Genomic DNA, 72,089 nt, shown 5'->3' with positions numbered 1-72,089 from the left:
AATTTTGTTCTTCAAGAAGAAGGATGGGTCACACCAGATGTTTATTGATTACCGGGAGTTGAACAAGCTAACGGTGAAGAACTGTTATCCCCTTCTACGAATTGATGACCTCTTTGGTCAGTTGCAGGGTGCATCTTGGTTCTCCAAGATAGATCTAAGGTCCGGATATCATCAGGCCAGGGTGAGAGAGGAGGACATGGAGAAGACCACGTTTCAGACTCATTATGGGCATTACGAGTTCGTGGTGATGCCATTTAGGCTTACCAATGCGCCTGCGGTATTTATGGATTTGATGAATCGAGTATGCCGGCTGATGCTCAATCGTTTGGTTATTGTATTTATTGATGATATCTTGGTATATCGTGGTGATGCCATTTAGGCTTACTAATGCGCCTGCGGTATTTATGGATTTGATGAATCGAGTATGCAGGCTGATGCTCGATCGTTCGGTTATTGTATTTATTGATGATATCTTGGTATATTCCAAGACCAGAGAGCAGCATGAGGAGCATCTTCATGAGCTTCTAGGGGTTTTGAGGCGAGAACAACTTTATGCTAAGTTCTCGAAGTCTGAGTTTTGGTTACGAGAGGTTCAGTTCCTTGGACTCCTCGTTAATCAGGATGGGATATTGGTCGATCCGGCCAAGATCGAGGCTGCGATGCACTAGGAGGTTCCAAAATCTCCCTCGGATATCAGGAGTTTCTTGGGTTTGGTAGGGTACTATCAGAGATTCAATAAGGATTTCTCCAAGATTGCAGTACCCTTCACTCGTCTGACAAGGAAGGGGTGGATTTCCTGTGGGGCCTTGAGCAGCAGTCGGCATTTGAGACCCTTCGGTAGAGATTATATGAGGCCCCAGTTTTGACCCCCCCACAGGGAATTGAGGATTTTGTGGTATTCTGTGATGCATCCATCAATGGTTTGGGGGCGGTCCACATGCAGAAAGGACGGGTGATAGCTTATGTTTCGCGACAGCTGAACCGCACGAGACGAGATATCCCACGCATGATCTAGAGTTGGGGGCAGTGGTTTTTGCCCTCAAGATTTGGATGCATTATCTTTATGGGGTCCGCTGTACTATCTACACGGATCACAAGAGTTTGAGACATATTATGGATCAGCCAAACCTGAATATGAGGCAGCACAGGTGGCTAGACGTAGTCAAATATTATGACTACGAGATCCTTTACCATCTGGGTAAAGCGAATATGGTGACCGATGCTTTGAACCGCAAGTCGGCTGGGTCTTCAGATGGGGTATCGTGTATGAGGATATCGGTGGATTCTCTGCTTTTGGGATTGATTAGGTAGGCTCAGGTCGAGGGTGTTCGGGAAGAGAACTGGAAGATAGAGAGGATCACGGGAGAGATCGCCAGATTTATTCCGGATAGTCGTGGATTGTTGACCCATTGTGGTCGGGTATGAGTTCCTGTGATAATCCGAAATTTTTATCTTATACACTTATTCAAATCAATGAAGGTCAGACTCATTTTTTCTATCTTCTAGCACTATTTAGAGTCTATTTGAGTGTTCTAAACCCAGTACAAATAAGGTAGGAACCTAGAAATGGGATAAAACGATGCACATCAAGCAAAATCGGGCCAAACACTCCAACACATGGAGTGTGCGGCCGCACACTTGAGTGTACGGCCACATACAGGTGTGTGCGGCCGCACACCCATCCCAACCGCACACTCTCCCATATATATTCAACACTTGTCATTTTTGAACACTTTTTCACTTCTTCAAAGCTAGAACTCGTTTTCTCTCAAGTATCATCCAAAGTTTCACTTCCATCTTCAAACAAGTGAGTGATTCATCATTTGAATAGCTAATATATGACCTTAACTAGCCTTTCTCTTTGATTTGATCCATGAAAGCACCTATTTGGTGTTAGATCACCAAGAACACACACTAGTTTTGGACCTTAATCACCCTTTCAAGCCTCTATAACATGTATACACTTATCATAACTTGTTATATGCTAAGAACACTTGATAATATACTAGAAAAACTCGATTTTATCATCTTCATAAAGGGTGTGCGGCTGCACACACCATGTGTAGCCGCACACACCCTTCCTAGATGAGTCCTAAAGCCTTAAAATATGTTTTGGCACATTTCATAGGGAGTGTGCGGCCGCACACGCCTCCTGGCCGCACACCCTGGCCGCACACACACAAATGTGGTGCATTTTGACCATACACTCCCTTGTATAGCCATATACCCCTTATATACAATCATATATGGTTGTAACACTTAATTCTAAGTGTTTTTATGTCCCTAAGGCGTGTCCCTATCACTTTTAGTGGTTATATACATGGAATGTATTCATATATGTGTAATTATATGTTAAATAGGATTCGTTTGTGCTCAAGACTCCAATTGACACCCAACAATCCTATATCGATCTTTCATTTGAGTTACTCACTACAGGTGAGTTCATACCCCTTAAACAACCTTTTAAATGCTTTTGCATGCTTTTAAATGCTTTTATGGGGGGGGGATACAAGTTGAATATCATAGTTATTATATCAATCACATGTGATTAATAACTATCAAACAGATGGATTTACTATGCTTTCAAACCGTTTTATCAAACAAACTACTTTTAAATCATTTTATAAACTGACATCAAGTCATGATTATTTGTTGTTTCAAACCCTTTAAATGTATTACAAAACCTCTTTTCCACTTATGTATTCTCAAAAACCATATCTATACATATGTAGTAAGTATATATATATATATATATATATATATATATATATATATATATATATATATATATATATATATATATATATATATATATATATGTGTGTGTGTGTTGATAAGATAGCTGCGACTTCAGCTCCAACACTTTGTATAACAAAGGTGTATAAACATACATGGACACTTCAAACCACATTACTAGTAAACTATAATAGGTATAGTTTAGGAGATACTACTTACTATTCCTAGTACAATTGGAACGTACAAGAGTCAGTTCATTCATGAGTCTATACAAATGTACCACATACTATATGAAGAGATACTATTAGATACTATATGAGGAGATACTATTACATACTATATGATGAGATACTATTACATACTATATGAATAGATACTATTATATACTATACGGGACTGACCATTCTACACCCGGCTGTTAGCTACAGTGGGAAAATGTACATCGACGGATGTCTACAGTTGTACTGTTCGGCGAGTTACCACGCCGTGTTTATCCTAGTACAAAAGGATACGATTTCAATGATTATATTATTTTCCCTTTTACTTTTATCTTTTGACACATTCACAATAACGATGAGGTAGACTATATTTTGATAATAATAGTTGTACATCAGGAAAAACCTTCATTCATACGGAGAAGCAAACCTCCAAAACTATCGGGTCTTGGTAGAAGACTACATTTTATACTAGTAGGAAATATAGGATTTCCTAGGGTTTTCATACTTATACGAACTTTTCATCAAACATTTACAAGTCTTTCTTTACAGTTTTACAAATCAAAGACACTAAAATACTTATGAATTCACCAACTTAAATGCTGATCTTTGCTTTCAAAATAACTTGTATTCTCAGGTGATCAGTAGACAGGTACCGGTGACAGGTTTTGAGAAGACGGAGCACAGTCAAGACTCGTCTTTTATTTTGAATCATTCATTTTTTTGGTGTCTATTACATTACAAAGAACACACATGTATTAAAACTTTACGATTTAATGCAATGGATGATGTTTGTTTACTTGTTTACTCACTGTGTTGTGATACTATACATGACGTCCTTCGCCTCAGAACGTTTCCGCCGTTCTCGGTTTTGGGGTGTGACAGATTGGTATCAGAGCCTTGTTTATAGTGAATTGAGTATATCAACCCATAAAAGATATACTAACTATAAACACAATGGGATTAAAACACTCTGACCAAGAGTTTATAGTTTTAAATAATAAAATATTTAACTAAGTATACATACCTGCATTCATACTAAAATCAGTGTCACAATGACAAATACAAAAGTATTACGATTGTTGAATATCACAAGTAAGCTCGGGGATGTATGGTCAGTCCTAGGAGTGGCATAGCCTGATCAACTATGCTGGTCCGAGGAGTGGTTAGCATATGCCCAAGAATGGATGTGATATGGCAACAAGTCTAAAAACTTACCAACACTACTACAATGAGAACTTTATAACAAAACATAACTTAAAATACTATAGGAGTATTTCGTGTTACTATAAATATCTTAGTTAATACGTCTCTTAAACTGATTCTTTTACCCGTACTTCTCGCGTAGATAACATGGATGGATTTCATATCCCTGGAGACCCATACTACCCAAATCAGGGCAATGCTGGATGGCTGGATGACGAGCCAGAAGATGACCATCCCATCCCTTTGGATGATCACCTCGCAGAAGGCTTTTCAGATGGCTTTGACTCCGAGCCAGAAGTCAACAACTTACCCCAAGAGGGTCAAGCTCCAAATCTCAACCCCCGACCCGCGTTTCAAGGTCCCACACCCTTGTGGGCGACAAACTTGAATCGTTGGAGTGATGACCAGGGTCAACCATTACTTTTCAATGGAGACCGAAGCTTTTACAAGCTCAGCGAAGGAGGCTCGGCTGACCGGGTCCTGCCCATTATGGTCCGCAGGATTTCTCAGAATGTTGAGCAAGGTCGGGCAACCATTGACCGAGTCGTGGAGATTGATGCCAACTCTGGTGTCAAAACAATCCGCATTCGCCATCTCGAGGAGGCGATGGAAAGAACCAGGAGAACCAATGAGACTCTGCAGCAACAACTAGCTGCCTCCCGAGCTGAAGTCATAGAACTTCGAGTTCGCCAGAGGGCTCACGAGCGACACCTTCAAGAAGTGGTTCTTCAACTGGCAGATCTGAGGGTTCGCCCGAGGAACTCCCATCGCCGTTAGAGGATATTTAGTACGTCTTTTCTTTTGACTTAAGGAATAGTTTTCTTACCTATGCTCTAAGTAGCACTTGTCTGTAAATTATTCCTGTCTTTCAAGTACCTTATTAGGCTTCTAAACTGCCAACATTTCCCCCTATGGTATGATGTAAGACCTTTAGTTAGGTCATTTTCCCGAACTTATTTACATCATTAATACCAGTAATTTTGGCATGTTATCTAATCTATTCAGGAACTCATACTATCATCTGTTGTTGAACTATGGCGATTTAGTTCATGAGACACATTCATTTTCTATATTATTGAATTCTTATCATTGCCTTTATCTTTTCAACTTATAGTTGAAAAATGCCGCCTCGTAGAAATCCCAAGCGTAACAATGGTGAGGACGCACCGACACCACCACCGCCTCCACCTCCTCAGTTTGACGCTGCTATGTTCCAAGCGGCTGTCACTGTGGCAGTAGCGGCTTCCATGTCACACATCAATACTCCTGTCCCTAGTAGATCAGGAATTGGTACTCCTCCTTCCAACCATGGCGAGAGTCATGGGCACCCCAGAGAATGCACCTACAAGGATTTTACGAACGCCAAACCCCGGAATTTCAATGGAACAGGAGGGGTGATGATTTTAAGGCAGTGGGTAGAAAAGACCGAAGCAGTCTTTGAAATCTGCGCCTGCCCAGAGAACAATAGGGTCAAGTTTTCTACTTGCACCTTTTCTGACAGGGCTTTAACTTGGTGGAATGGCCACGTTAAGTCACTGACTCTGATTGTGGCAAATTCAATAAGCTGGGAGAATTTGAAAGCCATGCTGATGAGAGAGTACTGTCCTCGAGGGGAAATTCAAAAACTCGAGCAGGAACTCTGGAACCTTAATATGGTTGATTCTGATATATCAACCTATTCCAATAGATTCTGTGATCTGGCAATTCTTTGCCCGGAAATGGTTGCTCCTGAGAGCAAGAAAATAGAGCGATTTATTTGGGGACTGTCGCCTCAGATACAGTCGAGCGTGCTAGCTTCAAGGCCTGTTACTTTTGACATCGCTAAAGAATTGGCACAATCTATTATTGATCACGAAAACCATCTGAACACAACAATTGCTACACCCGATCAACAAAGGGGAAACAACAACAACAGGAAGAAAGGTTGGAACAAGAGGAAAGGAGGGTCTTCACAAGAATCCTCGAAGAAACAACAGCTAGTTACAGTAAATGTTGTTGTTGTACCTACTGCTGTTCCTACTAACCCCTACCCAGCAAAGCCTTATGTCGGTAACCTTCCGAAGTGCAAGAAATGCAACTTCCACCACACCGGACCTTGCCGGGAAATGCATTGCTCCAACTGCAACAGAAAGGGGCATACTGCCCGTTTCTGCAAGGCTCCCGCAAAGCCAAACACTCAAGTTCCCAATGCTGGGGTGGGCCAAACTTGCTACGGTTGTGGCGAGGTGGGTCACTTTAAAAGAAACTGCCCGAAGGCAGCAAATACCAGCGGAGTGGGACGAGTTTTGGCTATGGGCCACGAGGAAGCCGTAGCTGATCCTACGATAGTTACTGGTACGTTTCTCCTCCATAATTCATATACATGCATATTATTCGATAGCGGAGCAGAGAGAAGCTTCGTAAGCCAGAAATTTGTTCATTTACTTAAACGAAAACCACGTACACTAGAGAAATCATTCACTGTAGAAATGGCAAATAGGAAAACGGAAAGTACTAACTGCATATACGTGGGTTGTACTCTAACTCTAGATGGTCATTCTTTCCAAATAGACCTCATGCCGGTCTCAATTAAAAGTTTCGATGTCATAATCGGCATGGATTGGTTAAGTCATTGTCGTGCCGACATCATGTGCTTTGAGAAAGCAGTTCGTCTTAACCTCCCTAACAACGAAACTCTAGTTATCTACGGTGACAAATCTAGTACGAACCTTCGAATCATTTCGTTTATCCAAGCTCAAAAGTGCTTGCGTAAGGAATATCATTCATTCCTTGCACACATCGTAGATACGAGTCAAGAAGTAAAGGAAATTCGGAACATTCCAGAAGTACGCGACTTTCCCGACATCTTTCCAGAAGAACTACCGGGATTACCACCTCAACGCCAAGTCGAGTTCTGAATCGACTTAGTGCAAGGGGCTACGCCAGTAGCCAAATCTCCTTATCGTCTGGCACCAGCAGAGATGCAGGAACTTTCTTGTCAGCTTAACGAACTTCTCAAGAAGGGATTCATTAGGCCAAACTTCTCACCATGGGGAGCACCGATCTTGTTCGTCAAGAAGAAAGACGGATCATTTCGTATGTGCATCGACTATAGGGAACTCAACAAGCTTACCGTTAAAAATCGTTATCATCTACCCTGCATCGATGACTTATTTGATCAACTTCAAGGAGCAAACTACTTCTCGAAGATAGATCTAAGATCCGGATATCACCAACTACGAGTGCTAGGGGAGGATGTTCCGAAGACAGCCTTCCGAACTCGTTATGGGCACTACGAATTCGTAGTGATGCCGTTCGGATTAACAAACGCGCCCGCAGTATTCATGGATTTAATGAATAGGGTGTGTCGTCCTTACTTAGATCAGTTCGTCATCGTCTTCATCGATAACATACTTGTCTATTCTCATAGTAAGGAGGAGCATAGTCAACATCTGCGACAGGTCTTAGAAACACTACGTTCGGAGAAGCTCTATGCGAAGTTCTCGAAATGCGAATTTTGGATCCGACGAGTCGAATTCTTAGGGCACGTGGTTAGCGAAGAGGGTATACACGTGGACCCTTCCAAAATTAAAGCCATTGAGAGCTGGTCAGCACCAAAGACGCCTACAGAAATTCGTCAATTTCTAGGTCTCGCTGGCTACTATCGCAGGTTCATTCAGAACTTCTCCCGCATTGCGAAACCTCTTACAACACTGACCCAGAAAGGCGTGGCCTTTACTGGGAAGAGAAACAGGAGAGAGTGTTCCAAACGCTCAAGCGAGCCTTGTGCACCGCACCAATACTATCCCTCCCCGAAGGGATAGAAGACTTCGTTGTCCATTGCGATGCATCAAATCAAGGGCTCGGATGTGTTCTGATGCAGCGAGGTAAGGTCATCGCCTATGCTTCGAGACAGCTAAAGACACATGAGGTCAACTACACTACCCACGATCTTGAACTAGGAGCAGTTGTGTTTGCTCTGAAGATCTGGAGACACTACCTGTACGGTACAAAAGCACTATCTTCACAGACCACAAAAGCCTACAACATATATTCGACCAGAAGGAGCTCAACATGAGACAACGACGGTGGGTCAAGCTACTCAGTGATTACGAATGCAAAATTCGTTATCATCCGGGTAAAGCCAACGCACTAGCTGACGCCCGAAGTCGGAAAGCATATTCTGGTCGTAGAGTCAAATCATTGACTATGACTATCCGCTCACACTTGTCCACACAAATTAAGGAGGCTCAGCTCGACGCTTTGAAACCTGAAAATGTGGCGAGGGAATCCCTGAGAGGGATGGATAAGAACTTGGAGGTTAAGGGTGGCGGAGCTTATTATCTCATGGATCGGATCTGGACCCCGAAACACGGTGGTTTCAGAGACTTGGTCATGACCGAGGCGCCTAACACTCGTTATTCCATCCACCCGGGTTCAGATAAGATGAATCTGGATCTTAAAAAGCTATACTGGTGGCCTAACATGAAAGCAGAGATTGCTACCTTCGTAAGTAAATGCCTTACTTGCGCAAAGGTCAAGGTCGAATACCAGAAACCGTCCGGTCTTCTACAACAACCGGAGATACCGGAATGTAAGTGGGAGCGGATCACTATGGACTTCATAACCAAGCTTCCCAAGACAACGGGTGGACTTGATACCATATGGGTCATCGTCGACAGATTGACCAAGTCTGCATAGTTCCTGCCTATCAAAGAAACAGACAAGATGGAGAAGCTTACAAGAACTTACATTCGGGAGATTGTATGACTGCACGGTGTTCCCATATCCATTATCTCGGACAGAGATAGTAGATTCACTTCAAGGTTCTGGCAGTCGCTACAAAGTTCCCTTGGAACTAGGCTGGATATGAGTACATCCTACCATCCACAGACCGACGGACAAAGTGAGAGAACTATCCAAACATTGGAAGATATGTTGTGAGCCTGTGTGATCGACTTTGGGAAAACATGGGATACTCATTTACCCCTTGTCGAATTTTCCTACAACAACAGTTATTACACGAGCATAAAGGCTGCTCAATTCGAGGCCCCCTATGGCCGAAAGTGCAGATCCCCTCTGTGCTGGGCTGAGTTGGGTGATACCCAGTTAGCTAAAGGACGAGTTCCTGAAAGCACTCTCACGGGTCCGGAGATCATTCGGGAAACGACAGAGAAGATCGTTCAGATTCGTGAACGATTGAAAGCCTCTAGAGACCGACAGAAAAGCTACACAGATAAACGAAGGAAACCATTGGAATTCCAGGTGGGTGACCGTGTTCTATTGAAGGTCTCACCCTGGAAGGGCTTGATACGCTTCAGAAAGCATGGAAAGCTAAATCCAAGATACATAGGGTCTTTCGAGATTCTTGCAAGAATCGGCCCTGTAGCTTACAAACTTAACTTACCTCGTGAACTCAGTAACGTACATTCTACTTTCCACGTCTCGAACTTGAAAAAGTGACTGTCCGACGAGACTCTTGTAATCCCACTCGACGAGATCGAGATCAACGAGAGCCTCAACTTCATGGAAAAACCTGTAGAAATCATGGACCGGGAGGTCAAGCAAACGAAACAAAGCCGTATCCCGATAGTGAAGGTTCGCTACAACGCCAAGCGAGGACCTGAATTCACTTGGGAGCGTGAGGATCAAATGAAACTGAAATATCCTCATCTTTTTACTTAGTTATTTGTAATAACTTAATTGCTTAAACTCTAATTTCGGGACGAAATTCTCTCTAACGGGTGGATGATGTGACAATCCGAAATTTTTATCTTATACACTTATTCAAATCAATGAAGGTCAGACTCGTTTTTACTATCTTCTAGCACTATTTAGAGTCTATTTGAGTGTTCTAAACCCAGTACAAATAAGGTAGGAACCTAGAAATGGGATAAAACGATGCATATCAAGCAAAATCGGGCCAAACACTCCAACACATGGAGTGTGCGGCCGTACACTTGTGTGTACGGCCACACACAGGTGTGTGCGGCCGCACACCCATCCCAACCGCACACTCTCCCATATATATTCAACACTTGTCATTTTTGAACACTTTTTCACTTCTTCAAAGCTAGAAATCGTTTTCTCTCAAGTTTCATCCAAAGTTTCACTTCGATCTTCAAACAAGTGAGTGATTCATCCTTTGAATAGCTAATATATGACCTTAACTAGCCTTTCTCTTTGATTTGATCCATGAAAACACCTATTTGGTGTTAGATCACCAAGAACACCAAGAACACACACTAGTTTTGGACCTTAATCACCCTTTCAAGCCTCTATAACGTGTATACACTTATCATAACTTGTTATATGCTAAGAACACTTGATGATATACTAGAAAAACTCGATTTTATCATCTTCATAAAGGGTGTGCGGCCGCACACACCATGTGTAGTGGCACACACCCTTTTTAGGTCCAAAAATGGCAATAAACTCCATGTAAGGCTAAGGCATAAAGTAAGAAACCTTCCTAGATGAGTCCTAAAGCCTTAAAATACGTTTTGGCACATTTCATAGGGAGTGTGCGGCCGCACACGCCTCCTGGCCGCACACACACAAATGTGGTGCATTTTGACCATACACTCCCTTGTATAGCCATATACCCCTTATATACAATCATATATGGTTGTAACACTTAATTCTAAGTGTTTTTATGTCCCTAAGGCGTGTCCCTATCACTTTTAGTAGTTATATACATGGAATGTATTCATATATGTGTAATTATATGTTAAATAGGATTCGTTTGTGCTCAAGACTCCAATTGACACCCAAGTGAGTTCATTTGAGTTACTCACTACAGGTGAGTTCATACCCCTTAAACAACCTTTTAAATGCTTTTGCGTGCTTTTAAATGCTTTTATGGGGGGGGGGGATACAAGTTGAATATCATAGTTATTATATCAATCACATGTGATTAATAACTATCAAACAGATGGATTTACTATGCTTTCAAACCGTTTTATCAAACAAACTACTTTTAAATCATTTTATAAACTGACATCAAGTCATGATTATTTGTTGTTTCAAACCCTTTAAATGTATTACAAAACCTCTTTTCCACTTATGTATTCTCAAAAACCATATCTATACATATGTAGTAAGTATATATATATGTATTGATAAGATAGCTACGACTTCAGCTCCAACACTTTGTATAACAAAGGTGTATAAACATACATGGACACTTCAAACCACATTACTAGTAAACTATAATAGGTATAGTTTAGGAGATACTACTTACTATTCCTAGTACAATTGGAACGTACAAGAGTCAGTTCATTCATGAGTCTATACAAATGTACCACATACTATATGAAGAGATACTATTACATACTATATGAGGAGATACTATTACGTACTCTATGATGAGATACTAGTACATACTATATGAATAGATACTATTATATACTATACGGGACTGACCATTCTACACCCGGCTGTTAGCTACAGTGGGAAAATGTACATCGACGGATGTCTACGGTTGTACTGTTCGGCGAGTTACCACACCGTGTTTATCCTAGTACAAAAGGATACGATTTCAATGATTATATTATTTTCCCTTTTACTTTTATCTTGTGACACATTCACAATAACGATGAGGTAGACTATATTTTGATAATAATAGTTGTACATTGGGAAAAACCTTCATTCATACGGAGAAGCAAACCTCCAAAACTATCGGGTCTCGGTAGAAGACTACATTTTATACTAGTAGGAAATATAGGATTTCCTAGGGTTTTCATACTTATACGAACTTTTCATCAAACATTTACAAGTCTTTCTTTACAGTTTTACAAATCAAAGACACTAAAATACTTATGAATTCACCAGCTTAAATGCTGATCTATGCTTTCAAAATAACTTGTATTCTCAGGTCATCAGTAGACAGGTACCGGTGACAGGTTTTGAGAAGACGGAGCACAGTCAAGACTCGTCTTTTATTTTGAATCATTCATTTTTTTGGTGTCTATTACATTACAAAGAACACACATGTATTAAAACTTTACGATTTAATGCGATGGATGATGTTTGTTTACTTGTTTACTATCACTGTGTTGTGATACTATACATGACGTCCTCCGCCCCAGAACGTTTCCGCCGTTCTCGGTTTTGGGGTGTGACAGTTCCTATGTCTGGCGGTGTTAGGGTGCAAATTTCTCCTTGGATATGGCTTACCCTATTGTATGTGTAAATGAGTTGAGTCTTTCCTATAATTAGGAAGTGAGTGACTCCCATTATGTAATGATCATTTCGGAGTGTTGGTTTTAGAGAGAGAAATAGCAAACCCATTTGTACTCTTTCTATAAAAAAACTAATGAGAGCTTAAACCCAGATTTATTTACTCCATGTGTGCATGATTTATGTGATGATTTACTTGATCTTTCATATTCCGTATTTGTCATCATACTTAACACCACTACAATTGGTATCAGAGCGGGTGTTCTTGATTTGGTCAAAAATTGATCCATGATGGCATTCTAGATTTGGTGATTCTTCATTTTGATTTTTTATCTTCATGTTATAGAGAGTTTGGATTCTAGAAATCAAATTCCTCATTGATTCTACTCATAATTCGATTTTCTTCCAAGAATTCAAGTGATTTTTACTTTCTCTCTCTAGAAAACCCATTCAAAATCACTTTCTCTCTCTACAAAAACTCAAGATCTTATCGATTGATTCAAAATGGAAAAACCAATTTGTGAACTGTGGTATGTATTGGAAGAAGGAAAATATACATATTCATACAATTTTGAAGATCTTCTCTATTCTTTGGTTGTTGGATCGATCAAAGGTTATTTAATCATTTCTTGTTTTGAAAAAGATGAATTTGGAAAGATGACTGGATATAAAATTGGTCATGAAAAGAATATAAGTTTGCTTGATCGTTTGGGTGCAACTTATCATGAAAGAATAAGGAAGAACAAAGTAGATGAAATCATTTAAAGAATTCGTATTGATGTTCCAAAATATGGTTTCAATGTTCTTCAATTTTACCTGGATGTTCATGAAGATCATAAGGAGGTTCTTGAAGAAGTTCATGATAAGAAGATTCAAGTTGATGCTGATGAAGATGAAAACGTTTTTTGCTCGATTGGAGTTCAAACCGATGATATTTTGTGTTCTTGTGATTGGTTTGAAGGAATGATTCATTATCGAAAGCCGTTAATCCAAGAAATTCACAAATATCAAACTCGAAAAGATATGATCCAAACTTGTCAAGTTGAAGTTGTGGAAAGTGGGTTTGTTCATGAATTCAAATCTTCAAGTTCTAAGAAGATGAAAAGGAAAAAAGAAGAAGAAGATCAAACATAAAAACAAGCGGTTTTATTCACAAAAATCGTCAAATGTTATTGTGAAGCCGGAATCCATGAAGCAAATTTGGGTTCCAAAGCAACAATCTCCAAATGTTGCATTGAATTTGAAGTCAAAATCCAAAAGTGTTGTTGGTTCTTATGAAGATGTTCTTAGATCATTGAAGAACACAAATAATGAGTTGTATAACACGCATCGTGGGTGGTACATTGTTCAAATTGAAGATTTTTTTGTTCCAACAAAAGAACCAAGATCTTCTAAATTTGATTCGTTCATTGCAAATGGAACTCAAATCATCACAAAGGTATCATAAATTCTCAAATGGATTCCAAAACGTCCATGATTTCTATTCGTATTTTGCGTTTTTCATTTTTGATCGATTTGTCTTATTGGATCAAATCCGTTTCTACGTCATAGATTGATCAAATTATTTTTGTTTAGATCAAACCCAAAACAAAATCAATTGAATTACAAGCCCAAAATCAGAATATTTACTGTTCAATTTTTGAAGCCCAATCCATTATCATTAAGCCCAATTAACATGGTCGATACTGTTCATCCACTTTCAAGCCCAAATTATATGATATTTTACTGTTCATAGATCTGTTTACTAGAATCCAAGTTTCGTTCCATTTGATTAATCGGATACTTTGATCTGAATTTATTCTTGTATCTCGATTCGTTCTTGTATTTTGATTCACATCATCTGATTGAATGTATGCTCAAGTCTTATTTCGATTGATGCGCCTATTAGTTCACAATATTTTTGTATTCAATATTCACATCGATTTACATCGATTCAAGAAGATTACTTTTGTTGAATTGGATTCGACGTTAATCTGATTTTGAGTGAACTCATTCTTGAATTAGAATCGCTTCAACTTAAAATCGATCTTCATTAGAAGTCAATGATGATTTTCAAAATTCAAAATTGGTTTTTGATCTGAAAAAGTTGAGATTAATTGATTGAAGTAAACTAACTGCTATTTTTGAAATTGAAACTGATTCGATGATTGTTGACTTCGAAGATGGTTGTATGAAGTTTGATTTCGAAGCCGATATGGTTTATCTTGAGTTCGATTGATATTGAGGATTCAAAATTGGATGTTTCGCTTTTGGCATAAGACTGATTTTGGAGTCGATAGTCAACGTTATTTGATGAAAAGCGAAGAACTGGAATTGACTTGGCTGGATTGATTTTGATTTCGAAGACTCAATGTTTGTTTGGAAAGCGAAGTGTTTGAAGTTGTTGATTTTATTTTGGAGTCGATTGTTCAAAGGCGATGGGTTGTAGTTCGTTAACAAATGGTTGCTTTGTGATATCGACTGGGAAGGTGAAATAATCAACGGATTGTTGATCTTGGTTCGTTAACGAAGGGCTGATATCGATGATTTGGGTTAAGTAACAAAAAGCGAAGCCTGTGTTGGAACTTGGGGACGAACATGGTTCGATTGTGATGGTTGATGTCGATGACTGTTTGGTTGAAAACGAAATGGGTTATTGGATTGGCAATCTAATGGAAGAGTTCGACTGTTTGCAAGTAACTTAGTCTTTGATTTTGAAGATTTCGCTTTTGTGATGACGATCTGTTTGTATAGGTTAGTTTGTTAACGAAACTTGAAGTCTGTATATGTCAAAAGCGAAGTCTGGGGAAATTGGATGGTTTACAGTCGATAGTTTGATGTCGATGCATTTTGATTAAAAGCGAAATGGCTGTATGAGTTCGTTATTGGTGTTTTGGGTTGGAGTCACGAATCGAACAACCTAAAAACGAAGGCAGTGGATTCGCGCTTCGTTGTCGTGGACCATACGTGCTTCGTTAAAGAAGTCTTTGAGATGAAAAGCGAATGGGTTGGACACTAATAGCGAATTGTTGTAGATAAATAGCGATTCGTTCTCTGTGTAACGTATTGGGAAGAAGAAAACAAAACTTTCGCATTGGGTCCCTGAACTTTTGATGAAATGGCAGTTTTAGTCCACATTCGACATTGGGATAAAAGTTTGTGTTAAATACAGACTTTTCGTTTTGCATCCCTGATGTTTTGAAGACTTGGCAGAAATTACCCAATTTCGAAATTGGGGTAATTTTCCGAAAAATGGGAAGAAGTTTCAAGTTCAGTCCTTGCTGCTTATGCGAATTAACGCTTTATATCCAGTTTTGCAATTGGGGGAGTGTTTCGCAAATGGTGCAACGGGTCCTTGTAGAATTCTGTTAATGACAATTTTTACTCGGATTTTGGAATTCTTGCAACTCTCACCCAAAAGTTGAAAATTTTCACAAAATTAAAAAATTTTCATAACTTTTTCGTGATTGTTTTTCCATGCAAGTTTTTCGAGGTTTCATTTTTGGCATACATAAGGGGAGTTATGTGAATATTAATCCTCGGGTGCTTCTTACCCTTAATGGGTTTTATAATCATTTTTTGATTACAAAAAGGGGAGAATGAAGAGTGGGTATTCGAACCTTCGGGTATTCATTTGTGGATTTGAAGACCAGTATCATTTCGAAGGGGAGTTGGTCTTGATCGCGCGAGCTCGTTGGATATTGAAGCCGGGAAATCCAATCCTAACTTTGAGGGGAAAATATTTGGGTGTAAAGTTCTCCTTGGATGTGGCTTACTGTCACATCCCCATACCAAAACGGCGGAAACGTCTGGGGACGGATGACTTTCATGTACAGTATCATAACAGTTAAATAGTAGCGATCAAAGCATTACAACCATTGTATTGAATAATTAATTAGTTTACATTGTTCTCAAAACATTGTTTACATGATATCAAATGCATGTGACAAAAAGAAATAACGTGATGCGACGCCATCCCATCCACCAAAAACTCTTGTGGTTACCTGTTTACTGGTTTCCTGAGAATACAAGTGATTTTGAAAAAAGTGTTAACAATTAAGTTGGTGAGTTCATAAGCATTTTGTATGAGAAGGATTTGTAACCGTTTTGTGAAAAATGATAGTGTATACTTTCAGAAAATCCAATATTTTCTTTAAAAATGAGCTGTAAGTCGTAAATCCCAAGACTGAAAATGTAAGTAATGTTGTACTAAAAAATGGTATTATAAAGTTTTATCTTTATATAAAACTACTTGAATGTATGTTAACCCGTAAACCAAATGTTTTGTTAATACCCTATGTGACTTATTATAACCATACTAATGCGACTGGTGGCCTGAACGACGTTCTTCGGGCGTTGGAACTTTTACGACATTTGTCACCCCAAAAGACTCTGGTTATAATGCAGGACTTAATGTGTACTCTGGTAGGCACAGTGAAGCCAAATGTCTCGCAACCAGTATCAACCGATTTACGTGAACTGAAAACCCCTTTTTCTTGAAAATGATAGTATTATTCTTCCATAATGGTTACGTAGTGTAAAAATAATTATACCTTTAAATAATTATATGGTTTGTCCAAAATGATAGTGTAGTATTTATGACCCATAAACTATACAAATTATAGTTTATTATGAATGTTTTGTTAAGTCCATTTATACAATCAAATATATAAATACATGTAGGTTATCTTGTCTAGATGTTTTAAAAGATTATTACATATAAACTTACATCTAAACACGAGTATAAAAACATTTAGTATGATAAAGACAATTTCTAGTTTTTGACTTTTCTGTCCATGTTTTTAGAAAAATTATAGAAAAATCATCGTAAGTCAAAATTTGGATCCGTAAACCCTCAGAGCTTAGAAAATGAGTATACTTTGTCAATAATATTTTTCCCTGACCTTAAGTGGTTCCTAACTAGAGTGAAAACGTTTATTTTTACAGACTGCTCCGAAAATGTTCTGAAATGATAGGCAGCTTTGTAAAAATCAACATAACTTGTAGAGATATCGTATGAATGCATGCGAGTAGTCCTTAAAAAGGTATAGACCTGAACTATTTGCATATTGAACAGTTTTGAAATATATTAAGTTTAAGCAAGGTAAAACAGTTAGTGAACAGACCACAACTTTTCTGTAAAAAGCTGATTTTTAAGCTTAGATATGTTTTAGTGACATAACTTGCATTTTTAGTTTGCAAAGCCTTTAGATCATCAAAATAGGATTTGTTTACTTGTATCCCCCCCCCCCCCCTAAAACTTGGAAAAACTCGAAAATGAAGGGGTATGAACTCACCTTGAGTGGATTTCTTAGTGGATAAAGAGATGAAGATGAAGATCCTCAAGCTTAGAACACTTGAAGATGGTATTACCCTATGGATAATAACACATATAAATGTGTGTAAATGTAACAAAACTATTATATTTATGTGTAGAATCACTAGATCTATGGAGGAAAGCTTACCAAAATTTGAAGAACCAATTTGTGGAGAATTAACCGTGAGAAAAATGGAGTGTTCTTGAGAGAAATTGAGAGAATGAAGAAGATGAAGATGGTGAGTTGAGAGGGGGAGGGGGTGGACGAAATTTGTGGGGGAGGGGGAGGGAGAGTGGGGTGGGGTGGGGTGAAGTGATGTTTTCTTGGTTGTATCGTGGTTAATACTTAGTTATATGTGGTGTAATACATGGATGCATGGTGGATAAGAGTTTTGTTGGGAAGAGGGGAAACATCATGTCTAGTTTATGGATTCCATAACCCACAAAGTCAACGCTCTTTATTTTATAAAAATGTTGGCATCTTTTTATAAAAAGAGTGATATTTTATAAAAAGTGTGGTATTTTTATAAAGAAAATATGGTATAAATGATGTATAAATATTTAATTTGAATTATAAAAATTTCAAATTGTTAATAAAATCATTATTATTAAAAATAATAATACGTTACACGAAAATTAGGTTGATTTCTAAATTATTTCCGTTAAAAGTTGGGCGTTTTAGGCCGGGTATGGAATTTGTCGTATTCGGTGACGAATTCACTAAAAATCCATATTTGTAGCATTTGTTGAATTTGCCATGTAGCATAAGGTTTATTAACTCTACCACATTGAGTTATGAATATTATTTACACTAAAATAATACAAAATTGAATTACTGATTTGTTACGATACTAACCTTATTTAGGGTCTATATTCGAATATTTTCCAAGAAGAGAGGTACTTTGTATTATAATTTGTCAATCGTACACTGGAAGCATTAGGGAATATCCCGATTCACCTAAAATTCTAATACAAGTTGAGTTGATCTGATTGACTCTTTTTGAGTTTGTTTGGCCAAAATTGACGGTTGTCACACTTACCCTCTTGTATGTGTAAATGGGTTGAGTCTTTCCTATAATTAGGAAGTGAGTGACTCCCATTATGTAATGATCATTTTGGAGTGTTAGTTTGAGAGGGAGAAATAGCAAACCCATTTGTACTCTTTCTATCAAAAAACTAATGAGAGCTTAAACCCAAATTTATTTACTCCATGTGTTCATGATTTGTATGATGATTCACTAGATCTTTCAAATTCCGCATTTGTCATCATAATCAACACCACTACAGGTGGGGTCAGACAGATTGTGTTGGAGGAGGCTCATAAGTCTAGTTTTTCTATCCATCCGGGGGCCACCAAGATGTATCAGGATCTGAGATTGAGCTATTGGTGACCGTGTATGAAGAGGGAGATCTCCTGGTATGTGGAGAGGTGCATGACCTGTAGGATGGTCAAGGCTGAGCATCAGAGGCCGCATGGCAAGTTGCAGCCCCTGGAGGTTCCCATGTGGAAATGGGAGCATATTTCGATGGATTTTATCACCAAGTTGTCGAAGACGACTAAGGGCATCGATGCTATTTGGGTCATCGTGGATCGATTGACCAAGAGTGCCCACTACCTAGCGATTCGGGAGAGTTCTTCGGCTGAGAAGTTGGCCGATGTGTATATTCGTGAGATCATTGCTCGCCCTGGGGTTCCGGTCTCCATTGTTTCAGATCATGATGTTTGGTTCACCTCCCGTTTTTGGTAGAAGTTCCATGAGGAACTGGGCACGAGGTTGCACTTCAGCACAACTTATCATCCACATACCGACGACTAGATTGAGCGGATGATACAGACCCTTGAGGATATGTTGTGGGCCTGTGTCATCGATTTTGGTGGGAGCTGGGACTCCTACCTACCTCTTGCGGTGTTCTCTTATAACAAGAGTTTCCACTCCAGCATTGGTGTTTTGCTTTTGAGCTCTTATATGGGCGGAGATGTCGTACCCCGGTTTGCTGGGGTGAGGTTGGTCACAGGGTCATGGGGCGGACCAAGGTGTTCCTTCAGACTACAAAGATGATTCAGTAGATCAGGCAGAGATTGCAGGCTGCTGAGAGTCGGCAGACGAGCTATGCCGACCGACGCTGATCCGACTTGGAATTTCAGTTCGGCGACATTGTGTTATTGAAAGTCTCACCTGGGAAAGGTGTGATTCGCTTCAGGAAGAGGGGAAAATTGGGTCCCCGATGTATTGGGCCATTTCAGGTTATTCCCAGGGTTGGGAAAGTTGCTTACAGATTGGATCTTCATGAGGAGCTCAGTCAGATTCACAACACTTTCCATGTTTCGCAGGTGCGAAAGTGCGTATTGGATAAGGATGCAGTGGTTTCTTTGGATGATATTTAGGTTGATAAGCGACTGAACTATGTTGAGAGGCCAACAACTATTCTGGAAAGGAAGTTAAAGGTTTTGCAAAAAAAGGAAGTACCTTTGGTAAAGGTACGATTGCAGCACCAGAGGGGCTCTGAGTGGACCTGGGAGCCGGAGGCTGCGATGTGGGAGTATTATCCGGATTTGTCCTCTGCAGTAGACTTCGAGGACGAAGTCTAGTTCAAGTGGGGGAGAGTTGTAACACCCTGTTCTTCAGTAGAAGGAGATACATCAAGGAGCTTAGAAGTGGAAACAAGCTTTTGGATCTTGGATCACTACCTTCTTGGGAAGCTCCAGAAGGTAAAAAGTCTTCACCTTGATGATTTGTTTTCTTGGATCTCATTTTGGTAGCTTTATGTGTTGTTCTTGTCTCAAAAGTTCCATTCTTATGCATGTTTGGTTTTGGACGATTTGGGCTGTCTTTTTAGACCCTAGGAAGGGTCCTAAGCCATAAAAACGATGTCCCTCTAGCTAGTTTGGCTCCATGTTTCTTGTATAAGGTATTAATGGATTAAGAGCTTGCATTAAGGACTTTATGACTTTAGAGTACATTTGGACCGTAGATCTAGAATATGGACTTAAGTGCTTAACCATTAATAACTTAATAAAGATTTGAGTAATGCGAAGTTAAGCCCAACGTAGGTGGGAGTACACCCCGTGTACTCGGTCAGCCACCCTGTAAGCTGGTCAAGTGAGGTTTCTTGTACGCTCAACGTACGTCTAGAGTACGCCCCGCGTACTCGCATGGGACAACCCATGTTGAGTTAACTCGGTTGGGTTGACTCAGTGGGTTCATTAACTTTAACTAGTTAACTTTAAGTTTGATAATGTGTGACCAAGTTTGACTTTTGAGGGTATTTTGGGTATTATTGGGATTTTGATGGAATTGGTCACTTGGTGGATGTAGGCATTGAGTAGAGAGCTGAGATTCGGATTCGGGCCTCATCAGTTCTGTTCAACTTGTGAGGTGAGTGTTCCTTACTATACTTTCGGGTCAAAGGAACCAAGGCCGGCCCATAGGTTTGATAACCTACAATTGTTGATATGTTGAGTATGGAATAGAATTGCATGCTAGTTTTGATATGCTAGTCTAGTAGATATGTAGGACTACCTGTGATACTATCTATTTATCTGTATATGATATTATCTGTTATATTTCGACATATTGTATAGGTTGGTTTGAGGTTATACTGCTCTGTGTTATAGCCAACAAACCTTGGAGCAAACCAGATATGAGCTTAGGGTCGAGCACTACTAGAAAAATATCCTTTTACGACGCACAATCCACGACACTCGGTGATTTATGTTACGTAAAAGGGAGTGCCCTTAAAATGGTGTCCTCTCTTCAAAAAATTTAAGCATTTAGGTCACTCATTATTGCGTGCCCTTAGATTAGTGTTTAAAGAAAAAAAATCAAAAACACGGAGGGCGCTTTACATTAAAACGTGTGTCCTCTATAACCGTTGCCTTTTAATTTTAATGAGACGAGCTCTTGTTTCAAAAATCGAGGTATCTGCTAAAATATATAGGGGTTTTCAACAAAGATCAAAACACTCACTACTGATCATCACTCAACACACTCTCTACAATCGATCGATTGTCGACTCGCCTTGCAGATAACGTCCCCTCCGATGACGTTAGGTTCCTTCTCTTCCGGCTGACTTCGCATCGCCGACGAGCTTGGGCTCTCCTGCCATCGTTGGAGACTATTCAATCTTACGTGCCCTAGGTCCGATTAAGGTATTGGAGAAGTCACTTGAGCTTGGTGTTCCTGCTGAAACTTCCCCTATTAGCCAGAGAACTAACTTTCATCTCTATTTGCTAGAACCAAGTGACAGAAGAGCAAGAGCAGAATGAGGGGAAGAGGCGCCTGGTATCCATGAAATCGATGATAAAATGAACACATTCAAGGGTTTCTCACCTTCTGAAGCTTCTCAAGTTGAACACCAGGTAACATTTCAAGAAAACCGATGCTCTTAGTTAGGTTTTCTCCTCATGTATATGCTTGCACTTAGTTGGGTTTTCTCCTCCGATTGTCGATTATAGCTGCTCTTTTCATGGTTTCGTCTTGTGTAAACTTCCATTTTGCAAGAAAAATTAAAAATAAAACTAACTTTAGTGTTTCTCCACCAAAAAAAGCTGCTAAAAACAAGTCATCAGGTTTCAATTCCAACCTACTCTGTCACAACCAATTGAAGAAACATAAAAAAAATATGGCAAAATTTTTTTCGCATGCTTCTATCTATAAAGAAAATATTTTTTTATAAACCATGAACATTTTTTACAGTAACAATACAATACACTAAACAAGCCTATGAGATTTACATGGGGTTGATAAGGGCTCACTCAATCTGAAAGAAGCTTTCCATTTGAATCCATTTTACTGACTATAAATTTAGTACAGTTGGTTATGCCAGTTTCTTTTAAGATGTCTAAGGTATGCTTCCATTAAAAGATAAAGACATCAAAAGACACATTACATTTGTGCATATATGATTGAAATTGTTTAAGTAAAGTTTCTTTGCTTTCTACCAAACTTCATAGCAAGAATGATATTAGCTAATTTACAGCCAATATTAGTTGATTTTTAGCCAATATTCAACATAGAGTCATAGACTAAGCCAGCTAACCTAGCCATAAGCTAAAATCATTGTGGATAAAATAACAAGAAGCTTCATGAGTATTAGATGATGTACACATAGAGAAACAGAAAAGATGCAATGATCAAAACAAGAAAGTGTGGTATGAAGTAAAGTGGCAAATTGAAAAGAAACAGAACCACACTATAAGGGTTATTGACATATTAAAAGAGAGAGAAGAAATGAACTAGAGACAAGTGGCAACTTTGGGAGCAAATCAAAGCTTTAAATTTTAAAAAACTGAAGAAAAAGCTTAACTGCAGTTACCTGTCCCAAAAAGCCAGTAGTACCACTTTCCACCAAGGTTTTTTTTCCCTGTTAACTTCTGTATGGCTGAATGGGTAATGATGTCTATCTGGATAAAGTGTTGTATAAATAAGTTTTGTTTCTTTTCTATACTTAATAAACAATCTGAATGAGTTGCTAACTCTTGAAGCTGCAAAACATGTCATAATATGATTTTAGGAGACATAAGGAGTTGGAAAATGCCATACATTCTTTAACCTCTGTTTCTTATCTTCTTTTAAAGCCATAACCGTTTTAGTAAGCCTAGCTAGGGTGTCATTGCTTATTACAATAGGGACTCCACTGGACAAATGATTTAGTATCATTACTTATCACTAAATCAACATAGCTTTAACACCACAAATAACAATCCAAGTAAGTAAAAGTTGTAAAATTAAAACTTATGATATATATATATATATATATATATATATATATATATATATATATATATATATATATATATATATATATATATATATATATATATATATATATATATAGGTTTAGGTTCTATGGAAAACAAAAAACCCTAAAAACTAAAAATTATAAAAATGCATAAAAAAATACTTAGAGATCACAAAACTTTTTTTTGAATTTTTCTTATAAAAAATCGTATTTTTTTATTAAAATTCGCTAAAAAAAAATCAGTTTTTTTTAATAAATTTTTTTTTCAAAATTTTTTTCAGCGAATTTCTTTAAAAACCTGCGATTTTTTCATAAAAAATGTCAAAAAAAAGTTTTGTGATCTCTAGGTATTTTTTTATTCATTTTTATGATTTTTACGGTTTTTTTAGGGTTTTTTGTTTTCCAAATAACCCTTCCCTATATATATATATATATATATATATATATATATATATATATATATATATATATATATATATATATATATATTGACTTTTCTTTACCGCTTCTACCCTTCCCACTAGTATCCCTTGGGACATACTATTTTAATAACATTAATACCCATTAAAACATGTTAAATTTAATATTAATAATAATAATAATAATAATAATAATAATAATAATAATAATAATAATAAGAGTAATAACAATAAATTTTATAACATGGATAAAAAGGGGGGAGAGAGAGATACTTGCAACTGGCTTTGACTAACAATTCCTGAAACAGAGTACAACAATAAACATAATCTTGTACAACAATTGTAATAATCACAATGTAATAACATATAGCTACTATTGTAATAACCTTTGATTTTTTAACTTAACAGTCTCTTTTGTGAATACAAGTCTTATTTACATATCTAACTTTATTTATCTTTAATCAAGGAAAAAAAATTAGCCATTTAGATTTCAAGCAATCAAAGGGGTATATGAATATCTATCAAGACAAAATTCACTAAGAACACAAGCAAAACACAAAACACAAATATAACATTAATCAACAGTTTGTAATTTGTTCGTTCCCATCTTGCCTTAAGAAAAATGTTCAACTAACCATAACATAGGCAATATGAAAAACACAAGAGACAATCCAACATATCAACAACCTTAAAAAACATATAACAATCCCATGTCCATGTCTTTGGTTTCCAGCAGCCAAATCAGTTGTACAGCATGTAATTGCATACATTCCAGCCTCAGTACACACACTCCTTATATCAGCACCTAAATCACAAAACCAATCCCTCAACTTTAATTAATTAACTCAAATCACCCCCAAAAGAAAAAAAAAACAAAACATACCCGTAGAATTCGGGCAAAGACGAGCCAAAAGCTCAAACCGAACATCCCTTTCACAGTTCATAGTCCGTGTATGAATCTTGAAAATCCGTGTCCTACTTTCCATATTCGGAAGCCCAAACTCCACTTTCCTATCCAGTCTCCCAGGTCGCAAAAGTGTTGTATCAGGTCTGAAAGTATCCAACCAAATATGAGGAAAAACAAATTTACAGGGTGTAAACTGTAAATATCGACTATATACGTATTTGTGGCCATGATAACTTTGATGTTACCACGAGCATCAAATCCATCGAGCTGATTCCCCATCATCAAATCTAGCACCACCAATTGCATCTGGCTTTTTGGATCTTGCCATCTGTCAAATCACAAGAGTTAATTAAAAAAGGTTGTGTTTGGTAACAAATTTGAAAAGTATAGGGACCATAAATGTAAACCTGAAATAATTCGCGAACCATGCGAGCACCTTCACCAACATACTTTTGAACAAGTTCACTTCCAATTACACGAATAAAACATGCATCAGTTCTATTAGCAACTGCTCTTGCCAAAAGTGTTTTTCCAGTTCCAGGTGGGCCATAGCAGAGGACACCTTTTGGAGGGTCAATTCCAAGTTTTACAAATTTCTCGGGGTGGAGCATGGGTAGTTCAACAACCTACAAATCATAAATTATTAAAGTAAAGATTTTTGGTTTGTATTTAATATTTATAATGGGAATGTATACTATAAATAATTATAAACATAACACACCTCTCTCATTTTCTCAATTTGTTTTTTACATCCACCACCATCATTGTATGTGACATCTGGCTTGTCTTCCACTGTCATCATTGTTACACTGTGGTCAATCTTGGGAGGTAAGGGAATCTGAATATGGTATTTGTTTCTGTAAACACTGTAAGAGAAAATAGAGATCAAAATCAAAATTTGAAAAAAGAATCAAGAAATTAATATGCAAACAGATGTTACAATAAGAAATCTGGTACTCACAAGTCTCAATGAGTTGGCATCCCTTTTGACTATCTTGATGGGGTTAGCAGTAGAAGTAGAAGTCTTTCCATTGGTAGTCAATGGAGTGCTCTATTTTTTAATTTTCCTTTACTAACATTTGTTAATATATCTTTCTGTAAAAGACTAAACTACCCCTAATAACATGCTGAAAAATTTTTAATAGTATAAACAAAAGACTAAACTACCCCTAATAACATGCTGAAAAAGTAATATAAACAACATGTAATCCTGAACTACAATAAAAAGAAAACAATGATTTATACTAATAACATGCTGAAAAAGTAATTTACTAAATAAATAAATAAATAAAAATACATGGATGCTGAAAAAGTACAGTTTTTTTTGTAAAGGATTGGCCCCTGAACATGTATTTGACATCTGATTGGCCCCTGAACAGTTTTTTTTGTCAAGATTGGCCCTGTACAATTTTTTGTCCTTGTAAAGTTTTGGGCCCTGAACAATTTTTTTTGTCAAGATTGTCCCCTGTACAGTTTTTTTGTCCCTGTACAGTTTTGTTTTTGCACAGTTTTTGTCCCTAAACATGCGTAATCATTGTTGCTTTAACTGGTAAATAATTATGTAGGTTGGAAACAAATGTGTAATGGATAAATCATGGATTTCCTCTAGTAGATTATCAAATGCATATGATGAAGGTGTGAATGCTTTTCTAGAGTTTGCACAAAGTAATAATCCAAAGTTAGATGTTATTCCATGACCTTGTGTAAATTGCATCAATTTGTGTCACCACTCAATTGACAATGTCTGTTATCATTTGTTTAACCACGGCTTCGATGAGAATTATAAGATTTGGTCTTTCCATGGAGAAAAACAACCCAAGAGTGATTCTAGATGCCCTAACTATTCCATTCCTCCTAATGCTATTTATACAAAGGATATGCTACATGATGCCTTCAAATATGTAGACGAAGAACCCGATTCGTTGAAATCACTTCTTGAAGAATGTGATAAGCCACTTTATGTAGGGTCAAAGTATAATGCACTTAGTGGATTATTGAAATTCCAACATTTGAAGGGTCAGTTTGGATGGTCCGATGCTAGTTTTGATGCTTTGTTTTCTGTCCTAAAAGATATCTTACCATCAAACAATAACATCCCTAGTTCGATATATGAGTCCAAGAAGTTGCTAAAAGGAGCAGGTCTACAATATGAGAAGATTCATGCATGTGAAAATGATTGTGTTCTATTCTGGAAAGAACATAAAGATGCTTCTCAATGTCAAACTTGTGGCATTTCTCGTTGGAAGAAGAATACCAAAAACGTACCTTCAAAAGTTTTGTGGTATTTTCCTATCATCCCTAGATTTAGAAGAATGTTTTCAATACCACAAATTGCACATGACTTAACTTGGCATGCACAAGGTCAGGTCAATAATGGGAAGTTTACTCATCCTCGCGATACCCCTTCTTGAAAGCTTGTTGATACCACATGGAAAGAATTCGGACAAGAAAAACGAAATCTTAGATTAGCCTTGTCTACTAATGGTATCAATCCTTACAAGTCATTAAGTTCCAAGCATAGTTGTTGGCCGGTTATCCTAATAACATATAATCTACCCCCTTATTTGTGTCTGTCAAGAAAATTCATGATGTTGACTCTGTTGATATCCGGGCCAAACCAACCTGGTAACAATATTGATGTCTACTTGGCACCATTGATAGAAGAACTAAAGCTCTTGTGGGAAACTAGCGTTGAGACTTTTGATTCTTATAAGAAAGAATACTTCAATCTAAGAGCAATATTACTTTGGACTATAAGTGACTTTCCCGCATATGGTAATCTTTCGGGGTGTGTTGCCAATGGTTATTATGCTTGTCCAATATGTTCAAAGAATACTTGTTCACAATGGTTGCCAAAGTCCAAAAAAGTATGCTTCATTGGGCATAGAAGATTCCTACCACTTGAACATCCTTTTCGTAAAAGAAAAAAACATTTCAACAATCAACAGGAGCACGATTTTATGCCACAACCATCATCAGGTGAAGATATTTATGACTATCTGGCGGGATTTGAGACTACATGGGGTAAGAAGATAAAGTCAAAGAAGATAAAGTTAAAGAAGATAAAGTCAAAGAAGGGAGCGTCAAAGAAGGAAACACCATCAGTTAGATCTCATGCACATAGAAAAAAATGTGACCTACAGTCTTTATGGGACAGCGTTTAATTTACCTCACAAGATGAAGGATGTATTAAAAGCACGACAAGATCTTGAAACGTTGGGCATTAAGACTGAATTACGACCTCAAACAAAAGGGGATCGACATTGGCTTCCGCCTGCCAAGTACACATTGAATTCCGCAGAGAAACATCTATTTTATGATACCCTGTCTAACATAAAAGTTACTCATGGGTATTGCTCTAATTTCAAGAGTCTCGTGTCGGATGATGTTTCAAAGATGAATGGTTTGAAGTCTAATGATTGTCATGTACTAATGCAACAACTTCTCCCTTTTGCAATCAAAGGGGTGTTAGATGTGAAGGTGCGGAGAACAATCCTAAGCCTGTGTCATTTTTTCAATGAGTTGTGTAGTAAAGTTGCAAAGTGACATCGTATTAACATTATGTTTGTTAGAGAAGTACTTTCCCTCCTTCATTTTTCGATGTCATGACTCACTTGATGGTGCGTTTAGTTATGTTAGGGTGCAAAGTCACGCTTGGATGTGGCTTACCCTTATTGATGTGTAAATGAGTTGTATTTCCTATAAATAGGAAGTGAGTGACACTCATACTTAGGATGATCATTTTGGAGTGTTAGACTAGAGAGAGAAATTTGTACAAACCCATTTGTATATTCTTTCTAGATCTAATATGAGCTTACACAGATTTATTTATTCCTTGTGTTCTTGAGTTTACATGATGATTCACTAGATCTTTTCTAATTCCGCACATGCCATCATAATCAACACCACTACAATTGGTATCAGAGCGGGTGTTATTGATTGGATCAAGAATTGATCCTTGATGGCAATCTTGATTTGGTGATTCTTCATTGTGTTTTGATCTTCGTGATTTAGAGAGTTTTTTGGATTCTAGAAATCGAATTCATCATTGTTTCTATTCATAATTCGATTTTCTTCACTAGAATTCAAGTGATTTTTGCTTTCTTTTTCTAGAAAACCCATTCAAAATCACTTTCTCTCTTGAAAATTTCAAGTTCTGATGATCATGGTGGATTTGCCATATGATTCTTGGATTGTGATCGTTGAAGATATCAAATACAAAGTCAATGAAGATCAATTTTATGGGTTATTGTGTTAAGCAAATTGATTTCATGGGGTAATATGGTTTCTTATGGATATTTGAAGGATGATAATGGAAGCTTGGTTTTTCAACCACTTTGTAAGATTGTATGGTTGAATAAAATTGCCTTGTCCATATTAGTCCGTAGTAGAAATAAAAAAGAAGGAGAAGAAAGAGATTTTTTTTAATAAGAAATACATTTCTCTTAATTAAAACCCAAATGATCTTCGTGCTCTTAAGTTTGTTGAAGTTCTTGACAATGGAGTTCAATGTGATGTTCTTGATGTTCAAGAAAAAGGAGTTCAAGTTGATTCTCATGAAGATGAAAAAGTTTTTTGCTCAATTGGAGTTCAAACCGATGATATTGTATGTTCTTGTGATTCGTTTGAAGGAATGATTCCTTATCGAAAGCCGGTAATCCAAGAAATTCACAAGTATCAAACTCCAAAAGATTTGATTCAAACTCACAAAGTTAAAGTTATGGAAAGTGGATTTGTTCATGAAATCAAATCTTCAAGATGCAAAAAGATGAGAAAGAAAAAGAAGAAGAAGATTAAACGCAAAAACAAGCGGGTTTATTCACAAAAATCGTCGAATGTTGTTGTGAATCTAAAATCCGTGAAACAAATTTGGGTGCCAAAACAACAATCTCCAAAGGTTGCATTGAATTTGAAATCTAAACTCAAATGTGTTGGTGGTTCTTTTGAAGATGTTCTTGGATCGTTGAAGAACACGAAGAACACGAAGAACGAGTTGTACATCTCGCATAGTGGGTGATATAATGTTCAAATTGAAGATTTTCTCGTTCTAACAAAAGAACCAAGATCTTTTAAATTTGATTCGTTCGTTGAAAATGGAACTCGATTCATCAAAAAGGTACCTCAAATTCTCAAATGGATTCCAAAACGTCAATGATTTCGATTCGTGCTTTGCATTTTTCATTTTTTTTTGATCGCTTTGATTCGTTGGATCTAATCCATTTCAACCCCTTGGTGATCCACCAAATTTTTTTTAGATCAAGCACAAACAAATCATGAGTTGTTTGAACAAAAATTTTAAAATCCCAATCCAACATTTATTCATTTGATATTGATTTGGTGTCCAAATCAAATGCAATTACTGTTCATAATTCATTACTTCGAGCCCAACTTGACAATCAGTACATTGTTCATCAAAATTTCCTTTTCTTTTCATTTCGAGATCATATTCTTCAATATCTAAATCCAGTTTTGACCTTTCTTTTTCTTCTGATCCGTGACTAACACAAATTTCTCACAAATTTGATTGAAATAAGAAGGATGAATCGATGTTACATCTTAACTGGAGGATCTCTGAATCAAGATGTAATAACAAGAATGGACAATTTTGAAAGTCTATATTTGACTTTTAATTGGGTTTGTCGATGATTGAAATCGGAATGATCGATGATTTCGATTTTGGATAAAAAAAATTGTATATCGATTTTGAAATCGATTGAATGCAACTGTATGATCGGTGAGCAAATCAGTTTGGTGTTCATCGGGGTCTAACAAAAAGTCAAAATTGTTGTTCTTGGTTCAACTTGTACGCACGCTTCACTGAGTTGTACCATTGGATCATCATCGTGTGGTTCTTGTGTTCAATGTTTGAATATCAATTTTTGGTTGTTGATTTGGATTTGAAGTCGATTCACGTCGACTGGTGTTGGTCGCTAGTTCTCTTTGAAAGTCAAAATCGGAATTGAGTTTTGTGGAGTGTGAGTTCGATCTTGGGTATCACTGGTCAAAGAATCGAAGGATGCTAATCGATTCGTAGTTGATGCTATGGTCACGAAAGCAGTTGCTGGTCAAAGGTTCGAAATCGATTTTGATTCAAAAGACTGATAAATGATATATGGCAATCTTTTAATGGAGGATTTCGAAGGTTCTTTAAATGGTTATGTTTGACATGGATTTCTGGTCTGTAAATTGAAGGGTTGAAGTTTTACTGGTTCATTATTGGGAAATCGATTGGTAACGAAGCATGGAATTTGTGTTTGGTTGAACAAAAAGCAAAGTCTGGAAATTGAATGGTTGGTCTAAGTCAATGTGTTTGATTGAAAAATCGAAGGCTGATGTTAGTTGTTGATTGCTTGGGAAGACCTTGAGAATCGACGGTTGATAAGAGGAATGAATTGGAATGTATTGAAATATTGACAACTAAAACCGAAGCATTGATTTTTGTTTTCGAAGGGGTGTTTTGATTCGTTGTTGAGAATCATAAATGCTTTGTTAATGATGGTTTTGAGTCAATAAAAAAGCTAAGGTTTGAAATGGGTTGAATAAGTTTCAATGATCGACATTCGCATCTGGTATCACATTAGGGAAGAAAATGAAACATTTTCGATTTTGATCCCTGGTCTTTTAAAGATTTGGCGGAAATGGTCCAAATTCGAAATGATGTAAACAATTTTTGAAAAAGGCTGAAGTTTCTCTTTTAGCCCCTACAGTTTCGAAATGTTGGTAGAAATTACCCGACTTCGAAATTGGGCTAATAAAGCTGAGAAATTGAAGATTTTACATGTTTAGTCCCTACAGTTGGTGCGAACTTACACTTTATGCCCAGTTTCGCAAATGGGGAGCGTCATAAGCTAAAATCAACATAGATTCATAGACTAAGCCAGCTAACCTAGCCATAAGCTAAAATCGTTGTGGATAAAATAACAAGAAGCTTCATGAGTATTAGATGATGTACACATAGAGAAACAGAAAATATGCAATGATCAAAACAAGAAAGTGTGGTATGAAGTAAAGTGGCAAATTGAAAAGAAACAGAACCACACTATAAGGGTTATTGACATATCAAAAGAGAGAGAAGAAATGAACTAGAGACAGGTGGCAACTTTGGGAGCAAATCAAAGCTTTAAATTTAAAAAAAATAAAGAAAAAGCTTAACTGCAGTTACCTGTCCCAAAAAGCCAGTAGTACCACTTTCCACCAAGTTTTTTTTTTCCCTGTTAACTTTTGTATGGCTGAATGGGTAATGTTGTCTATCTGGATAAAGTGTTGTATAAATAAGTTTTGTTTCTTTTCTATACTTAATAAACAATCTGAATGAGTTGCTAACTCTTGAAGCTGCAAAACAGAAAGAAAAACATGTCATAATATGATTTTAGGAGACATAAGGAGTTGGAAAATGCCATACATTCTTTAACCTCTGTTTCTTATCTTCTTTTAAAGCCATAACCATTTTAGCAAGCCTAGTTAGGGTGTCATTGCTTATTACAATAGGGACTCCACTGGACAAATGATTTAGTATCATTACTTATCACTAAATCAACATAACTTGAACACCACAAATAACAATCCAAGTAAGTAAAAGTTGTAAAATTAAAACTTATATATATATATATATATATATATATATATATATATATAGGTTTAGGTTCTACGTAAAATAAAAAACCCTAAAAAAAACCCTAAAAATTATAAAAATGCATAAAAAAATACTTAGAGATCACAAAACTTTTTTTTGAATTTTTTTTTTATAAAAAATCGCGTCTTTTTATTAATATTCGTCGAAAAAAAAAAATACAAAATCAGTTTTTTTTTAATAAAAAAAAAATTTTCAAAATTTTTTTCAGCAATTTTTTTTAAAAAATGTCAAAAAAATGTTTTGTGATCTCTAGGTATTTTTTTTTATTCATTTTTATGATTTTTAGGGTTTTTTTGTTTTTCAAATAACCCTTCCCTATATATATATATATATATATATATATATATATATATATATATATATATATATATATATATATTGACTTTTCTTTACCGCTTCTACCATTCCCACTAGCATCCCTTGGGACATACTGTTTTAATAACATTAATACCCATTAAAACATGTTAAATTTAATAATAATAATAATAATAATAATAATAATAATAATAATAACATTAGCAATAAAAATAATAAGAGTAATAACAATAAATTTTATAGCATGGATAAAAAGAGGGAAGAGAGAGATACTTGCAACTGGCTCTGACTAACAATTCCTGAAACAGATTACAACAATAAACATAATCATGTACAACAATTGTAATAATCACAATGTGATAACATCTAGCTACTATTGTAATAACCTTTGATTTTTTTTTAACTTAACAGTCTCTTCTGTAAATACAAGTCTTATTTACCTATCTAACTTTATTTATCTTTAATCAAGGAAAAAAAATTAGCCATTTAGATTTCAAGCAATCAAAGGGGTATATGAATATCTATCAAGACAAAATTCACTAAGAACACAAGCAAAACACAAAACACAAATATAACATTAATCAACAGTTTGTAATTTGTTTGTTCCCATCTTGCCTTAAGAAAAATGTTCAACTAACCACAACATAGGCAATATGAAAAACACAAGAGACAATCCAACATATCAACAACCTTAAAAAACATATAACATTCCATGTCCATGTCTTTGGTTTCCAGCGGCCAAATCAGTTGTACACCATGTAATTGCATACATTCCAGTCACCGTCTTCCTTCTTACTCTAATTGCATACATTCCAGCCTCAGTACACATACTCCTTATATCAACACCTAAATCACAAAACCAATCCCTCAACTTTAATTAATTAACTCAAATCAACACCAAAAGAAAAAAAAACAAAACATACCCGTAGAATTCGGGCAAAGACGAGCCAAAAGCTCAAACCGAACATCCCTTTCACAGTTCATATGTCACACCCCCAAACCAAGGATGGCGGAAACGTCCGGGGGTGGAGGACTTCATGTATAGTATCACAACAACGAGTATAATAGTGCTCAAAGTAAATACAACTATCATAAATATAATTGAGAAAGTTACACCATAGTATATTTTTTCATGTTTCAAAATCAATTACATTATGATGACAAAATGAATTGTTTGACGATTTAACGTCTCATCCTCAAAATGCTGTTGGTTTCCTGTTTCACTGATTTCCTGAGAATACAAGTAGTTTTGAAAAGTGTCAACAATTAAGTTGGTGAGTTCATAAGAGTTTTGTTTGAGAAAGAAGTCGTTTTCCTTGTAAAAGTAACATAGTATGTTTCAAGAAAATCCAATATTTTATTTATTAGGTGTGAAATGAATGCTCCTATGTTATGCGATAATGTACCCTAGAAAGACCCGTAGATTCCTTCTATAATCACCCAGTGTATATAAGTTATATAAAATTTAAGTTAAATAAACCGTCGAATATAATGGGTCTGCCCTAGGTCCACAACCAAACAAGGAACAGGAAGTAAGGCGGGCCCACAAATATCAAATCGATTGTGACTAGATTCTTACATAACTCTAGCATATACACTTAGCAATTATAGCTGAAGTTTAACAATTGTAGATGAAATGTAGTTTTAATAGAAATATGTTTCCAAAGAAAATCCAATATTTTCCTTATAAAAGTCATGTAGTCTTAAATGTCAAGACCGAGAATATGTGTCTGTTTTGTACTTATAATGTTCATAATGGTAATGTGTTTCCAAAGAAAATCCAATATTTTCCTTATAAAAGTCATGTAGTCTTAAATGTCAAGACCGAAATGTACAAGTATTTTTCCATACTTAAAGTAATTCATGCAAGTTTAAATCGACATAAACTCGTTTAATTTAGAAGTAAAATCCCTTTCCAAAGTAGAAATTTCCCTGTAAACTTGAAAGATTGTTAACTCCCTATGTGAGTCGTTATAACCATACTATGACGAGAAATAACCTGCAACAACGTTTTTCAGACGTCAAGATTTGTTATGACTTTTGTCACCCGTGGACCTGCAGGTCCCGCTGTAGCTAGCAGCGAGGTGTGGGGTGTCAATCCCAATATAGATCTATACACAATTATCATGCTCTCCCTACAAGAGACTCTGGTTATAACTTACAGGAATTGGAATCCCGTACTCTAGGCGTACGGGGAGAGAATTGTCTCACAACTTACGTTAACTAGTTTACACATAGTTTGATTATAAAACCTCTTCCGTGGTGGAAGTGAAATCACCTTTTATGAATAAATTAGTGATATGAAATCCTTAAACTATTACTATTATAGTTTATCATGTAGTATATGAAAAACCCATTTGTTTTGAGAGTAAAACCTTTTTCATGTAGTAAAAATCCATAAACTATGCTTATTGTAGTTTATTATATATGTTCGAAATAAATGAAGAATCCTTATCATGAATGACTAAATTTCAGTTTATGATGATAAACTAACAAGAAAATACATTCAATATTTAGAACTTATTGTTATGCACTTTGCTCAACATACTACAAAGTGTTATGAAAGTTGTAAGCTGTTAACTAGTTTTTGACCTTTCTACATTGTTTTAGAAAAATCATAGAAAAATCATACGAAGTCGAAAACTGAATCCGTAAATTCTGAGAGTTCATAAAATGTGTCTAGTTTATTCATAATTTTTATTATGATTTTTAGAAGTCTTTAACTTGTGCTGAAATGTTCATATTCACAGACTGGTCCGAATTCGTTTCTGAAATGATAGGCAGATTTGTAAAAATCACCATAAATCGTAGAAAAATCGTATGGAGATGTGCAAGTAGTCATTTTAAAGATATTAGGTTTAAGATAGTCAAAACAGTCCGTGAATAAGACTAAACTTTTCTGATAAAAGCTGTTGTTTGAGTTTAGTTAAGTTTTTGGTTTTTTAACTTGTATTCCCCCCCCCCCCCCTAAAACTTGAAGAAAACATGAAAATATAAGGGTATGAACTCACCTTGAGTGATTTCAGAAGATGGATGATGAAGAAAAGAAGTGTTCAACTCAAGGACACTTAGAAGATGCTTGAAGATTCGAAGATCTAACAACAAATATGACGATATTTGTGTAAGGAACTCATGATTTGAGTGAAGAAGTGTAAGGAAATCAAGTGTGGGAAAAGATTTACTTACCAAAGGTGTGTGAAGAGCTCAAGATCAGCCTTGAATCTCGAATTCTTGGTGAGAGGAAGTGAGAGAGAATGGGTTTTGCTTTTTGGTGAAAAGTGAGTGAAATGGGAGGAGAGATAAAGATCCTTCTAGCCCTTGATCAAGATTATGGCTGAAAATGAGTGTAAAAAGGACAATGATTGACTAGGTATGGGTGAATAGTGACTGGAAATGGTCATGGAGTGGGTATGGGAGGTAACTTGTCTCCTTGCCCAAAGGATAAGTCAACACTCCACCTAAATATCTCACCCACTAGATTTTATTCTTAAATAAAGATTTCCCTAAAAATGTGCTTAATTTATGAATATATGGGGTCTTATATGTCAAAATATAAGTTTGGGTGAAAATCCCATGTTAAAATAATAAAAAACGGGTTTAAAACGGAGTCCTGGTCGAAAACCGGGTGGAAAAGGGCTTCCCGCGAAGCTTCTCGGATTGGGCCGGAGGTTCGGTTCTTAGCAACTTGGACCCGAAGGCGAAATAGGTGAAATGGGCCGAAGGCGAAGGCAGGAAGCGAAGGAGAAGTTCGGTCCATCAGGGTTCGGGTTAGAAGCTTCGGGTTCGGTTCAGAGGGTTCGGTTCTTCAGCAATTCGGTCCAGCAAGCTCGTTTCGGTTCTTCATGGTTTCGGTCCATAAGGTTTCAGTTCTAATGGGCTTCGGTCCTCAGAGGTTCACCTCTAAGAGGTTCGGCCCTAAGAGGGTTCGGCCCTATTCGGCTGATTTTCGCATAAACTCCCCGTTTTGCGCAGTTTTTCACAAAGTTAAGTGTCGGGATGCCCCAAATGATTATAAAAAGTTAAAAGATATTGTGAGAGAGATTTGGGAGAGATTTGTGAGAGATTCCACATATTTGGAGAGATTTCTCATACTTAGAGAGATTTGGGAGAGATTTCACATACATGGAGATATTTCTCATACTTAGAGAGATTTGGGAGAGATTTCACATATTTGGAGAGATTTCTCATACTTAGAGAGATTTGGGAGAGAGTTCACATTCTTGGAGAGATTTCTCATACTTAGAGAGATTTGGGAGATATTTCATATTCTTGGAGAGATTTCTCATACTTAGAGAGATTTGGGGGAGATTTCACATTCTTGGAGAGATTTCTCATACTTAGAGAGATTTGGGAGAGATTTCACATTCGTGCAGAGATTTTTCATACTTAGAGAGATTTCGTTTGCGACCTTTTTGAGTGTTTGGCTTCGTAACGCAAGGTTTGTACATCCCGTTAAGTCTCGTTATGAATGTTATACGCCCCCGAGGGGTATGGAATAATGTTTTATCGAGTAGTTTCATCACTTGCCCTGATTAGGGTTTAGAATTTCCGAACACGTGAAAACTCTAAGTGATACTTTGTATTAAGATTGCGAGTTGTACAATAAGAAACATAATGGAAACGGTAATATACAAGGGTTAGATGAGTTGATCGGTTTGACTCGTTGACTTTAGTTGACTTTGACTTGACCGAAAATTAACAGTTGTCACATCATCCCCTCGTTAGAAAGAATTTCGTCTCGAAATTAGTGTTTTGACTGGGACTTCAAGAATTTGGAGAAAAGATGGGGGAACTTTTCGTAGTACAAGAAATTGATATAGTGGGGACCAATCCGCCTGATGTTAAATGACGACCTTGGAATTTCTTATTGTAACTTGAGCTGAGTCGATTTAAAAGGAGTTATTGTTTTGGTATGATAGTGTATTCTATGTGTTCCTTTATGCTCCCCGTTTTATCCTTGTTGTTACCATTACTAATATTCCAGGTTGTAGTTAGTAAGTACTAGTATTACGAATGCTTCAACAATTTGTGACGATATTTGCATTATAAGTCCTACCAGATCTTTTATAATTGCTTGGTGTAAACTAATCGTATATCATTAACATTGCAAGGGCATTCGGATGAGTGACCCCGCCTTAAGCCCACAACCAAACAAGGAACAGGAAATGAGGCGGAATCACACATTCTAAGTCTATAGAATCTTAATGATATATGACCATAATGTTTACACTAGCCATCATAGATTCACTAGTAAAAACACTGCGTTTTTGTATAGATGATAAGACTTATTCGGGTTTTGCCGTGTTCTCGAGATGCTTTCAGCCTTTCTCGAATTTATACTAAGTTATAAGTGATAACTTCTCCTCGGAGCGCTGCATAGGGCCTGCTTTAGTGTTTCTCGTCTGATTAGATCGGTAGGGAACATATGGGTTTGGTTTACACGACTAGACTTATTCGGATGGTAGAACGTTCACTCGAACTCCTGGGTAGCCTTGTCCCGAAGTTCATGGTAGGACTCGTACCTGGTCCATCTATCATTACCTTGCACATATAGGTCGTATGTAATTAAGGTTGGTAAGACAGTTGGATGGGTGACTCTGCCCCAAGTCCACAACCAGACAAGGAACAGGAAATAGGGTGGAAACACACATCCAATGTCCGTAGAATCTTAAGTATATATTATCATCGCGTATACACTTAGTAGTGATAGACTAACCGTATTCGTCCCAAGCTTCTATGCTTGAACCTTATCTGCTGCATGCGTGACATTCCCGAAGGGTCTTCTGGAAATACTTGTGGAAACGTTTCGGAAGGTATAATACTCCTCTGGTGAGTGTTTTGGGGTTTCGCAGTGAGAGATGACCCGGAGGTCCGTGTCGGATTTGTGTTTATGAGAGACGAAGGTTTCTATATTCAGTGGGTTAGGTGAAGGGTCATTTCGTAGCCGTTTAATCGGGAAGGTGAGGACTATACCAATCGAAATCGAATGACGACAACAGTATCTTTTTAGGTAAAGCATGTGTTAAGCTGTATTCGCACGAAATGTTCGTTAGAGTGATAGAGCACCTTGTGTTTCTTTTCAATGTGTTCCGTTTTGATCGATGTTATTGTTACTGCAATTGATTCGCATTGTTGTTACTAGTACTGATAGTAGGAGTGTCGCAAAACTAGGTTATTAGTTTTCAAGTATAGTATTTCCCGATTTTTCGAATGTGGCAATCAATTCATAGCAGAGGTTTATATAAATAAACTTATGAATTTAGTAGAAATGACTCGAATGTAATCTTGTGATTTGTTCCATGCCTGATCCACTCCTAAGATCACCCGATGTATACCAGTTGTGTGTAATTAAGGTCCAATAGGCCGTTGAACTTAATGAGTCTGCCCTAAGTCCACAACCAAACAAGGAATAGGACCTAAGGCGGACTTACCATTTCTAAGCCGATCGTCTCTTAATTACACATAATCTTGAGGTATACATTAAGTAATCTTAGGGTTACCATAAGCAAATCGTTTGTAATAACAGGTTATGAAATATGTGGTAAACTCCCAATGAATTAAAATGCATGCCAATTTTATTGATATACTCTAGTTCATAGTATTCAGGAAAGTTTGACCTTATATTAGGTCTATATTTCGTTAATATAAGGAAAAACGTTGACGGTGACACGACCCCTTGAATAGCGTAGTCTCTAAATTTTGTAGGGTCGAATTTATGTATATGACAGGGCGGTGTTCAAACGCACGCCAGGAGTTTGAGTCTGTAATGGTATGTCAGTAGTGTACACACTACTCGTGGCAGGTGATGTTCCGTGGGCCATAGAATGAAGACATGAAAGTTTGCATTGCCCTAAACCTTGCCATGGCTTTTTCCATTTGATGTTCTATTTTTACCATGCGTTTTCTCTAACTTTGTTTGACGTTCCCGATATTCTCTAATCTCGGCTCGAGTTGTGGTCACTTCCCTCTGAAGGCTTTGATGTGGTTTCTGATCTGTTCATGGCCTCCATCCAGGTGACGAAGGCGAATTTCGGTGATCTTGGTGGTAGCGCCAACCTCCATGATTTCGGATGACCGTTGTTCGTTTTTGTACGCTCTAGTGAGTGATGCGGCGTACCATGACAAAGAGATCCCTTTCTACTAATCCTCCTCTTGTTGAGGTTGTAAAATCCTCATCCATGTCATAGGGAGGGGGTTAACCTTGTTCCAAACTCCGTCTCTGTAAATCTACAGCTTATCGAGGCGTCGGACCATGGAAGCCTCATCGGCTCTTCTCCCAATTCTTCTTTTCCTTTGTTTCCCTTCGGTTTCTCTTCCTCTCGATCCTCTTCCGAATTGTCTTCGGGGTCTTCCTCTATTATTTCTTCAGGATCTTCTTCGAATTTCTCTCTGATCCAACCACCATTTTCCTGGTTAGGAAGAATAGGGTCTCTTGGTAGTTAAGCTCCCGTCACGTGGCTTGTGCGAGAATAGGGGTAGAAAGGATAATTAATAGACGTCTAATCCTATAATTACTTATAGGGGTGATCCTTATTAGTCATGTCTATAATTACATAGTGCATACCAGTTATACATAACCTGAGATAGAATAGACCTTCGAATAAATGGCTCTACTCTAAGTCCACAGCCAAACAAGGAACAGGAAGTAGAGCAATAGCCATAGATTCTGAGTCTATAATATCTTTAATTATGTATAACCTTAGCGTATGCACTCAGTCATTATAGACCTACTAATAGGGGTCTTTAGTTTTCACATAAGTTAGTTATAGTATCACCAAATACTCCTATAGTATTTTAATGTTTGTCTAATGTTTTCAATGTTTCTTTGTAGATAGAGTTGGTAAGTTTTTAGACTTGTTGCAACAACACAACCATTCCCGGGCATATGCTAATCACTTCTGGGATAGACATAGTTGATCAGGCTATGTCATTCCCAGACCTGACAATACATCCCCAAGCCTACTTGTGTCATTCAACAATCACTACTTTTGTTTTGTGCTAGTATGATGCTGACCTTAGTATGTATGCATGTATACTTTTAACAAGAAACTATTTATTTCTAGAAGTATAGTCTTTTGAAAATGTTTAATCAGAGACTTTAGTCCCAAATGTATTTATAGTTTGTATATCTTATGTGGTTCGATATACTTAGTTCACTATAAACAATGCTCTGATACCAATCTGTCACACCCCCAAACCAAGGATGGCGGAAACGTCCGGGGGTGGAGGACTTCATGTATAGTATCACAACAACGAGTATAATAGTGCTCAAAGTAAATACAACCATCATAAATATAATTGAGAAGGTTTGTCACACCCCAAAACCTATGAACGGCGGAAACATTCCGGGGTGGAGGACGTCATGTACAGTATCACAACAATGCAAAGTAGTAAACAAGTAACAACATCGTCCATTGCATTAATAATATAATTTCATACAAGTGTGTTCTGTCAAGTTATATAGACACCAAAATATACATCAAAAAATAAAAGAGGAGTCTTGAACGAGCTCCAGCTTCTCAAACCTGGCACCTGTACCTGTCTACTGGTTACCTGAGAATACAAGTTATTTTGAAAGCGAGTATCAGCTTTAAAGCTGGTGAGATCATAAGTATATTAGTGTCTTGTTTGTATGAATCATTTGTAAGATGTTTGTAATGTATAAGTTTTGTAAATGTTTGTATTTGTTTGACTCTCCTAGAAAACCCTATGCTTTCTACTAAAAGTAGCCTTCTACCAAGGCATCTAGTATTTGTGTGTGTGTCTCCTGTAAGAGTGTGTATTTTCCCAAATCCGACTAACATTAACCAAAAATATAGTTTTTACATTACCGTGCATCGTGTGAATGTTCACGAAGTGAATGTAATGGGAAAATATTATAGTACTGTAGTGTTGTATTAAGTAACTACTGCTGTACTAACTACCTTAAACTAATTGCTATTTAAGGTACCATGTGATCAACCTGTATCCTGCTAGCGACTCAATAGTAAAACGATGATGTAAAACGCCGTAAGAAATGACATTTGGCACCCGTAGACTTGCAAGTCCCACTGTAGCGAGCAGCAAGGTCTAGGATAGTCAATCCAGTATAGATCTATACACAAACTCATACGCTCCCCAATTAAGGAGATTCTGGATACAAAAACAGTCATGGCAGGTAGTGCCATGCCCCGTTTAGTGGCTCACATAACTGTAATAATGTATATGTAATGTATGCTAGCTGTATTGTATGTTCTCCCTCTGTCTAGCCTGTATGTACTCTTTGTATAGTATTGTAAAGTACTGTATGTACTAGCTGTATTGTGTGTTCTCTCTCTATCTAGCATGTATTGTAATGTTCTGTGTGTACTAGCTGTATTGTGTGTTCTCTCTCTATCTAGCATGTATTGACTCATGAATGAACTGACTCATTATATGTTTCATTGTTCTAGTAATGGTTTTAGTATCTTCCTAAACTACCCTTGTAGTAGTTTACTAGTAATGTATGAACATGTTTGTATACCCTTGCTACCCAAAGGTATGGAACTGATTGAAGGAACTTTTATGACTATGTATGTATACATGATATACAACTAATATTTAAACGACCTTCGGACGGATAACCGATGCCCTAAACCCACATCCAAACAAGGAAAAGGAATTAAAGCGAGCTGGCCTTCCTAAGTCTTTTAAACATTACTTATATAACTATACATACATGCATTTGACAATATATAAGTATGAAAGAGTTTAAGTAAAAGTATTTGACAAGTAAAAGAGTTTGTAAAACAGTTTGAAGTAAAACAGTTTGGTAACACAGTTTGAAAAAGTAAGAATCCACTAGTTTGGTAGTTATTAATCACATGTGATTGATATAATAACTATAGTTGTTCACTTGTATCCCCCCCCATAAAAGCATTTAAAAACATTTAAAAGGTTAATTAAGGGGTATGAACTCACCTGTAGTGAGTGATATGGATGAACTGAAGATGTAGGATTGCTAGGTGTCAAGTGAAGACTTGATCACACTCTATGATCCTAGTTAACATATAATATCACATATATGTATCCAATTAGCCTTTATACAACTAATTAACAAAGGTAAGACATCCTAAGACATGTAAAACACCTTATATAAGTGTTATAAGTCCCAAGGAGTGCATCTAAGTGTTGTAGGACAAAGCTATTGAGCTTAGGGTTCAAGGGAACCCCTTATATGAGTTTACGCTTTCTTGACCATAACTCATTGAGTTTACGGTCGTAAACCCATGAGTTTACGGTCGTAAACTCATACTTCTTTGACCATTTGGTGTTTTGAAGGTTTATAAGTCCCTAGAAGCATTTCTACTTGATGGTTAAGCCTTTGGAAGAGATTAGGGCACCATTTCCCACCTTTGAGGAGTTTACGGCCCTAAGACCATTTCCCTTTGGGTTTACGGCCGTAAACCCTTATGGATGATGGTATTTTGATGTTTTCTAGTCCTAAACATATCATGGAATGAGTCTAGATTAGTTTCCAAGGCTTGTGAAGGGACTAGGGTCACTTTGGCCCCTAAATTAGGGTTTACGGTCCAAGGTGTTCTTGGACCGTAAACACCTTTGATCTTGGTGTTTCTTTGTGTTTTCTTGATGTAAAGAAGTATAACAAGCCCTATGATACTCTAGGATAGAAGTACTTACAATATAGAAGCTTGAAAAGGTCCAAAAGTTCAAGAACACTAGTGTGTGTTCTTGGTGTTCTTGGTGAAACTTGAAGATTCAACCTTTTGGAAAGATTTCATGGATAGAAGTGTGTTAAATCACTAGATTAAGTGATATACTAACTTAAAAGGGCTAGAAACACTTACTAGATGATGATCTTAAAGAAAGTTTTGGATGATACTTGAGAGAGTTTGAGATTTGTTCTTGAAAAGGTGGAAAAAATGGTATAAATGACTAAGTGTCACTTATATACCCCCTTCCTTGGGGTTTACGGCCGTAAACACCATTGTTTAGGCCGTAAACTCCAATATTTTGATGTGTCGGGACTTTATTGTTGCACAATAAACCCTAGGGCATCCTCTCTCCTGATATCTCCTAAAGTGTTAATCCTAAAATACTCAAACTTATTCCAAAAAGTCTGAAAATTAACAGTAACTGTTCTGACTTCTATTGACTTGATATGTTGTACAAAATGGAAATTTCGGTTTGTCACAAGGTTACACCATAATATATGTTTACATGTTTCAAAATCAATTACATTATGATGACAAAATGAACTGTTTGACGATTTAACGTCCCATCCTCAAAATGTTGTTGGTTTCCTGTTTCACTGATTTCCTGAGAATACAAGTAGTTTTGAAAAGTGTCAACAATTAAGTTGGTGAGTTCATAAGGGTTTTGTTTGAGAAAGAAGCCGTTTTCCTTGTAAAAGCGACAGAGTATGTTTCTAGAAAATCCAATATTTTCTTTATTAGGTGTGAAATGAATGCTCCTATGTTATGCAATAATGTACCCTAGAAAGACCCGTAGATTCCTTCTATAATCACCCAGTGTATATAAGTTATATAAAATTTAAGTTAAATAAACCGTCGAATATAATGGGTCTGCCCTAGGTCCACAACCAAACAAGGAACATGAAGTAAGGCGGGCCCACAAATTCTAAGTCGATTGTGACTAGATTCTTACATAACTCTAGCATATACACTTAGCAATTATAGCTGAAGTCTAACAATTGTAGATGAAATTTTGTTTTAATAGAAATATGTTTCCAAAGAAAATCCAATATTTTCCTTATAAAAGTCATGTAGTCTTAAATGTCAAGACCGAGAATATGTGTGTGTTTTGTACTTATAATGTTCATAATGGTAATGTGTTTCAAAGAAAATCCAATATTTTCCTTATAAAAGTCATGTAGTCTTAAATGTCAAGACCGAAATGTACAAGTATTTTTCCATACTTAAAGTAATTCATGCAAGTTTAAATCGACATAAACTCGTTTAATTTAGAAGTAAAATCCCTTTTGAAAGTAGAAATTTCCCTGTAAACTTGAAAGATTGTTAACTCCCTATGTGAGTCGTTATAACCATACTATGATGAGAAATAACCTGCAACAACGTTTTTCAGACGTCAAGATTTGTTATGACTTTTGTCACCCGTGGACCTGCAGGTCCCGCTGTAGCTAGCAGCGAGGTGTGGGGTGTCAATCCCAATATAGATCTATACACAATTATCATGATCTCCCTACAAGAGACTCTGGTTATAACTTACAGGAATTGGAATCCCGTACTCTAGGCGTACGGGGAGAGAATTGTCTCACAACTTACGTTAACTAGTTTACACATAGTTTGATTATAAAACCTCTTCCGTGGTGGAAGTGAAATCACCTTTTATGAATAAATTAGTGATATGAAATCCTTAAACTATTACAATTATAGTTTATCATGTAGTATATGAAAAACCCATTTGTTTTGAGAGTAAAACCTTTTTCATGTAGTAAAAATCCATAAACTATGCTTATTGTAGTTTATTATATATGTTCGAAATAAATGAAGAATCCTTATCATGAATGACTAAATTTCAGTTTATGATGATAAACTAACAAGAAAATACATTCAATATTTAGAACTTATTGTTATGCACTTTGCTCAACATACTACAAAGTGTTATGAAAGTTGTAAGCTGTTAACTAGTTTTTGACCTTTCTACACTGTTTTAGAAAAATCATAGAAAAATCATATGAAGTTGAAAACTGAATCCGTAAATTCTGAGAGTTCATAAAATGTGTCTAGTTTATTCATAATTTTTATTATGATTTTTAGAAGTCTTTAACTTGTGCTGAAATGTTCATATTCGCAGACTGGTCCGAATTCGTTTCTGAAATGATAGGCAGTTTTGTAAAAATCACCATAAATCGTAGAAAAATCGTATGGAGATGTGCAAGTAGTCATTTTAAAGATATTAAGTTTAAGATAGTCAAAACAGTCCGTGAATAAGACTAAACTTTTCTGATAAAAGTTGTTGTTTGAGTTTAGTTAAGTTTTTGGTTTTTTAACTTGTATTCCCCCCCCCCCCCCTAAAACTTGAAGAAAACATGAAAATGTAGGGGTATGAACTCACCTTGAGTGATTTTAGAAGATGGATGATGAAGAAAAGAAGTGTTCAACTCAAGGACACGTAGAAGATGCTTGAAGATTCGAAGATCTAACAACAAATATGACGATATTTGTGTAAGGAACTCATGATTTGAGTGAAGAAGTGTAAGGAAATCAAGTGTGGGAAAAGATTTACTTACCAAAGGTGTGTGAAGAGCTCAAGATCAGCCTTGAATCTCGAATTCTTGGTGAGAGGAAGTGAGAGAGAATGGGTTTTGCTTTTTGGTGAAAAGTGAGTGAAATGGGAGGAGAGATAAAGATCCTTCTAGCCTTTGATCAAGATTATGACTGAAAATGAGTGTAAAAAGGACAATGATTGACTAGGTATGGGTGAATAGTGACTGGAAATGGTCATGGAGTGGGTATGGGAGGGAACTTGTGTCCTTGCCCAGAGGATAAGTCAACACTCCACCTAAATATCTCACCCACTAGATTTTATTCTTAAATAAAGATTTCCCTAAAAATGTGCTTAATTTATGAATATATGGGGTCTTATATGTCAAAATATAAGTTTGGGTAAAAAATCCCACGTTAAAATAATCAAAAACGGGCTTAAAATGGAGTTGTGGTCGAAAACCGGGTGGAAAAGGGCTTCCTGCGAAGCTTCTCGGATTGGGCCGGAGGTTCGGTCCTTAGCAGCTTGGACCCGAAGGCGAAATAGGTGAAATGGGCCGAAGGCGAAGGCAGGAAGCGAAGGCGAAGTTCGGTCCATCAGGGTTCGGGTCATAAGCTTCAGGTTCGGTTCTTCAGCAGTTCGGTCCAGCAAGCTCGGTTCGGTTCTTCATGGTTTCGGTCCATAAGGTTTCGGTTCTAATGGGCTTCGGTCCTCAGAGGTTCACCTCTAAGAGGTTCGGCCCTATTTGGCTGATTTTCGCATAAACTCCCCGTTTTGCGCAGTTTTTCACCAAGTTAAGTGTCGGGATGCCCCAAATGATTATAGAAAGTTAAAAGAGATTGTGAGAGAGATTTGGGAGAGATTTGTCAGAGATTCTACATACTTGGAGAGATTTCTCATACTTAGAGAGATTTGGGAGAGATTTCACATACTTGGAGAGATTTCTCATACTTAGAGAGATTTAGGAGAGATTTCACATACTTGGAGAGATTTCTCATACTTAGAGAGATTTGGGAGAGATTTCACATTCTTGGAGAGATTTCTCATACTTAGAGAGATTTGGGAGAGATTTCACATTCTTGGAGAGATTTCTCATACTTAGAGAGATTTGGGAGAGATTTCACATTCTTGGAGAGATTTCTCATACTTAGAGAGATTTGGGAGAGATTTCACATTCGTGGAGAGATTTCTCATACTTAGAGAGATTTCGTTTGCGACCTTTTTGAGTGTTTGACTTCGTAACGCAAGGTTTGTACATCCCGTTAAGTCTCGTTATAAATGTTATACGCCCCCGAGGGGTATGGAATAATGTTTTATCGAGTAGTTTCATCACTTGCGCTGATTAGGGTTTAGAATTCCCGAACACGTGAAAACTCTAAGTGATACTTTGTATTAAGATTGCGAGTTGTACAATAAGAAACATAATGGAAACCATAATATACAAGGGTTAGATGAGTTGACCGGTTTGACTCGTTGACTTTAGTTGACTTTGACTTGACCGAAAATTGACGGTTGTCACATCATCCCCCCGTTAGAAAGAATTTCGTCCCGAAATTAGTGTTTTGACTGGGACTTCAAGAATTTGGAGAAAAGATGGGGGAACTTTTCGTAGTACAAGAAATTGATATGGTGGGGACCAATCCGCCTGATGTTAAATGACGACCTTGGAATTTCTTATTGCAACTTGAGCTGAGTCGATTTAAAAGGAGTTATTGTTTTGGAATGATAGTGTATTCTATGTGTTCCTTTATGCTCCCCGTTTTATACTTGTTACCATTACGAATATTCCAGGTTGTAGTTAGTAAGTACTAGTATTACGAATGCTTCAACAATTTGTGACGATATTTGCATTATAAGTCCTACCAGATCTTTTATAATTGCTTGGTGTAAACTAATCGTATATCATTAACATTGCAAGGGCATTCGAATGAGTGACCCCGCCTTAAGCCCACAACCAAACAAGGAACAGGAAATGAGGCGGAATCACACATTCTAAGTCCATAGAATCTTAATGATATATGACCATAATGTTTACATTAGCCATCATAGATTCACTAGTAAAAACCCTGCGTTTTTGTATAGATGATAAGACTTATTCGGGTTTTGCCGTGTTCTCGAGATGCTTTCAGCCTTTCTCGAATTTATACTAAGTTATAAGTGATAACTTCTCCTCGGAGTGCTGCATAGGGCCTACTTTAGTGTTTCTCGTCTGATTAGATCGGTAGAGAACATATGGGTTTGGTTTACACGACTAGACTTATTTGGATGGTAGAACGTTCACTCGCACTCCTGGGTAGCCTTGTCCCGAAGTTCATGGTAGGACTCGTACCTGGTCCATCTATCATTAACTTGCACATATAGGTCGTATGTAATTAAGGTTGGTAAGACAGTTGGATGGGTGACTCTGCCCCAAGTCCACAACCAGACAAGGAACAGGAAATAGGGTGGAAACACACATCCAATGTCCGTAGAATCTTAAGTATATATTATCATCGCGTATACACTTAGTAGTGATAGACTAACCGTATTCGTCCCAAGCTTCTATGCTTGAACCTTATCTGCTGCATGCGTGACATTCCCGAAGGGTCTTCTGGAAATACTTGTGGAAAGGTTTTGGAAGGTATAATACTCCTCTGGTGAGTGTTTTGGGGTTTCACAGTGAGAGATGACCCGGAGGTCCGTGTCGGATTTGTGTTTATGAGAGACGAAGGTTTCTATATTCAGTGGGTTAGGTGAAGGGTCCTTTCGTAGCCGTTTAATCGGGAAGGTGAGGACTATACCAATCGAAATCGAATGACGACAACAATATCTTTTTAGGTAAAGCATGTGTTAAGCTGTATTCGCACGAAATGTTCGTTAGAGTGATAGAGCACCTTGTGTTTCTTTTCAGTGTGTTCCGTTTTGATCGATGTTATTGTTACTGCAATTGATTCGCATTGTTGTTACTAGTACTGATAGTAGGAGTGTCGCAAAACTAGGTTATTAGTTTTCAAGTATAGTATTTCCCGATTTTTCGAATGTGGCAATCAATTCATAGCAGAGGTTTATATAAATAAACTTATGAATTTAGTAGAAATGACTCGAATGTAATCTTGTGATTTGTTCCATGCCTGATCCACTCCTAAGATCACCCGATGTATACCAGTTGTGTGTAATTAAGGTCTAATAGGCCGTTGAACTTAATGAGTCTACCCTAAGTCCACAACCAAACAAGGAATAGGACCTAAGGCGGACTTACCATTTCTAAGCCGATCGTCTCTTAATTACACATAATCTTGAGGTATACATTAAGTAATCTTAGGGTTACCATAAGCAAATCGTTTGTAATAACAGGTTATGAAATATGTGTTAAACTCCCAATGAATTAAAATGCATGCCAATTTTATTGATATACTCTAGTTCATAGAATTCAGGAAAGTTTGACCTTATATTAGGTCTATATTTCGTTAATATAAGGAAAAACGTTGACGGTGACACGACCCCTTGAATAGCGTAGTCTCTAAATTTTGAAGGGTCGAATTTATGTATATGACGGGGCGGTGTTCAAACGCACGCCAGGAGTTTGAGTCTGTAATGGTATGTCAGTAGTGTACACACTACTCGTGGCGGGTGATGTTCCGTGGGCCATAGAATGAAGACATGAAAGTTTGCATTGCCCTAAACCTTGCCATGGCTTTTTCCATTTGATGTTCTGTTTTTACCATGCCTTTTCTCTAACTTTGTTTGACGTTCCCGATATTCTCTAATCTCGGCTCGAGTTGTGGTCACTTCCCTCTGAAGGCTTTGATGTGGTTTCTGATCTGTTCATGGCCTCCATCCAGGCGACGAAGGCAAATTTCGGTGATCTTGGTGGTAGCGCCAACCTCCATGATTTCGGCTGACCGTTGTTCGTTTTTGTACGCTCTAGTGAGTGATGCGGCGTACCATGACAAGGAGATCCCTTTCTACTAATCCTCCTCTTGTTGAGGTTGTAAAATCCTCATCCATGTCATAGGGAGGGGGTTAACCTTGTTCCTAACTTCGTCTCTATAAATCTACAGCTTATCGAGGCGTCGGACCATGGAAGCCTCGTCGGCTCTTCTCCCAATTCTTCTTTTCCTTTGTTTCCCTTCGGTTTCTCTTCCTCTCGATCCTCTTCCGAATTGTCTTCGGGGTCTTCCTCTATTATTTCTTCAGGATCTTCTTCGAATTTCTCTCTGATCCAACCACCATTTTCCTGGTTAGGAAGAATAGGGTCTCTTGGTAGTTAAGCTCCCGTCACGTGGCTTGTGCGAGAATAGGGGTAGAAAGGATAATTAATAGACGTCTAATCCTATAATTACTTATAGGGGTGATCCTTATTAGTCATGTCTATAATTACATAGTGCATACCAGTTATACATAACCTGAGATAGAATAGACCTTTGAATAAATGGCTATACTCTAAGTCCACAGCCAAACAAGGAACAGGAAGTAGAGCAATAGCCATAGATTCTGAGTCTATAATATCTTTAATTATGTATAACCTTAGCGTATGCACTCAGTTATTATAGACCTACTAATAGGGGTCTTTAGTTTTCACATAAGTTGGTTATAGTATCACCAAATACTCCTATAGTATTTTAATGTTTGTCTTATGTTTTCAATGTTTCTTTGTAGATAGAGTTGGTAAGTTTTTAGACTTGTTGCAACAACACAACCATTCCCGGGCATAGCTAGAAGTATAGTCTTTTGAAAATGTTTAATCAGAGACTTTAGTCCCAAATGTATTTATAGTTTGTATATCTTATGTGGTTCGATATACTTAGTTCACTATAAACAATGCTCTGATACCAATCTGTCACACCCCCAAACCAAGGATGGAGGAAACGTCCGGGGGTGGAGGACTTCATGTATAGTATCACAACAACGAGTATAATAGTGCTCAAAGTAAATACAACCATCATAAATATAATTGAGAAGGTTTGTCACACCCCAAAACCTATGAACGGCGGAAACATTCCGGGGTGGAGGACGTCATGTACAGTATCACAACAATGCAAAGTAGTAAACAAGTAACAACATCGTCCATTGCATTAATAATATAATTTCATACAAGTGTGTTCTGTCAAGTTATATAGACACCAAAATATACATCAAAAAATAAAAGAGGAGTCTTGAACGAGCTCCATCTTCTCAAACCTGGCACCTGTACCTGTCTACTGGTTACCTGAGAATACAAGTTATTTTGAAAGCGAGTATCAGCTTTAAAGCTGGTGAGATCATAAGTATAGTAGTGTCTTGTTTGTATGAATCATTTGTAAGATTTTTGTAATGTATAAGTTTTGTAAATGTTTGTATTTGTTTGAACTCTCCTAGAAAACCCTATGCTTTCTACTAAAAGTAGCCTTCTACCAAGGCATCTAGTATTTGTGTGTGTGTCTCCTGTAAGAGTGTGTATTTTCTCAAATCCGACTATCATTAACCAAAAATATAGTTTTTACATTACCGTGCATCGTGTGAATGTTCACGAAGTGAATGTAATGGGAAAATATTATAGTACTGTAGTGTTGTATTAAGTAACTACTGCTGTACTAACTACCTTAAACTAATTGCTATTTAAGGTACCATGTGATCGACTTGTATCCTGCTACCGACTCAATAGTAAAACGACGATGTAAGACGCCGTAAGAAATTACATTTGGCACCCGTAGACTTGCAAGTCCCACTGTAGCGAGCAGCAAGGTGTAGGATAGTCAATCCAGTATAGATCTATACACAAACTCATACGCTCCCCAATTAAGGAGATTCTGGATACAAAAACAGTCATGACAGGTAGTGCCATGCCCCGTTTAGTGGCTCACATAACTGTAATAATGTATATGTAATGTATGCTAGCTGTATTGTATGTTCTCCCTCTGTCTAGCCTGTATGTACTCTCTGTATAGTATTGTAAGGTACTGTATGTACTCGCTGTATTGTGTGTTCTCTCTCTATCTAGCATGTATTGTAATGTTCTGTGTGTACTAGCTGTATTGTGTGTTCTCTCTCTATCTAGCATGTATTGACTCATGAATGAACTGACTCATTGTATGTTTCATTGTTCTAGTAATGGTTTTTGTATCTTCCTAAAATACCCCTATAGTAGTTTACTAGTAATGTATGAACATGTTTGTATACCCTTTCTACCCAAAGGTATGGAAATGATTGAAGGAACTTTTATGACTATGTATGTATACATGATATACAACTAATATGTAAACGACCTTCGGACGGATAACCGATGCCCTAAAGCTACATCCAAACAAGGAAAAGGAATTAAAGCGAGCTGGCCTTCCTAAGTCTTTTAAACATTACTTATGTAACTATACATATATAAGCATGCATTTGACAATATATAAGTATGAAAGAGTTTAAGTAAAAGTATTTGACAAGTAAAAGATTTTGTAAAACAGTTTGAAGTCAAACAGTTTGGTAACACAGTTTGAAAAAGTAAGAATCCACTAGTTTGGTAGTTATTAATCACGTGTGATTGATATAATAACTATAGTTGTTCACTTGTATCCCCCCCCATAAAAGCATTTAAAAACATTTAAAAGGTTAATTAAGGGGTATGAACTCACCTGTAGTGAGTGATATGGATGAACTGAAGATGTAGGATTGCTAGGTGTCAAGTGAAGACTTGAACACACTCTATGATCCTAGTTAACATATAATATCACATATATGTATCCAATTAGCCTTTATACAACTAATTAACAAAGTTAAGACATCCTAAGACATGTAAAACACCTTATATAAGTGTTATAAGTCCCAAGGAGTGCATCTAAGTGTTGTAGGACAAAGCTATTGAGCTTAGGGTTCAAGGGAACCCCTTATATGAGTTTACGCTTTCTTGACCATAACTCATTGAGTTTAAGGTCGTAAACCCATGAGTTTACGGTCGTAAACTCATACTTCTTTGACCATTTGGTGTTTTGAAGGTTTATAAGTCCCTAGAAGCATTTTACTTGATGGTTAAGCCTTTGGAAGAGATTAGGGCACCATTTCCCTCCTTTGTGGAGTTTACGGCCCTAAGACCATTTCCCATTGGGTTTACGGCCGTAAACCCTTATGGATGATGGTATTTTGATGTTTTTTAGTCCTAAACATATCAAGGAATGAGTCTATATTAGTTTGCAAGGCTTGTGAAGGGACTAGGGTCACTTTGGCCCCTAAATTAGGGTTTACGGTCCAAGGTGTTCTTGGACCGTAAACACCTTTGATCTTGGTGTTTCTTTGTGTTTTCTTGATGTAAAGAAGTATAACAAGCCCTATGATACTCTAGGATAGAAGTACTTACAATATAGAAGCTTGAAAAGGTCCAAAAGTTCAAGAACACTAGTGTGTGTTCTTGGTGTTCTTGGTGAAACTTGAAGATTCAACCTTTTGGAAAGATTTCATGGATAGAAGTGTGTTAAATCACTAGATTAAGTGATATATTAACTTAAAAGGGCTAGAAACACTTAATACATGATGATCTTGAAGAAAGTTTTGGATGATACTTGAGAGAGTTTGAGATTTGTTCTTGAAAAGGTGGAAAAAATGGTATAAATGACTAAGTGTCACTTATATACCCCCTTCCTTGGGGTTTACGGCCGTAAACACCATTGTTTAGGCCGTAAACTCCAATATTTTGATGTGTCGGGACTTTATTGTTGCACAATAAACCCTATGGCATCCTCTCTCCTGATATCTCCTAAAGTGTTAATCCTAAAATACTCAAACTTATTCCAAAAAGTCTGAAAATTAACAGTAACTGTTCTGACTTCTATTGACTTGATATGTTGTACAGAATGGAAATTTCGGGTTGTCACATCATCCCCTCCTTAGAAGGAATTTCGTCCCGAAATTAGAATTTAAGCAATTAGGTAGTTACAAATAACTAAGTAAAAAGAAGAGGATATTTCAGTTTCATCTGATCCTCACGCTCCCAAGTGAATTCCGGTCCTCGCTTGGCGTTCCAGCGAACCTTCACTATCGGGATACGGCTTTGTTTCGTTTGCTTGACCTCCCAGTCCATGATCTCTACTGGTTCTTCCACGAAGTTGAGGCTCTCGTTGATCTCGATCTCGTCGAGTGGGATTACAAGAGTCTCGTCGGACAGACACTTTTTCAAGTTTGATACGTGGAAGGTAGAATGTACGTTACTGAGTTCATGCGGTAAGTTAAGTTTGTAAGCTACAGGGCCGATTCTTGCGAGAATCTCAAAAGGCCCTATGTACCTTGGATTTAGCTTTCCACGCTTTCCGAAGCGTATCAAGCCCTTCCAGGGGGAGACCTTCAATAAAACACGGTCGCCCACCTGGAATTCCAACGGTTTCCTACGTTTATCAGCCTAGCTTTTCTGTCGGTCTCTGGAGGCTTTCAATCGTTCACGGATCTGAACGATCTTCTCCGTCGTTTCCCGTATGATCTCAGGACCTGTGAGAGTGCTTTTAGGAACTCGTCCTTTAGCTAACTGGGTATCACCCACCTCAGCCCAGCACAGAGGGGATCTGCACTTGCGGCCATAGAGGGCCTCGAATGGAGCAGCCTTTATGCTTGTGTGATAACTGTTGTTGTAGGAAAATTCGACAAGGGGTAAATGAGTATCCCATGCTTTCCCAAATTCGATCACACAAGCTCGCAGCATATCTTCCAAGGTTTGGATAGTCCTCTCACTTTGCCCGTCTATCTGCGGATGGTAGGCTGTACTCATGTCCAACCTAGTTCCTAGGGAACTCTGGAGCGACTGCCAGAACCTAGAAGTGAACCTACTATCTCTGTCCGAGATAATGGATATGGGAACACCGTTCAGTCGTACAATCTCCCTAATGTAAGTTCTTGTAAGTTTCTCCATCTTCTCTGTTTCCTTGATAGGCAGGAAGTGTGCGGACTTGGTCAATCTGTCGACGATGACCCATATGGTATCAAGTCCACCCGTTGTCTTGGGCAACTTGGTAATGAAATCCATAGTGATCCGCTCCCACTTCCATTCTGGTATCTCAGGTTGTTGCAGGAGACCTGAGGGTTTCTGGTACTCGACCTTGACATTCGCATAAGTAAGGCATTTACTTACGAAGGTAGCAATTTCTACTTTCATGTTAGGCCACCAGTATAACTTTTTAAGATCCAGATACATCTTATCTGAACCTGGGTGGACGGAATAACGAGTGTTGTGCGCCTCGTTCATGACCAAGTCTCTGAAACCACCAAGTTTCGGGGTCCAGATCCGGTCCACGAGATAATAAGCTCCGCCACCCTTAACCTCTAAGTTCTTATCCATCCCTCTCAGGGATTCACCCGCCACATTTTCAGGCTTCAAAGCATCGAGCTAAGCCGCCTTAATTTGTGTGGACAAGTGTGAATGGATAGTTATAGTCAATGGTTTAACTCTTCGACCAGAATATTCTTTTCGGCTTAGGACGTCAGCTACTACATTGGCTTTACCCGGATGATAACGAATTTCGCATTCGTAATCACTGAGTAGCTCGACCCACCGTCGTTGTCTCATGTTGAGCTCCTTCTGGTCGAATATGTGTTGTAGGCTCTTGTGGTCTGTAAAGATAGTGCTCTTCGTACCGTACAGGTAGTGTCTCCAGATCTTCAGAGCAAATACAACTGCTCCTAGTTCAAGATCGTGGGTAGTGTAGTTGACCTCATATGTCTTTAGTTGTCTCGAGACATAGGCGATGACCTTACCTCGCTGCATCAGAACACATCCGAGTCATTGATTCGATGCATCGCAATAGACAACAAAGTATTATATCCCTTCGGGGAGGGATAGTATTGGTGCGGTGCACAAGGCTCGTTTGAGCGTTTGGAACGCTCTCTCCTGCTTTTCTTCCCAGTCAAAGGCCACGCCTTTCTGGGTCAGTGTTGTAAGAGGCTTCGCAATGCGGGAGAAGTTCTGAATGAACCTGCGATAGTAGCCAGTGAGGCCTAGAAATTGACGAATTTCTGTAGGCGTCTTCGGTGCTGACAGCTCTCAATGGCTTTAATTTTGGAAGGGTCCACGTGTATACCCTCTTCGCTAACCACGTGCCCTAAAAATTCGACTCGTCGGATCCAAAATTCGCATTTCGAGAACTTCGCATAAAGCTTCTCCGCGCGCAGGGTTTCTAAGACTTATCGCAGATGTTGACTATGCTCCTCCTTACTTCGAGAGTAGATAAGTATGTCATCGATGAAGACGATGACGAACTGATCCAAGTAAGGACGACACACCCTATTCATTAAGTCCATGAATACTACGGGCACGTTTGTTAATCCGAACGGCATCACTACGAATTCGTAGTGCCTATAACGAGTTCGGAAGGCTGTCTTCGGAACATCCTCCCCTAGCACTCGTAGTTGGTGATATCCGGATCTTAAGTCAATTTTTGAAAAGAAATTCGCCCCTTGAAGTTGATCGAATAAATCGTCTATCCGAGGCAAAGGATAACGATTTTTGACGGTCAGTTTGTTGAGCTCCCTGTAGTCGATGCACATACGAAACGATCCGTCTTTCTTCTTGACGAACAAGACTGGAGCTCCCCAGGGTGAGAAGCTTGGTCTTATAAAGCCTTTGCTGAGCAGTTCGTTAAGTTGACATGACAGTTCTTGCATCTCTGCAGGTGCTAGACGATAGGGCGATTTGGCTACGAGAGTAGCCCCTGGAACTAAGTCGATTCTGAACTCGACTTGACGTTGCGGAGGTAAACCGGGAAGTTCTTCTGGAAAGATGTCGGGAAAGTCGCATACTACTAGAATGTTTTGAATAGGTATCGTTTCTTGGCTCACATCAACCACATGAGCAAGGAATGCACGACATTCCTTTCGCAAGAACTTCTGAGCCTGAATGCTCGAAATGATACGAAGGTTCGTGCCAGGTTTGTCGCCATAAACTACAAGGATTTCGCCAGACGGCAGATTTAGGCGAACAGCCTTTTCGTAACACATGATGTCGGCACGATGAAGACTCAACCAATCTATGTCGATGATGACGTCGAAACTTTTAATTGAGACCGGCATGAGATCGATCGAAAATGAATGGCTATCTAAAGTTAAGGTACACCCTATGAATATACTGCTAGTGCACTCCGTCTTTCCATTAGCCATTTCTACAGTGAACGGTTCTTTAAGTGCTCGTGATTTATGCTTAAGTAAATGAGCAAATTTTTGGTTCACGAAGCTCCTCTCCGCTCCACTATCAAATAGTATACATGCATAAGATTTGTCGAGGAGAAACGTACCAGTGACCACTGTGGGGTCGGCAACTGCCTCCTCATGGCCTATGGCCAGAACTCTTCCCACTCTGCCAGCATTCCCTGGCTTTGGGCAGTCCCTCTTGTAGTGTCCCACCTCGCCACAGTTGTAGCAAGCCTGGCCCACACCAGCGCCGGGGACTTGGGTGATTGCCTCGCCGGAGATTTGCAGAAACGGGTTGTGTGCCCCTTCCTGTTGCAGTTCAAACACTGCATTCCCCGGCAGGCTCCCACGTGATGGAAGTTGCATTTGTTGCACTTGGTCAAACTTCCAACGTACTGCTTTATTGAAGCAGCAGCGGCAGGTGCTATCACAGCATGTACTGCCATGACCTGCTGCTTTTTGGCAGCCTTTGCCTTCTTTTTGTCATCCCAAAACTTCCGCTTGGAATCAGCGGTTCTTGCGGGTTCTGAGATGGCCAGGGTGGTTGTTGCGGCCGGGGTACGGACCCCATGGTCTATGAGCCGTTGTGCCAATCGCTTGGAACTATCAAATGTAGTGGGGTGTGATGCCAATACATTTCCCTGGTATGGTGGCATCAGCCCCCATATATATCTCTCTATCTTTTTCCCTTCTGTATGCACCATGTTGGGACAAAGGGCCACCAGTTCGCAGAATCTGGCGGTGTAGGCGACTACGTTGGAGCCCTTCATGGTTAGGCTCCATAGTTCTTCCTCTAGTTTCTGGATCTCGCCCCTCGGGCAGTACTCATCAATCATGAGGTCTTTCAAAGTATCCCAGCCCATAGCATTAGCCACTATTAGAGATAGTGACTTAACATGGCTATTCCACCATGTTAGGGCTTTTGTTTCAAAGGTGCAAGCAGCAAACTTGACCTTACTCTCCTATGGGCAGGAGAAGATTTCGAAAATCGATTCGGTTTTCTAGAACCATTGCGAGAGGGCAATGACTCCGCCAGTCCCTTTGACGGACAATGGCTTTCCGTTGGTGAAGTCCTTGAATGAGCACTCTCTCGAGCGCACAGGAGCTTCGACCTGAATGGACTGAACAGGGGTTCCTCCTCCAGTGGAACCTGAAGCATGATATTGAGCCATGGATGTAGCCACAGCCGCAACTACAGCAGCATTTAGGGCTGCTGTGTCGAACTGAGGAGTAGGTGGTGTTGGTATGGGAGGATTACGTCTTGTTGATTTACGCGGAGGCATCTTTGAACTGTAATTTAAGAAGATGAAGACATTGATAAGAATTTTTAAATTGAAGAATTGATGAGAATTGATGAGAATGACTTGTGAACTAGCTCTCTATAGTCCATTAGCACAAATGAATAACACAATTGTTTGTAGCTGAAAGCATTTGGATATAATTTCCATGAGATTAGATATCTGTCAATAATACTGGAATTACAGATGTAACAAGTTTGGGAAAAATGACCTAGAAGTAAGTCTTACATCAACCAAGATGGAAAATTTTGACAGAACTAGGACCTAATCAAGACCTAACAGGTCTAAGATTTACAAGGATAGGAAATTATACTAGAGTTTTTACACTAACTAGGTTATATCCAAAAGAGAAGTTGGTTAGAATCTATCGGCGACGAGAACTACCAGAGTGAGTTCTTGATTCCGACAGAAGAGGTTCAATGTCTCTCACGCGCCTATCGGATCTTGCTTGCTGTGCTCGAAGTTCCCTAACTTCAGCTCAGGTTTCAGTGAGTTCCCTCTGAAGAGCTGCATTGTGGACCAGAGTCCTTTCATGAACAGACTCTAGCTGGCGAATGCGGACAGTGTTAACGCTAGAGTTGGCATCAACCTCCATGATCCGGTCGATAGCTGCTCGACCCTGCTCTGTGTTCCGGGCAATCCTACGAACCATGATGGGTAGGACCCTGTCAGCCGAACCTCCTTCAGTGAGGTTGTAGAAGCTTCTGTCTCCATTGTAGGGCATAGGCTGCCCCTGTTCCTGACTCCACCTATTCAGGTTTGTGGCCCACAGAGGTGTGGGTCCTTGAAATGCTGGACAAAGGTTTGGGTTTTGAACAGCTGGGGGTTGGTTGTTGACTTCTGGCTCCGAGTCGGAACCATCAGAAAAGCCTTCAGCTTCATGATCATCCAAGGGGATTGGGTGATCGTCTTCTGGTTCTTCTCCAAGCCATCCAGCATTGCCGTGGTTGGGAAAGTACGGGTCTCCGGGGAGATGGAATCCAGCCATTTAATCTACGCGAGAAAAGTGGTGAGGAAATAATTAATAGACGAACTTACTAGATAATTATAAGATGATCTTTATCAGTTGCTTCAATACTTGTTTAGAACATACCAGTTATATGTAACTCAGACAGCATAGGCCTTCGAATAAATGACCCTAACTCTAAGCCCACAACCGAACAAGGACAGGAAGTAAAGCAAAGATCACAGATTCTAAGTCTATGACATCCTAGCACATATAACCTTAGTGTATCCGCTAAACAACCATTGATATACTAATAAAGACCTTTAGTTCTCAGATAAGTAATTATAGTAACACAAAATACTCCTATAGTATTTTAAGTTTAATGTTCTGTTCTACTGTTCTCATTGTAGTAGTGTTGGTAAGTTTTTAGACTTGTTGCAACCTCACAACCATACTTAGGAACATGCTAATCATTCCTCGGATAATGTAGTTGATCAGGCTACATCTTCCCAGGGTTGACCATATGTCTCTAAGTCTACTTGTGCTGCCCAACAATCGTAATACTTTTGTTCTGTCCTAGTGACATTGATTTTAGTATGAATGCAGGTATGTATACTTGGTTAAATATTTTATTATTTAAAAGTATAAACTCTTATCAGAGTATTTTAATCCCGCTTGTGTTTATAGTTCGTATATCTTTTATGGGTTGATACACTCGATTCACTATAAACAGTGCTCTGATACCAATCTGTCACACCCCAAAACCTATGAACGGCGGAAACGTTCCGGGGTGGAGGACGTCATGTACACTATCACAAAAATACAAAGTAGTAAACAAGTAACAACATCGTCCATTGCATTAATAATATAATTTCATACAAGTGTGTTCTGTCAAGTTATATAGACACCAAAAATATACATCAAAAAATAAAAGAGGAGTCTTGAACGAGCTCCAACTTCTCAAACCTGGCACCTGTACCTGTCTACTAGTTACCTGAAAATACAAGTTATTTTGAAAGCGAGTATCAGCTTTAAAGCTGGTGAGATCATAAGTATATTAGTGTCTTGTTTGTATGAATCATTTGTAAGATGTTTGTAATGTATAAGTTTTGTAAATGTTTGTATTTGTTTGAACTCTCCTAGAAAACCCTATGCTTTCTACTAAAAGTAGCCTTCTACCAAGGCATCTAGTATCTGTGTGTGTGTCTCTTGTAAGAGTGTGTATTTTCCCAAATCCAACTATCATTAACCAAAAATATAGTTTTTACATTACCGTGCATCGTGTGAATGTTCACGAAGTGAATGTAATGGGAAAATATTATAGTACTGTAGTGGTGTATTAAGTAACTATTGTTGTACTAACTACCTTAAACTAATTGCTATTTAAGGTACCATGTGATCGACCTGTATCCTGCTACCGACTCAATAGTATAACGACGATGTAAGACGCCGTAAGAAATGACATTTGGCACCCGTAGACTTGCAAGTCCCACTGTAGTGAGCAGCAAGGTGTAGGATAGTCAATCCAGTATAGATCTATACACAAACTCATACGCTCCCCAATTAAGGAGATTCTGGATACATAAACAGTCATGGCAGGTAGTGTCATGCCCCGTTTAGTGGCTTACATAACTGTAATAATGTATATGTAATGTATGCTAGCTGTATTGTATGTTCTCCCTCTGTCTAGCCTGTATGTACTCTCTGTATAGTATTGTAAGGTACTGTATGTACTAACCGTATTGTGTGTTCTCTCTCTATCTAGCATGTATTGTAATGTTCTGTGTGTACTAGCTGTATTGTGTGTTCTCTCTCTATCTAGCATGTATTGACTCATGAATGAACTGACTCATTGTATGTTTCATTTTTCTAGTAATGGTTTTAGTATCTTCCTAAACTACCCCTATAGTAGTTTACTAGTAATGTATGAACATGTTTGTATACCCTTGCTACCCAAAGGTATGGAAATGATTGAAGGAACTTTTATGACTATGTATGTATACATGATATACAACTAATATTTAAACGACCCTGGGACGGATAACCGATGCCCTAAAGCCACATCCAAACAAGGAAAAGGAATTAAAGCGAGCTGGCCTTCCTAAGTCTTTTAAACATTACTTATATAACTATACATATATAAGCATGCATTTGACAATATATAAGTATGAAAGAGTTTAAGTAAAAGTATTTGACAAGTAAAAGATTTTGTAAAACAGTTTGAAGTCAAACAGTTTGGTAACACAGTTTGAAAAAGTAAGAATCCACTAGTTTGGTAGTTATTAATCACATGTGATTGATATAATAACTATAGTTGTTCACTTGTATCCCCCCCCATAAAATCATTTAAAAACATTTAAAAGGTTAATTAAGGGGTATGAACTCACCTGTAGTGAGTGATATGGATGAACTGAAGATGTAGGATTGCTAGGTGTCAAGTGAAGACTTGAACACACTCTATGATCCTAGTTAACATATAATATCACATATATGTATCCAATTAGCCTTTATACAACTAATTAACAAAGTTAAGACATCCTAAGACATGTAAAACACCTTATATAAGTGTTATAAGTCCCAAGGAGTGCATCTAAGTGTTGTAGGACAAAGCTATTGAGCTTAGGGTTCAAGGGAACCCCTTATATGAGTTTACGCTTTCTTGACCATAACTCATTGAGTTTACAGTCGTAAACCCATGACTAAGTGTCACTTATATACCCCCTTCCTTGGGGTTTACGGCCGTAAACAACATTGTTTAGGCCGTAAACTCCAATATTTTGATGTGTTGGGACTTTATTGTTGCACAATAAACCCTAGGGCATCCTCTCTCCTGATATCTCCTAAAGTGTTAATCCTAAAATACTCAAACTTATTCCAAAAAGTCTGAAAATTAACAGTAACTGTTCTGACTTCTATTGACTTGATATGTTGTACAGAATGGAAATTTTGGTTTGTCACAAGGTTACACCATAGTATATGTTTACATGTTTCAAAATCAATTACATTATGATGACAAAATGAACTGTTTGACGATTTAACGTCCCATCCTCAAAATGCTGTAGTTTTCCTGTTTCAATGATTTCCTGAGAATACAAGTAGTTTTGAAAAGTGTCAACAATTAAGTTGGTGAGTTCATAAGAGTTTTGTTTGAGAAAGAAGCCGTTTCCTTGTAAAAGCGACAGAGTATGTTTCCAGAAAATCCAATATTTTCTTTATTAGGTGTGAAATGAATGCTCCTATGTTATGCGATAGTGTACCCTAGAAAGACCGGTAGATTCCTTCTATAATCACCCAGTGTATATAAGTTATATAAAATTTAAGTTAAATAATCTGTCGAATATAATGGGTCTGCCCTAGGTCCACATCCAAACAAGGAACATAAAGTAAGACGGGCCCACAAATTCTAAGTCGATTGTGACTAGATTCTTACATAACTCTAGCATATACACTTAGCAATTATAGCTGAAGTCTAACAATTGTAGATGAAATGTAGTTTTAATAGAAATATGTTTCCAAAGAAAATCCAATATTTTCCTTATAAAAGTCATATAGTCTTAAATGTCAAGACCGAGAATATGTGTGTGTTTTGTACTTATAATGTTCATAATGGTAATGTGTTTCCAAAGAAAATCCAATATTTTCCTTATAAAAGTCATGTAGTCTTAAATGTCAAGACCAAAATGTACAAGTATTTTTCCATACTTAAAGTAATTCATGCAAGTTTAAATCGACATAAACTCGTTTAATTTAGAAGTAAAATCCCTTTTGAAAGTAGAAATTTCCCTGTAAACTTGAAAGATTGTTAACTCCCTATGTGAGTCGTTATAACCATACTATGATGAGAAATAACCTGCAACAACGTTTTTCAGACGTCAAGATTTGTTATGACTTTTGTCACCCATGGACCTGCAGGTCCCGCTGTAGCTAGCAGCGAGGTGTGGGGTGTCAATCCCAATATAGATCTATACACAATTATCATGATCTCCCTACAAGAGACTCTGGTTATAACTTACAGGAATTGGAATCCCGTACTCTAGGCGTACGGGGAGAGAATTGTCTCACAACTTACGTTAACTAGTTTACACATAGTTTGATTATAAAACCTCTTCCGTGGTGGAAGTGAAATCACCTTTTATGAATAAATTAGTGATATGAAATCCTTAAACTATTACTATTATAGTTTATCATGTAGTATATGAAAAACCCATTTGTTTTGAGAGTAAAACCTTTTTCATGTAGTAGAAATCCATAAACTATGCTTATTGTAGTTTATTATATGTGTTCGAAATAAATGAAGAATCCTTATATTGAATGACTAAATTTCAGTTTATGATGATAAACTAACAAGAAAATACATTCAATATTTAGAACTTATTGTTATGCACTTTGCTCAACATACTACAAAGTGTTATGAAAGTTGTAAGCTGTTAACTAGTTTTTGACCTTTCTACACTGTTTTAGAAAAATCATAGAAAAATCATACGAAGTCGAAAACTGAATCCGTAAATTATGAGAGTTCATAAAATGTGTCTAGTTTATTTTTAATTTTTATTATGATTTTTAGAAGTCTTTAACTTGTGCTGAAATGTTCATATTCACAGACTGGTCCGAATTCGTTTCTGAAATGATAGGCAGTTTTGTAAAAATCACCATAAATCGTAGAAAAATCGTATGGAGATGTGCAAGTAGTCATTTTAAAGATATTAAGTTTAAGATAGTCAAAACAGTCCGTGAATAAGACTAAACTTTTCTGATAAAAGTTGTTGTTTGAGTTTAGTTAAGTTTTTGGTTTTTTAACTTGTATTCCCCCCCCCCCCCCCTAAAACTTGAAGAAAACATGAAAATGTAGGGGTATGAACTCACCTTGAGTGATTTCAGAAGATGGATGATGAAGAAAAGAAGTGTTCAACTCAAGGACACTTAGAAGATGCTTGAAGATTCGAAGATCTAACAACAAATATGACGATATTTGTGTAAGGAACTCATGATTTGAGTGAAGAAGTGTAAGGAAATCAAGTGTGGGAAAAGATTTACTTACCAAAGGTGTGTGAAGAGCTCAAGATCAACCTTGAATCTCGAATTCTTGGTGAGAGGAAGTGAGAGAGAATGGGTTTTGCTTTTTGGTGAAAAGTGAGTGAAATGGGAGGAGAGATAAAGATCCTTCTAGCCTTTGATCAAGATTATGACTGAAAATGAGTGTAAAAAGGACAATGATTGACTAGGTATGGGTGAATAGTGACTAGAAATGGTCATGGAGTGGGTATGGGAGGGAACTTGTGTCCTTGCCCAGAGGATAAGTCAACACTCCACCTAAATATCTCACCCACTAGATTTTATTCTTAAATAAAGATTTCCCTAAAAATGTGCTTAATTTATGAATATATGGGGTCTTATATGTCAAAATATAAGTTTGGGTAAAAAATCCCACGTTAAAATAATCAAAAACGGGCTTAAAACGGAGTCGTGGTCGAAAACCGGGTGGAAAAGGGCTTCCTGCGAAGCTTCTCGGATTAGGCCGGAGGTTCGGTCCTTAGCAGCTTGGACCCGAAAGCGAAATAGGTGAAATGGGCCGAAGGCGAAGGCAGGAAGCGAAGGCGAAGTTCGGTCCATCAGGGTTCGGGTCATAAGCTTCGGGTTCGGTTCAGAGGGTTCGGTTCTTCAGCAGTTCGGTCCAGCAAGCTCGGTTCGGTTCTTCATGGTTTCGGTCCCTAAGGTTTCGATTCTAATGGGCTTCGGTCCTCAGAGGTTCACCTGTAAGTGGTTCGGCCCTATGTGGCTGATTTTCGCATAAACTCCCTGTTTTGTGCAGTTTTTCACCAAGTTAAGTGTTGGGATGCCCCAAATGATTATAAAAAGTTAAAAAAGATTGTGAGAGAGATTTGGGAGAGATTCCACATACTTGGAGAGATTTATCATACTTAGAGAGATTTCACATACTTGGTGAGATTTCTCATACTTAGAGAGTTTTGGGAGAGATTTCACATACTTGGAGAGATTTCTCATACTTAGAGAGATTTGGGAGAGATTTCACATACTTGGAGAGATTTCTCATACTTAGAGAGATTTGGGAGAGATTTCACATTCTTGGAGAGATTTCTCATACTTAGAGAGATTTGGGAGGGATTTCACATTCTTGGAGAGATTTCTCATACTTAGAGAGATTTCGTTTGCGACCTTTTTGAGTGCCTGGCTTCGTAACGCAAGGTTTGTACATCCCGTTAAGTCTCGTTATGAATGTTATACGCCCCCGAGGGGTATGGAATAATGTTTTATCGAGTAGTTTCATCACTTGCCCTAATTAGGGTTTAGAATTTCCGAACACGTGAAAACTCTAAGTGATACTTTGTATTAAGATTGCGAGTTGTACAATAAGAAACATAATGGAAACCCTAATATAAAAGGGTTAGATGAGTTGACCGGTTTGACTCGTTGACTTTAGTTGACTTTGACTTGACCGAAAATTGACGGTTGTCACATCATAGTCTGTGTATGAATCTTGAAAATCCGTGTCCTACTTTCCTTATCCGGAAGACCAAACTCCACTTTCCTATCCAGTCTCCCAGGTCGCAAAAGTGTTGTATCAGGTCTGAAAGTATCCAACCAAATATGAGGAAAAACAAATTTATAGGGTGTAAACTGTAAATATCGACTATATACCTATTTGTAACCATGAGAACTTTGATGTTACCACGAGCATCAACTCCATCGAGTTGATTCCCCATCATCAAATCTAGCACCACCAATTGCATCTGGCTTTTTGGATCTTGCTATCTGTCAAATCACAAGAGTTAATTAAAAAAGGGTGTGTTTGGTAACAAATTTGAAAAGTATAGGGACCATAAATGTAAACCTGAAATAATTCGCGAACCATGCGAGCACCTTCACCAACATACTTTTGAACAAGTTCACTTCCAATTACACGAATAAAACACGCATCAGTTCTATTAGCAACTGCTCTTGCCAAAAGTGTTTTTCCAGTTCCAGGTGGGCCATAGCAGAGGACACCTTTTGGAGGGTCAATTCCAAGTTTTACAAATTTCTCAGGGTGGAGCATGGGTAATTCAACAACCTACAAATCATAAATTATTAAAGTAAAGATTTTTGGTTTGTATTTAATATTTATAATGGGAATGTATACTATAAACAGTTATAAACATAACACACCTCTCTCATTTTCTCAATTTGTTTTTTACATCCACCACCATCATTGTATGTGACATCTGGCTTTTCTTCCACTGTCATCATTGTTACACTGTGGTCAATCTTGGGAGGTAAGGGAATCTGAATCTGGTATTTGTTTCTGTCAACACTGTAAGAGAAAATAGAGATCAAAATCAAAATTTGAAAAAAGAATCAAGAAATTAATATGCAAACAGATGTTACAATAAGAAATCTGGTACTCACAAGTCTCAATGAGTTGGCATCCCTTTTGACTATCTTGATGGGGTTAGCAGTAGAAGTAGAAGTCTTTCCATTGGTAGTTAATGGAGTGCTATATTTTTTAATTTTCCTTTACTAACATTTGTTAATATATCTTTCTGTAAAAGACTAAACTACCCCTAATAACATGCTGAAAAAAATTTAATAGTATAAACAAAAGACTAAACTACCCCTAATAACATGCTGAAAAAGTAATATGAACAACATGCAATCCTGAACTACAATAAAAAGAAAACAATGATTTATACTAATAACATGCTGAAAAAGTAATTTACTAAATAAATAAATAAATAAAAATTCCTGGATGCTGAAAAAGTACAGTTTTTTTTGTAAAGGATTGGCCCCTGAACATGTATTTGACATCTGATTGGCCCTTGAACAATTTTTTTTGTCAAGATTGGCCCCTGTACAGTTTTTTTGTTCCTGTAAAGTTTTAGCCCCTGAAATTTTTTTTTTGTCAAGATTGGCCCCTGTACAGTTTTTTTGTCCCTGTACAGTTTTGTTTTTGCACAGTATTTGTCCCTAAACATGCGTAATCATTGTTGCTTTAAATGGTAAATAATTATGTAGGTTGGAAACAAATGTTTAATGGATAAATCATGGATTTCCTCTAGTAGATTATCAAATGCATATGATGAAGGTGTGAATGCTTTTCTAGAGTTTGCACAAAGTAATAATCCAAAGTTAGATGTTATTCCATGCCCTTGTGTAAATTGCATCAATTTGTGTCACCACTCAATTGACAATGTCTGTTATCATTTGTTTGCCCACGGCTTCGATGAGAATTATAAGATTTGGTCTTTCCATGGAGAAAAACAACCCAAGAGTGATTCTAGATGCCCTAACTATTCCATTCCCCCTGATGCTATTTATACAAAGGATATGCTACATGATGCCTTCAAATATGTAGACGAAGAACCTGATTCGTTGAAATTACTTCTTGAAGAATGTGATAAGCCACTTTATGTAGGGTCAAAGTATAATGCACTTAGTGGATTATTGAAATTCCAACATTTGAAGGGTCAGTTTGGATGGTCCGATGCTAGTTTTGATGCTTTCTTTTCTGTCCTAAAAGATATCTTACCATCAAACAATAACATCCCTAGTTCGATATATGAGTCCAAGAAGTTGCTAAAAGGAGCAGGTCTCCAATATGAGAAGATTCATGCATGTGAAAATGATTGTGTTCTATTCTGGAAAGAACATAAAGATGCTTCTCAATGTCAAACTTGTGACACTTCTCGTTGGAAGAAGAATACCAAAAACGTACCTTCAAAAGTTTTGTGGTATTTTCCTATCATCCCTAGATTTAGAAGAATGTTTTCAATACCACAAATTGCACATGACTTAACTTGGCATGCACAAGGTCGGGTCAATAATGGGAAGTTTACTCATCCTCGCGATACCCCTTCTTGGAAGCTTGTTGATACCACGTGGAAAGAATTCGGACAAGAAAAACGAAATCTTAGATTAGCCTTGTCTACTGATGGTATCAATCCTTACAAGTCATTAAGTTCCAAGCATAGTTGTTGGCCGGTTATCCTAATAACATATAATCTACCCCCATATTTGTGTATGTCAAGAAAATTCATGATGTTGACTCTGTTGATATCCGGGCCAAACCAACCTGGTAACAATATTGATGTCTACTTGGCACCATTGATAGAAGATCTAAAGCTCTTGTGGGAAACTGGCGTTGAGACTTTTGATTCTTATAAGAAAGAATACTTCAATCTAAGAGCAATATTACTTTGGACTATAAGTGACTTTCCCACATATGGTAATCTTTCGGGGTGTGTTGCCAAAGGTTATTATGCTTGTCCAATATGTTCAAAGAATACTTGTTCACAATGGTTGCCAAAGTCCAAAAAAGTATGCTTCGTTGGGCATAGAAGATTCCTACCACTTGAACATCCTTTTCGTAAAAGAAAAAAACATTTCAACAATCAACAGGAGCACGATTTTATGCCACGACCATCATCAGGTGAAGATATTTATGACTATCTGGCGGGATTTGAGACTACATGGGGTAAGAACATAAAGTCAAAGAAGATAAAGTTAAAGAAGATAAAGTCAAAGAAGGGAGCGTCAAAGAAGGAAACACCATCAGTTAGATCTCATGCACATAGAAAAAAATGTGACCTAGAGTCTTTATGGGACAACGTTGAATTTACCTCACAAGATGAAGGATGGATTAAAAGCACGAAAAGATCTTGAAACGTTGGGCATTAAGACTGAATTACGACCTCAACCAAAAGGGGATCGACATTGGCTTCCGCCTGCCAAGTACACATTGAATTCCGCAGAGAAACATCTATTTTATGATACCCTGTCTAACATAAAAGTTACTCATGGGTATTGCTCTAATTTCAAGAATCTCGTGTCGGATGATGTTTGAAAGATGAATGGTTTGAAGTTTAATGATTGTCATGTACTAATGCAACAACTTCTCTCTTTTGCAATCAAAGGGGTGTTAGATGTGAAGGTGCGGAGAAAAATCCTAAGCCTGTGTCATTTTTTCAATGAGTTGTGTAGTAAAGTTGTTGATGTTAGTAAGCTTGGAAAGTTGCAAAGTGACATCGTATTAACATTATGTTTGTTAGAGAAGTACTTTCCTCCTTCATTTTTCGATGTCATGACTCACTTGATGGCGCATTTAGTTATGTTAGGGTGCAAAGTCATGCTTGGATGTGGCTTACCCTTATTGATGTGTAAATGAGTTCTCTTTCCTATAAATAGGAAGTGAGTGACACTCATATTTAGGATGATCATTTTGGAGTGTTAGACTAGAGAGAGAAATTTGTACAAACACATTTGTATATTCTTTCTAGATCTAATATGAGCTTACACAGATTTATTTATTCCTTGTGTTCTTGAGTTTACATGATGATTCACTAGATCTTTTCTAATTCCGCACATGCCATCATAATCAACACCACTACAATTGGTATCAGAGCGGGTGTTATTGATTGGATCAAGAATTGATCCTTGATGGCAATCTTGATTTGGTGATTCTTCATTGTGTTTTGATCTTCGTGATTTAGAGAGTTTTTGGATTCTAGAAATCGAATTCATCATTGTTTCTATTCATAATTCGATTTTCTTCACTAGAATTCAAGTGATTTTTGCTTTCTTTTTCTAGAAAACCCATTCAAAATCACTTTCTCTCTTGAAAATTTCAAGTTCTGATGATCATGGTGGATTTGCCATATGATTCTTGGATTGTGATCGTTGAAGATATCAAATACAAAGTCAATGAAGATCAATTTTATGGGTTATTGTGTTAAGCAAATTGATTTCATGGGGTAATATGGTTTCTTATGGATATTTGAAGGATGATAATGGAAGCTTGGTTTTTCAACCACTTTGTAAGATTGTATGGTTGAATAAAATTGCCTTGTCCATATTAGTCCGTAGTAGAAATAAAAAAGAAGGAGAAGAAAGAGATTTTTTTAATGAGAAATACATTTCTCTTAATTAAAACCCAAATGATCTTCGTGCTCTTAAGTTTGTTGAAGTTCTTGACAATGGAGTTCAATGTGATGTTCTTGATGTTCAAGAAAAAGGAGTTCAAGTTGATTCTCATGAAGATGAAAAAGTTTTTTGCTCAATTGAAGTTCAAACCGATGATATTGTATGCTCTTGTGATTCGTTTGAAGGAATGATTCCTTATCGAAAGCCGGTAATCCAAGAAATTCACAAGTATCAAACTCCAAAAGATTTGATTCAAACTCACAAAGTTAAAGTTATGGAAAGTGGGTTTGTTCATGAAATCAAATCTTCATGATGCAAAAAGATGAGAAAGAAAAAGAAGAAGAAGATTAAACGCAAAAACAAGCGGGTTTATTCACAAAAATCGTCGAATGTTGTTGTGAATCCAAAATCCGTGAAACAAATTTGGGTGCCAAAGCAACAATCTCCAAAGGTTGCATTGAATTTGAAATCAAAACTCAAATGTGTTGGTGGTTCTTTTGAAGATGTTCTTGGATCGTTGAAGAACACAAAGAACACGAAGAAGGAGTTGTACATCTCGCATAGTAGGTGGTATAATGTTCAAATTGAAGATTTTCTCGTTCTAACAAAAGAACCAAGATCTTTTAAATTTGATTCGTTCGTTGAAAATGGAACTCGATTCGTCAAAAAGGTATCTCAAATTCTCAAATGGATTCCAAAACGTCAATGATTTCGATTCGTGCTTTGCATTTTTCATTTTTTTTATCGCTTTGATTCGTTGGATCTAATCCATTTCAACCCCTTGGTGATCCACCAAATTTTTTTTAGATCAAGCACAAACAAATCATGAGTTGTTTGAACAAAAATTTTAAAAGCCCAATCCAACATTAATTCATTTGATATTGATTTGGAGTCCAAATCAAATGCAATTACTGTTCATAATTCATTACTTCGAGCCCAACTTGACAATCAGTACATTGTTCATCAAAATTTCCTTTTCTTTTCATTCGAGATCATATTCTTTAATATCTAAATCCAGTTTTGACCTTTCTTTTTCTTCTGATCCGTGACTAACACAAATTTCTCACAAATTTGATTGAAATAATAAGGGTGAATCGATGTTACATCTTAACTGGAGGATCTCCGAATCAAGATGTAATAACAAGAATGGACAATTTTGAAAGTCTATATATGAATTTTAATTGGGTTTGTCGATGATTGAAATCGGAATGATCGATGATTTCGATTTTGGATAAAAAAAATTGTATATCGATTTTGAAATCGATTGAATGCAACTGTATGATCGGTGAGCAAATCAGTTTGGTGTTCATCGGGGTCTAACAAAAAGTCAAAATTGTTGTTCTTGGTTCAACTTGTACGCACGCTTCACTGAGTTGTACCATTGGATCATCATCGTGTGGTTCTTGTGTTCAATGTTTGAATATCAATTTTTGGTTGTTGATTTGGATTTGAAGTCGATTGACGTCGACTGGTGTTGGTCGCTAGTTCTCTTTGAAAGTCAAAATCGGAATTGAGTTTTGTGGAGTGTGAGTTCGATCTTGGGTATCACTGGTCAAAGAATCGAAGGATGCTAATCGATTCGTAGTTGATGCTATGGTCACGAAAGCAGTTGCTGGTCAAAGGTTCGAAATCGATTTTGATTCAAAAGACTGATAAATGATATATGGCAATCTGCTAATGGAGGATTTCGAAAGTTCTTTAAATGGTTATGTTTGACATGGATTTCTGGTCTGTAAATTGAAGGGTTGAAGTTTTACTGGTTCATTATTGGGAAATCGATTGGTAACAAAGCATGGAATTTGTGTTTGGTTGAACAAAAAGCAAAGTCTGGAAATTGAATGGTTGGTCTAAGTCAATGTGTTTGATTGAAAAATCGAAGGCTGATGTTAGTTGTTGATTGTTTGGGAAGACCTTGAGAATCGACGGTTGTTAAGAGGAATGAATTGGAATGTATTGAAATATTGAC

General features: G+C 37.5%; 1 protein-coding gene and 2 pseudogenes across 1 annotated transcript; 1 reads left to right on the top strand and 2 right to left on the bottom strand.

The window, feature by feature from the left end:
- Positions 1–21,837: 21,837 nt before the first annotated feature.
- Positions 21,838–26,206, bottom strand: LOC145164728 (26S proteasome regulatory subunit 7-like; annotated as a pseudogene).
- Positions 26,207–30,037: 3,831 nt separating this feature from the next.
- LOC145164727 (26S proteasome regulatory subunit 7-like) lies at positions 30,038–67,179 on the bottom strand (annotated as a pseudogene).
- A 58-nt stretch (positions 67,180–67,237) lies between these two features.
- Positions 67,238–68,866, top strand: LOC145164726 (uncharacterized). The gene has a single exon (XM_079083421.1). The coding sequence runs from the start codon at positions 67,238–67,240 to the stop codon at positions 68,864–68,866; it is 1,629 nt and encodes a 542-aa protein (XP_078939547.1).
- Positions 68,867–72,089: the final 3,223 nt, after the last annotated feature.

Source organism: Lactuca virosa, chromosome 3, assembly GCF_052849685.1.
Source record: "Lactuca virosa cultivar CGN04683 chromosome 3, Lactuca_virosa_CGN04683_v6, whole genome shotgun sequence".
Taxonomy (NCBI): Eukaryota; Viridiplantae; Streptophyta; class Magnoliopsida; order Asterales; family Asteraceae; genus Lactuca; species Lactuca virosa.
Note: the sequence above shows the minus strand (reverse complement) of the source record. Positions and strands in the feature narration are given on the sequence as shown.

Coding starts and splice junctions, on each gene's coding strand:
- LOC145164726 (XM_079083421.1), top strand. CDS start 67,238: ATGGATAAATCATGGATTTCCTCTAGTAGATTATCAAATGCATATGAT.